General features: G+C 27.4%; 1 protein-coding gene across 1 annotated transcript; it reads left to right on the top strand.

Annotated features, from left to right (window-relative positions):
• Window positions 1–17,534: 17,534 nt before the first annotated feature.
• On the top strand, window positions 17,535–69,059 carry LOC129961053 (FMRF-amide neuropeptides-like). The gene is made up of 3 exons (XM_056074856.1): window positions 17,535–17,620; window positions 61,380–63,300; window positions 68,898–69,059. The coding sequence occupies exons 1-2, from the start codon at window positions 17,549–17,551 to the stop codon at window positions 63,270–63,272; spliced, it is 1,965 nt and encodes a 654-aa protein (XP_055930831.1). The 5' UTR covers window positions 17,535–17,548; the 3' UTR covers window positions 63,273–63,300; window positions 68,898–69,059.
• Window positions 69,060–72,089: the final 3,030 nt, after the last annotated feature.

The following is a 72,089-nucleotide window of genomic DNA, read 5'->3' as shown; positions in this document are numbered from 1 at the left end:
TAAGAAATGCTCAATTTATTGATTTCATTTCTAGTTTGACTATCCACCTTCGATTACCAGCTTTTTGCCTACCATGTTAATGGTAATAATTAATAATGCCAAACACCTTTGATTAACTACATCTTATCAACCAAATGAATGTACTGCTTTAAATTACATTTGCACAATAAACATAGAGCAATCTGATTGGTTAGCTGTACAATTAGAATGTTCTAGGTCTATCGAGTTGTTCAATCTGAGAAATATATCAAAGATTTATTATGTGATATCTCTAGAAAAAAGGATCGGGAAGTGACGAGCATTAATAACATATCCAGAAATTATGATCTTTCATTTAAAATCAAAATTGTCGAAATAGGTACATTGGATGGTGTTGGGAATTCTGTCATGAATTTTTCCATAGAGAAGGCACAGTGAAATTGTGTGTGTGTTTTTATAAGATTGCTCTCAAAAAATAGGGGTGCTGCGAGTAAGCGACCATTCATGACGTATCTAGGAATCATGATCTTTAATATGAAATAAAAACTGGCGAAATCAGTACAGTCATTGAATTCTGGGGAACTCTGTCGCGAACTCCCATAGAGAATGTAAAGTAGGTTTTTTTTATTTCGGCTTTCTCTCAAAAATAGATGTTCTGGGATTCTGGAAACCATTTAGGACACATCTAAAGGTCATAAACTTTCATAGAAAATACAAATTGGCGATTGGCGAAAGTTTAAGGCTCGGGGTTAATTCTTAGGTTTTACCAATTATTTTAAATATACAGATACCCATAACTGAAGGTCTCTAAATACTTTTTGGGGCCGAAATAGGGTCATGGCTTGTAAAATATACTTTGTTCTTTTTAAATGTTTAGTATTGTTGAAAAAAAATATGGAATATTTAAAAATTTAAATATTTTTTATTCATATTTCATGCGCACGTTATTTGGATGTTAAGTATTATATTCTTATTAGTAAGTTCACGCTTTCAAGAAAGTTTCTTCTTCATTCTTTCATAAGATCATTCTTTCCGACTACGGTTTATTCGTGCTCTGGGAAATCTAATTTCCTTAGATTCTCGAATGAATGACTCAATTTCTTTCGCATTCCTGTTGTAAGAAAATGATTGTTTTATATTTTACTGCCCAATTATTTTAAGAAATCTAAATTTCTTACTATATTTTTAAATTTTGCCTTAAAGATTTCACGATTCTGGTATTATAATTTGTGACTGCAGTTAGAATCGCAAACCAAAGTTTAAAAAAATTCCGAGGTACATGCTCATAAATAAAGGCGTGTTTAATTCTTTTCCAATCAGGATACCTTATATGGAATATTTAAAAATAATTTTCAATATTATTTCAAAAATATTTTCGATTCCCACAATGAGAAAAAAAAAAAACATTGTTTTATTTCAAGTTTACTTATAGTTAGGAAATCAAAGAGCCAAAATAAAGCGTTCAAGTAGAATAAACAGTAGAATAAAAGTTAATTAAATATACAGGATGTCCACTCAAATCGTGGATCAATAATTAATTTCCAAACCGTTACAGATAGGTATTTATTTGCAATGGAATAAATGCTTACAAATGCTTCAATTAACACAAATAATTATATTTTATGTTGTTTTAGTCAATAAATACATTGCTGAAAAAATTAGGAAATCTAACTTTTTATATAGTCATTCAGTTATTGTAGTCATATTTAGTAAAATATTTTTTGGCAAGCTAGTATTTTAAACAAAAAAAAAACACTCTTTTGAGATCAAAACTGGAATGATTAAGTTTTGAATTTCATTATTTTAGGCTGATCAACGATAGTCTCGAGGAAACAGTCTGTTTATTTGATTATCTTCTTTGAGGCAGCCGTTAGTCTAAAATAGACCAAAAATAGTGATATTCATTCATAAATAGGCTTGCCTATCTCTGACAGATCAGAAATTACCAATTGGGCATGATTAAAATGAACACTCTGTATATTTTAATTATTTAGGAAATATTTGAAATCCAAATAAGTTTTACAGTGATTTCGCCTCCAGCTGTTGCAGAATATGATAGAACCAATGTGTTTATAAATTATCAATGTTTCTGCGATTCCACGTAGGTTGGGATACTTTAAAAAAAAAACTAAAACGTAGACAATCAGGCGAGTACACGTATTCTCCATTTGACGCGGGTGTTCTTTCCTCTTGCTCATGCGCATTTCAGCCTTAAATATCAGCAGCATAATTTTGGAGTGTTTCAATAAAAAGTACTGATAGCTCCATCTCTCATCAATGAATGAAAATAAAAATGAAGCGTCGAAAAAATGATACGCCTCGAGCTCTTAAGCTCTAAACATTAAACATATGAATATTTACAGCTGGTTATGTGTTGTTTTCTCTCGGCATTCACACTTTTTTCCCTTTGCTCTTTGCCCACATAAATTATTTTGTTATTTATAAAACAAGCTTAATTTAATTTCAATTTTGAATATTTTAAAGCAAATCAGATTTTTTTAATATCTGCTCTGAACGTATAAAGTACTAAAAAGCTCCTAAAATTTCAGTAAGCTAGTTTATTAATATCCCTCTCAGTAGAATTACAAACAACCCTATTCGTTTACTCCTTCTAATTCTTAAAAAATAATTTAGATATTGCGGTCGAATAGAAAAAACATGTTTTCCCAGACTAATCTAATTGATAAAGAAGATGTATACCATTTCATGGTAAATTTGATTTCAGTTTAATGCATTTCGTAAGCAAATTTTATTATTCTACAGTTTAAATTAGATTCGTTTCCCTTATCCTAAGTCAAAAAAAAAAAAAAATAGCGTCACAGAACTACAACGTACTTTATTATTCATTCAAAAATAAATCTCACATGAAACAGTAAAATTTAATTTGTTTGAAGGCAGAGATAAATAATTTTTTTTCTGTCATAGAGTATTTTATTTTTGAAAATGTTCCTTATTTACTATTTAACAGTATATTTTGACAACGAAATAATATCCTCCATATTTGTTGAATTGGTTTTAACTTCACATTTAATAATTTTACCATAACAGTTTTAAAGTGTTTGAGAGTTAAAAAAAAGCTAAAATTATATTTTAAAATAAATGATAATTTCAACTGAAATATTCAATAAAAACTTTGCATGTTATTACAAAGCCTTTCCTTTTTCTTTCTGCGGCGACTTCTGTACTAGCGCTTGCTAGTTGTACATCATAATTCTTCGGAGGCTAATTTCTTCCTTTAAAATCAGAAGTTTATTTATTAACATCCTAAGTAAAATCCTATAAAATGAAAAGTAATATTTTCTAGAAGCAATAGCCAGCATAGAAGTTTATTGGAAATAATAACAATTTTGTAAGTTCCAAGAACATCAAAATATGAAATAAAAGTTTTAAAATAACTTCAGAGTCAGAACCTGCTGATTTTGATTTCTCTATTTGCCAAGACTGCATTAATAATGTAATTATGTATACAATTATCTTTCGTATTTTCGAAAAAGCAATTAACACCATTAAATTTCCTTGTCAAATTAAATGATAACCGTGTAATTATATAAATTACATTATTAGCAAATTGTAATTATTTAATTTATAGCTATACTGCTTCGTCGCTTATTATTCGCAAATATTAGGATTTAATATTTGCTAACAAATTAATAAGTGATGAGAGTTGTAAAAGATTTTCCACCGGTTACAATTATTTTGAAATTTTTCATGTTATATAATCAGATATTGTTGCTTATAATATGCTATGTTATAAAAGCATAATGGTTTCAAGAGCTGAGAATTTTAGAAGTCGTTTCAATTAATTGGATACCTATTAATTTATGTAATAATTTTAAAGCTAAACAACTGCTTGTGTTTATGATGCCCTTAATTAATAGACCGTAGAAAGTTTGTCCTTTATCACTAAACACTGATTTATCTTTTATAAACCTGGATTCATTTTGTACCAAATTGATGAAACTTACCTATAATGTTATGAATGTTTATTTACAAGCTTTATTTTACCATCTTTTCTCTGAATAATCGACTATGCATGCTTAAGAGAAAATGAACACTTTTACAACGCCTTCTTTATCTTACTTAAGATTTCGTTAAAATATATTGGGTTGTTTGGAAAGTTTTCGCCATTTCCCAATAGCTTTGACTGATAACAGTAGAGACCCTGAATTTCTATTATCAGCTTCTGAAATTAGATATTTTCTGCAAGAGGATGCTTTCGACAATATTTAAGTTTATTCACCGTCAAATTGTTTCAGTTGGGATTGTTTTGTATCAGTGTACGCATGGAAACTGAGAAAATATATTTTCGGTCCTTAATGATTTTGTTTACTATTACAAAGGCATGAATGCTTTTCAAACCTCAAAAAAATGTATGTATTCTTTAGGAATACAATGCTATAAGTAAACAACCAATGCACAAATATATTGCGAATTAAGATGAAGCTACTTTTGTTTTTAATGCTTCGGTAAGGCATACACGGTTAATGACGGCTTATTAAGGTACTAACTCCAAATTATCAACATATTCCCAATCGTGAAATAGAAGATTCGAATTACACCTTTTAGAGCGCTTGATGTGACTTGCCTTGATACAAACAAACTCTAAAACTCAGGAGAAATAGTCAGTAGTTCTAAGTTCGATTTCTTAAAATTTTATTTTTATTTTTGAAAGAGATAATAATGGACAATGAGAAATGGATTGTCTACTATAACGTTGAGTGAAGACGGTCATGGAATTATTCGAGTGAACTCCATCAACCACCCCGAATGCCAATACCCATTACCAGAAAGTTATACCCTGTTAGAAGGAAGATTGGATGAGTATTGTCCCGCCCAGACAAAACAATTTATTTGATCACAAAAAATAGTTCAATTGGATAATTTGAAGCGCGCGATTGAACAGAAATGCTGAGAATTGATCAGTCCTAAAAAGCTGGTCTTTCACCAGAATAACGTTAGGCTACGTGTCTCGTTGGCCAGAGAAAGTTGTTGAAACCATTCTGGGAGGCTTTTCCATACCTCCATAAAGTTCTGACTCAGCACCTTCAGACTATCTTCTGTTCTGCTGCTTAACCACTTTGCAAAAAAAGAAATTTTGAATTCTCGGGATGACTACAAACAGAATTATTGGCAAGTGTTTAACGGAATACCAAGATCATTATATGAGAATGAGTCAATGAAACTTCACCAAAAAATTATTATCAAATAAATATGGAACAAACTTTATTGTTAGTGCAAAAAAATATTTTCAATTTACCTGAAAAAACGGTGGTGATTTTTCAAAGAATTCAATATAAAGCTAGATATCTTTTAGTAGAGGAAATAATTTATCAGTCATTTATTTAACGAAAAGAATTCTAAAATTGTACGAAGACTACAAACTGAATAATCTTCCTTTTTTGAAAAGATGTATTATTTCTGCCTATAATAGAATATAGTTTTCAAAATAATTATTTGAATTGCATAAAGTACTCATCGTATAAAAAACACAATTCAATAATAATGCTTCAAAATTACATTGAAATATGAGTTTCTAATCTTATTAAATATTTCTTTCCATTTTAATTAAAACTGTGATGTAAAAAAACTTTTTAAAAATAGTATCAGATTTATGTAGTTAACAAAAGATCATTCTTGCTTAAAATATCATTTTATAAAATAAATTTCCGATACAGATCAACAGCTTTTCCCCCTTTTTTTTTTTTTTTTTTGAAATTTCAAATATTTTAAATGTATAGAACCTTCAAACTACCAAAAATAAAAATTTTACACGAAAATTGGCAAATCGTTTAAGATTTGATCATTTGGTCTCATTGTACTTTTACAATAACAAGATATTTAGTTACTTTCGAATGGAAGTACTTTCAACTGAAATAAACCTTGCAGACACAGAATTTAGAAACCGATGAATTGAAGAATGTAACAATAGCATCAATAAATACAAAAAAATACTATACTTTTGTAATGCATAGCATTTTATAATGCTCTACTTTTATAATGTATCAAGCAATTCTGAGCAATACAAGCAATGCTGACATTCTAACGCGCTCCTTGGGAAAAAGTTTAAATTTATTATTTCGCCTGCTGTGCTCTCTTAAAAAGCAAAATATATATTTTTAATTTAAAGGCTATTTACACTAATCAGTGGCTAATAATTAATTCTTGAACCATTAGAGATAAGATTATTTTCCAATTTAAAAAATATCTTAAATAAGGTTAAAAAATTATTTATTTGAGATGATAAATATATTATTGAAAGATTTGCAAAATTTAAATTTTTTCCCATCCAGGCCCTATTAATTAAATTTTCCAAAGTAACCTTGGTGCCTTAATATATACAATAAAGCAACTTCCAATTTTTTACGAAATTTAAACTAGTTGAAAAATAGCTGCTAAAAGTAAATGAGAATCATGCCCAAATCTACTTTAAGGAGCAATTATAAGCTTTGGGAATATGTAATCTTTAAACCAAATCAAAAATTTAATTGTAAATTTTTCATTTATTTAAAATTCCACTGAAAATCAAAAAATATATATACTGATTGTGCTTGAAAATAATTAAAAAATAAATCAGTTTGCGCGGTAATCAATGTGATGTATAGCATCCTCATTTCATTACATAATGAATTTTATTTAAAATAAGTTATAGAAAAGTGATTTCCTTTGTCCGAAATACAAATACCTAAGGAATAAATTCTTCTTACATTTTATGGAAATCTGTTGTTATAACAGATTTACAGGTCATGAGATTTCCATTTAAAAAAATCTGCTATAATCGCGGATTCTCCTTCTTAAACTTTAATTTTTAAGAAATCCCAAAGAAAATATCTAAAGCATAGATATCTAGAGATCACAAAAACCTCCGTATCCAATAATATTATTTCCAAATGTATTGGTCCGAAAAATACATGGCCGAAAGTATTTGTTTACGGGTAATATAAAAAGATTATAACTGCATTAGTGGCAAACTCCAAAGAGAAATAGTTAATCAGACAATGGTCTAGATAAAATAGCTGTATATTTAGTAGAAGTTAAATCAACATCGAGGATTAAAGGCCCAATTAAAAAATTTTTTTCTCTATTCTGAGCATAACATGCACTAAGAAGCGCATGTGTCTGCAATCCATATTCTTTAAATAAGTAAAATCAGTTACTTAATTTAGAAAAGCTAGCAATATTTTTTTTTCATAAATCTGTATTATTTATTCATATACCACTGAATTGTTCACATAAATATACATTCTGCGTCAAAACACTGAATTTTTTTGTCTATCTTTTATATACTTACGAAAGGTTTAAACTAATTTCTAATGACGCTTATTATTCTAATAGTAAAAAATTCAGTTTTTTTTTTAAAAAGGAGAAAAAATGTTTACGTTTGACATGTTAATGCTTATTTGTTTGTTTTTACTTCAAAAATAAACTTTCAGGTATTAGGCAAATACGAAATCGAGCTCTGCACATTAAGAATTTAAAAAACTCAATTTCCATGAAGAGTGAAACTACAAATTGAAATACATTTAAAATTATGCAAAAAGTGAATGGCTGTTCTACATTTTATATGATTATTTTATGCATCTCATTATAAAAATGTTTTTACGAATTAATAGCGTCACAAATTCTTAATTTTTTAAAATTTTGCATAAGATATTAAATCTCAAACTTCTAAGAAACCAAAAATTTGCGTAGCAAAATATAAGTTGTAACATTTAATGTCGATTTCGAAATATATCTTTAATCAAAAACAGAAAAAAAATCTTATCATTGCTGATGTGTGCCATTTTCAAAACAAATCAACACTAAATTTAAATCCGAAGTTATACAAATATTGACATTTAAACCCCTTTTGAAGAATTTGTACTTAAAGGAAAATTATTTTTTGACTTCCATACGAGCCGGAGTAATAAACTGAATGCAGTGGATCATGCATAATTAAAACGGTTTTACTGAGAGTTTGTAGCTTTCAAAGGTCACAAGTTTCTGTAATCATTTTAAATTATATGAACTCAATTATTAAAAGCACTTTAACGTTTGCTTTTTTTCCAGCAAGTTAGGGTATTCATTTACATGATTAGATCATTCACATTTTGTTTAAATATGTTGAAATTTTCTCTAAAAAATCTTTATAGGTTGTTGTTTTTTTTCAAATCTGTCATCAATATTTAAAAACAACTGCAACCATTAGAAGTTATTTTGTGATGTAGCACGATTTTTAAAGGGATTTTTAAATACTTTAATTTAAATTTTTGATAATTGTTTACCCCTGGAAATTAAGATATCTTCGAACCTGCATTAATACTATTATTGTGCTGCTATTCATTATTATTTCTTAGTAATGATTAAATTTAATGACTTTACAGAAGTTAGAAAGAACTGAATATACCGTCACATTTTAGATGAAATCAATTTACACAATTTATGCAATTGCCTAAGGAAAGCAAATTGTGCTTGAGTCGTTAAACATTGTGTTTGGACAGAGGCAAATCTACTAATGACAAATCTACTCCTTCAGGCGAGAAAGACAAATTTGGTCACTGATACGAGAAAGGCAAAGCCACTCACTCATACGAGAAATCCTTTTAGTTTAAAAAATAAGAAGACAAGAGATTCTTTTATTTTTTCTTGGTAACTTGCATTAACCACTTACTCACTGGGTCGTACATTTTCATGGGAGGGGGAGAGAACATTTAGAAGGACTGAAATTAGCCTATACTAAGAAAGCTTTTTTACACTGTAAATGCTCAACAGCAAGTTCGTTTATAAGTTTTTAATTCGAATACTTTATATTAAATAACTATGAAATGAGAATTTTTTTAAACAAATTTGATCGTTAATATGTTTAAAAAATTATAAAAATGTTGAGATATTATTAAAATATAATAATTCATTCATTCCTGTATCAGAAACGCCATAAAATAATCTAAATGGTAGAACAAATGTGAACATCATTTATTCGGTATTTATTTAAATAAACCGAAAAGTAAGTTTTGGATTGATTGTGGGAAAAAATTAAGGATAATTGATCATCATGCTCTTCTCGTTCCTTAAATTAAATATTCTAATTTAAATATTTTAATTCAGTTTCTAAATAAGCATTCAAGCATGATTCATAGAAAACTGACCAAGTGATTTTTAATTATTGCATTTAAAATATAATACTAGCAGATTTCGGTATCCTACTAAATTATCTTTCGTAACTGCCAATTTCATCACAGCTTGTGGAATCAATCCTGTGCAGATAAAATTGTAGAATTTTTGAAACTATATGACTGCATATATGATTATATAATAATTAAAAAAAAGACAAATATATGAATTAAAAAGGAGCAAAATTTAATGAAACGTACATTTAATGAGAAATATAAAAACTAATAAGATATATAAAATTATTTTAAGTATATTTTCTCCGGGAAATTGGTTTTCTCATTGTGAACAGAAAAAATGCATCTCCAATACTTTTCTATTAGCACAGAAAACTCCTCCTTTTTCAACAGTTATTTACTTTTAAATATTTATCGATCTCCCTAATAACACAATTCGCTATAATTCCATAGTAATTGTGCACGAAAAATTTAAATAAAGCTTAATAAATAATAAGCTTTAAATAATGCTCTTCTTTTCACCCTCTTCAATAATCTTTGTGTATAATTTTAAAAAATTAAAGCTCGAACTAATTTTTTTTCAAAAAGCAATATTAACCATGAATTCGGATGGGGACTCTCACTCATCATTCAAGAAGGTGTATCCTTTTGACGTTTTATTTATTTATTTAATTTTGATTGTTTAAAATACCTGCAGAGTAGTAAGAAGATGCACATTAATTAAACGGGAAAATTCAACTTAAAACAATTATATCTATTTATTTATCAAAGCAATAAATAAGTCTTTGTATTAGGTAAATAATTATGCATTACTTTTAATTACTTTTCCGAGTGCAAAGGTTTAAGTCCAGTTAATAACAGTAAAATTCAGAAGTATATTTTATGTAAAAGAATTTTTCGTCTTTTATTAACTACTAGCCGCCTTTCGCCAATCTTAATGTTCTTTAAAATTTTAATAAAAAAATATTTTATGCAAACCTACTTTAATAACTTCTTCATCAGAATATTTTAAAACTTCAAATTTTGATACTCATATAATTCACTCATAATATTATAAAGGCCTTCAGTCATAACGTAATATATATCTCTCTAATTTTCTGTTAGCTCCAGTAGAATTTATGCTTTAAATTAAAGTGGAAAGGATTAATCTGCAATTAATATAATAATATTTTTTAACTGAAACAAAGCATTTTTTTTATAATATGATTACAAAAAACAGAGTCACTGAGCGTTTAAACTTTATGGGCACTAAAGAATATCTTTCTTAATTTATGTAATATCTCAAAAATTTTTCAACAAAATGTTCTCAGATTCATCATGAGCAGATTGATTAATTAACAATGTTTAATTTTAAATGCATCAAACACTAAGAAAAGAAACAGAATCGTTTAAAATAATCGGTCGAACACAGGTTAAAAAAAAACTACTTAAAAAACGATGTACTTAAAACTATAAGCATATACAAAAAATATATAACTAAAATAAATACAATTTAATTATAAAAGCATACAACTAAAAATAATTTAAATCAAGTCCGCATCCGTTGTCAACAATCAGAATACAATACACATGCGTGAATTTTCAACGCCAGTTAGGTAACGCAAATGCGTGAATTTTTCTACGCCAGTTGGGGTAACGCTATACAGATTACAAATTTTTAATTTCCTTTATTCGGTTTTATTTTAATTCAAAAGTACTTCAGAATGAATCTGAAAGGTTGATTAATTAACAATATTTAATTTTAAATGCACCAAACATTAAGAAAATAAACAGAATCGTTTAAAATAATCGGCCGAAAAATCTTAAGCCTAGCCTCATTGGCGTAAGAAAAAAAAAACTAAAGCCTTACTAATTTGGCGGTGTGGAAAATGAAGATTTTTTGGCAGGAAAGTTAGTTTTTAATTAATAATTAAAACTCTAATTAAAAATTCAAAAAAGGGACCCCAGGTGCACATTCCCGACCTCCAAGGTATACATGTACCAAATTTGGTAGCTGTAGGTTGAACGGCCTGGTCTGTAGAGCGCCAACACACACACACTGAGCTTTATATAAGTATAGATGATTGATTTCTTTGGTCTTTTGCCTTTTTTAAATTTAATTTTACTGTGGTTCGGAGAAGGTGCTTTTGAAGCGAGATAAAGTAAAATTAATTTTGGAGTGCAAATGAAGTAAAACGTTACTTATGTTTTTCTGAAAGAAAAAAAAGAAAGAAACCAAATTTATATTTTAAACCCAAAAGATATGAGATATCGGAAAATCGAGTTTATAATGCTTCAGTTTGTCCAAAGCAATTTTTATGCAAATAAAATTAGAATCCAGTTTATATCTTTAAGATCTAAAATACTTTAATAATCTAAAGAAACACTTTAATCGACTATGTACTAGGAAACACGTTTTATCTTGTGTATATTTAAATGGCATACTTGCCTACATCAAAATTGTTTTATTTTTTTAATTAAAAATGTTTATAATTATTACTGTTTGTGTTTTGTTAAATTTTTTCGTAGTTTTTGCTAGAAATAAATATTTAAATGTAAAAATAAACTTCTCATACCGCTGATTAGAAAATGTGCGTCGTATATATTTAGCGTTGCTTTTCATGTTTGTGTCTCAGCTTCTATAAAATTTTTAAAGTTATAAATAATCAATGATTGACTTGAAAAAGAAATCTAGTGGAATTTCGATAAAATTAAATATACAAAATAATGATTACCTGTGAAATAAACTTAAAATATCTTCAAATAACTTATTTTAAAATTAGAGCTTTCATATTTTGTTATAATGGAATTTTATATTGTTTATATATTTTATTTTGATGTAGTTATCAATGGAAACTCAGAATTTGAAACCATATTTGGTAATTTATTCATGTTACTACTGAAGCAACTTAATAACCAGTTATAGGAGCAAAGATTTTTTAAAGTTTATATTTATAAACGAGTAACTATGTCAAAAAGAGCATTACTTGCATCTTGAAATAGCAAAAATGAAGACAATTTATTCTTATTTGATTCACATCAACTACACCTCGCAAATAAAATGATGCAATCCACCGTGCATCTTATAAGCAATATAAGAAAGGCCTGACACCACAGCATAGCGTATCACAATATAGTGTAAAATCTAAGTTAATAGATACACTCGATTTCTCATATGATAATGGGGTCATATAAATACACTCCATTTGAAAGGTCATCTGATCACATGACTTTTTGAAATATTTCGGTAAATTATGGTGAAATCAATTAGTAATGGATAGGGCTGAAGTAAATATAAAAATTAGGTTTAGGAAAGGTAAATTTGAGAATATTTTATTGAAAAAAGAAAAATGAACTATATTTTATCAATATGATTGGTTGACACTAACAGACGATTTGTAGACAATTAGTAGAAGAAAAAAAATTGATAATTTTTTTAGCAAATGTAAAGTATTTTTTAATTCAATTGGATTATTTAATAACAAATTAAGTGCATGCTATTTTTCGTGCTATTTTTAATGTATTGTCATACAAACTCTATTTGATCACAATAATCTAAAAGCTGCAACAAGGAAAAACAAATTTTAAATATATCATCAAATGATTATATAACTTTTTCCCTGAATAATGTTTTCTTTTTCTTTCTTTCTTTCTTTCTTTTTTTTTTTTTGTATATTTCAAAAGTAGCTATTTTTTATAGTTTATTCCTGTATTCAGTTAGTATTTGAAGTTATTTATTTCATTCCTTATCAATTTGCACAAAATGATCAGCCTTTTGTTTGCCAATCCTTAAATTCTTTTCCTTATAAATACAGTTGAAGAAAATGCTGAAATGACAAAATCACCACTTATGATTGCATACCACGATCATCTATTTTTTTTATAAAATTAAAATCATGCTCCAGAGATTTATAATGCTACCATTTAATGCGATGTAACAGTTATACGGTTAACGTAGTTGTAGAAGGTCATTTAATCTCTGCACAATACCTTATTCTTCAGAGTACTTAATGTTGTGCTGATAAGTCTGTCTTTTTTTTTTTTTTCCTACAGGAAGCGAAAGGGATTCAAAAATGAAACATGGGTGGCTTTTTTCACATACATATAATCAAATTGAGTTCGATACTACAACAAATTGAATTCGATAAAAAATCAGATTTATTTTCATTAGTCTAGAAATTTATTTTATGAAATAAAGTTTTTATAGCGAGGAATTTTTTTACATTATATTTACCTTTATATATATATATATATATATATATATATATATATATATATATATATATATATATATATATACGGACATATGTAAATTTCCATAAATTAAATCAAAATTTCTAACTTATTATCTTATGCAAGATATAATTACTGTTTGCAAAATGGAATATGTATACAATAAATAGTTTGATATAATGCCTGTCTTTTGTTATACATATACTTTTATTTCATTTGTCTTTTATGTAAATGATATTATCTTTGTTTATTTTTTTTTTATATTTTCAGTAATTTTTATAATTCTTCTATTGTATGGTTGCATCGTAGTTTTAAAGCTGATTAATTTTTTTTATTATTTAAAATTAGCTTTTTGCAAAATGCCTTAAAAAATAAAGGCGTTTTTATGTAAATTTCTGAACCAATTTTATATTCATGAATTAATTTTTCTAAAGAAGACAACGATCAATATAAAAACCTTGGAAGCTTATTTCTTTTTCTTTCTAGAGTATTAATTCTAATCAATTTTTTTGCCGTGTTGTACATTTTTACGATTAATTTTTTATTTATAGCAACAAAAATTGTTAAGATTATGCTTTCTAGACTGTAAGAATTTTATTTCCAGTGTAACGTCTATTACCTTTCTTTCTTATTTTCTTGTACATATAGTATAAATGAAGTATATTATCATCAAAACAATCAAATTCAAGATTTTGCCGCATCTTCAGGTTTCAGATCTACCTAAGACTGAAAAACACATTTACGGTATTATATTTGTCTATCTGTCAGTCAGTCAGTCTGCCTGTTTCCGTGAACTTCCGATAACTGAAAAATGCTAGAAGCTAGAAGGCTGTAATTTATTATATGGAATTACGACCAATTTTGGAGATTTCTCTAAAATTTTATAAGAAATCCATCTAGAGGAAGTCTGTCAGTTTGGTTGTTGGATTACAAAAGAACTCAATAACTCTAAAATAAAAAGAGTTGTATATTTTCATTTACTCATCTATTTATGTGCCCTGAGTCATCAACATTATGTATTAAAGGAGAATTGATTCTGTTTTTCTTCATATGATAATTCACATAGTCTACATATTTCTCTTAACCGCATCGCAGACATAATAAGAAGGGAAACTCTTGAAAGTGTGTTGCCGCGCCGGGATTCAGCATACTAGGGAAAATGCGATAATCTGTTAAACAAAATGGATGTCCTGAAGAAACTCGGAGGTTAGTATATTTTAACAGTCTTCTATATCTTGAGATATTTATTTCAGAGTCATGCTAAAAATTTAAGATGCAAATTGTTATATGTTAGTATTGTAAATAGAAGAACTCACATAAAAGCATATTGATTGATTCTCGTTAAAATAATTTTGTATCACTCCTAGGTTGCGTGTTTTAGTAAATAAAACTATAGTTGGATTATGAGTATTCCTTCTTGCAAAAAGTAATTAAGATATTGAATATAAACTTCAGAGTTATGAAAATATTTTGTATTTTTGAATTCCATTGTAAACTCTGTTGTATTAAAAAATTGTTTTTTATATTTTTTCAACGCGGAAAAGAATATCAAAAACGCCATTAAGATATATTCATGTAACATAACGTTTTTCTATATCAGTTTTGCTATCTGGTTTTCTAGTAATTTTTTTAAATACACAAACGGAAACCACTAGTTTCAACGTTAATTTATTATACCTATATAAATTTGAATCAATTGTAAATTTTCTTAAATAATCGAAATAGCGACTCAAAATTATCGAAAGAAAAATAAATGCACCATTTTTTTTCAACATGGAAAAGAATATCAAAAACGCCATTAAGATGTATTCATGTAACATAACGTTTTTCTATATCAGTTTTGATATCTGGTTTTCTAGTAATTTTTTTAAATACACAAACTGAATATCAATAATTTCAACATTAATTTATTATACCTATAAAAATTCGAATCAAATGTAAATTTTCTTAAATAACCGAAATGGTGACTCAAAATTATCGAAAGAAAAATAAATGCATCATTTTTTTTTCTGGTTTAATTTTTGCCCTGAAATTCTCGAGGAGCACTAAGGGAAGAAATTTATTTTCATATCTCTGTACCATTATTAATCAGATAAATCACGCCCAAAATATTTAAATGCATTTTCTTGTTTTCTTCCACAAATATTTTGATAATTAATATACCTTCTCAATATATCTATTTTCTATCAAAGTTGGCAGGACGATTCAAAATATGCTTAAGATCCCTTAAAATTCATTTCTCAATAGCTGCTGTTTTAGAGACTTCCAAAAAAATAAGGGATTAAACCTTTTAGGTGGACAAACTTTCTTTTCAAGAATGTCAAGAAAAATTAATCGTCAATTTCAGTTTCACGACTTTGAGATGAAATAAATTTGATGCCTTAGAAATATCGATACTTAAGCTGCGGGGGGAGTGGGTGAATGTTTTAGAGATAATATTTATTCATTTAAAATTTCAAATTATTGAAAATTTTTCGCTCACAAAATAAAACCTGTTTTAAAATAATTTTAGTCTAAATACTGTTTTAAATGCCAAGATCAATAATATTTGTTGATAGAATGCATTTTGAAAAGATAAAAGCCTAGATCATGAAAAATTCAGGGTGAAAAATCATTCGTTTTAGGAAAAATAAAATAGTTTTCTTCTGACTTTATTTTAACCATGTAAATTTCAATAGCTGATTTTAAAAGTTTTTATTTCAAAACTCCACTAATTCAACGATGCTTAATTTTTTTGATTAGGCGTTACAAAAATGTTTAATTATTATTGGTTTAATTTTATAAATATTATTCCCTCTATGATATTCTTCATTATTAACTAAAGACTTTCTGATTTCAAATTAATTTAATTTTTTCTTAAAATTCAGTTTGAAATAGGTTTCTTTATAAGTTTAGATTAAAACTACAAGAGTATGATATTCAATTTTTAAATCAACTTTTAAAAATAAATTTCATTAAAGATTTCGCCTCACAAAATTGCTACTACACTATCTCAAACAAATATATGGTTTTAAAAAAAGAACTTTTGAATCAACTAATACGGAAATCTTACTGAATGATGAAAAAGGTTCATTGATTCTAATTTAAGGAATTATTCACCATAAAAAGTTTTTGAATAAATTATTCTGACAGGGAACAATATTTAATGCAAAATTTATAAAGGCGTTTTAAAAACCAATTTTTTAAAAAATATAATCATATTTATCTTTTACTATATTGTATGCATTTCCTGTTAGGAAAAATATGCAACGTATGAATAAAATGTTGCCATTTAATAAATCCTACAACTTCTTTCAATAATGAATAAAATGTTTTTACTTTCTTCACGCTATAAAGATTTCTAAAAATAAAAGACGCTTTCAGGATCAACATAGCCATTATTTAGTTTATTTTCTTATTTAGAGATGACTCAGTAAATATATTCACTAATACCCGAGAGCTGAGTATAAAGTTTAAAATCAGAATTTCAAAAAGAAATAAGAGAACAGCTGCTTTTAAACAACGGCCATGAAATTTTTACAAAATGCTGATGTTAATTTCGGATAATAGCTCATTCTAGCATAAAACTCTTTAACTTTCAAGTCACATTGGTCTTTCATATGAAAAACAAATTTTTAAAAAAGATGCTAGCTAAAGATGAATATATCTTTACGTGCGTGAAGAGATACGCTCTTCATAATAAATCTGATCATAAGAGTTTTTTAAAGATGTATCGGCATTTTCGTAAAAAAATGTTTTAGGACAGCATCGTATGTTATGAAAGTTAAGTAAATTGCAACCTTGTTGAAACTATATATAGCAAAGTATCTTTCACATTTACAGAATTCAATGTTAGTAGAATGGATACAAATCCTGTTTGGGGAAGAGTATTTTTGTAAAGATGCATGTCGCAACCTATTATTCATTCACATTCTATTTAAGGAGAATATCATATTTTCTCTACTTTTCCAAAACTTCCCCAAAATATTTGGCATGACATATTCTTTTGTGTGGGTGGAGGAACACTGATATCGCTGTACAGAAGAGGGATTTTTCGTACTATCTTTCGTTTAGGAAATAAGGATCAAAATTTCAAGATTTTCTTTTCTTTTCCTTCTTCATTTTCTTTGTGTTGCATGCGCCGGATTTCGGAAAACTGCGAGGCGCACAAACAGGCTCCTCTATTGGTCAGTATCGATTATAGAGGCGGAGTTACTTCAGTTTAAAGGAGAGCGCCTCGCAGCCGAAAGTTTCAGAAGCAAATTTTCACTTTAGCCATGGCTGAAAGACACTGCTCGACTCTTGTCGCCCTCGCCATCCTACTAGCTATTTTTGCAGAAGTATTGACGGTAAGTCCTAAAAATAACTGCCGAAGTTTCTTATGTAATGAAAATTTTTGCAATTATCACTATAATTCTTTTATAGTATTTATATCGGAGAATATAAAAAAATGTTAAAAAGCAAAAAAGAAAGATATTTTTTAACTCAATATCTCTTTATTCAGTTTCGGCTCGTTTTGAACCCAAGGTTTTACACATTTTTAACAAGACCTTTCCAATCTCATTTCATCATTTAAAAAATGCTTTATTTTTCCTAATTCGTAATTTATTTAAAAATCAAAAAAAAATTTTAATGTTTGTCAAATGAAAATGACTCAATAAACATATGTTTTTAAAATGTTTTTCAGGTAATTAATATTTATATGAAATAGAGAGTGAATTTCTAAAAGCTGAAATAATTTGGACTCATTTCATATGTATATACTGAATAATATTTTAATTAATGTGAGCAAAATTCATTTTCAACCAACGAACTTAAACTTGAATTATTAAAAAAAACTTTATAATGAGAATAGTAAAATTTCTGATCAAAACTGTTATTAAGTTTAAGCACACTTACAATGACTTATAAACATTCATTATAAGCTTCATTGTGGTTTCACGAACTCACGTTACTTAGGATAAATATCTTGAAGCAATAGCTGTTAATTAATGTTGTGTCTATAAAATGTAAAAATATTTTTAATTAGTAATGTAATCAAATGCGGATGCGACAGTGAAGCATTTGATCTTATTTTCTGTTAATTTTTAAAGAAAAATTCTTTCAGTCAACAGTGTCAAATTTTTTTCCTAACACATTGTACATTCTGTTTTCAAGTTAATATAATCTTTACCTAAAAGTAAGCAATGTAAATTGTTAAATAAAAGTTATGTTGGATAAATTAGTGGTGATTTTTTAAAAGCAAGAAATGGCTTGTTTTGAAAGCTTCACCAATGTAACTCAAGAACTCTAAAATATTTTATCAATCATTTAAATCAGTATAAACATTGTTTTAACAATTAAAAATCATAAATAAATAAAGCTAAATTTTTAAAAAATCAACTAATAGTCTGTATTATTTTGCAAAACTAAATGAGAAAAATTTGACTTTTTTTTAAAAAAAATTGAATTGTAAGTAATAATTTTTTAAGTAATTTCCTTGAAAGCTTCGGAAATAGAAAAGCATAGGATAGTGACTACATCAGTAATTTCCATCTGATAATGTTACAAAAAAATAATGCGCAATTACAGGAGAGAGGAAATTCTCATATATATATATATATATATATATATATATATATATATATATATATATATATATATATATATATATATATTATTTTTCTCATTAAGCTTGCAGAAATATGACTGATCTCACCATTTTAGAGATTTTTTTTCACGTAAAAAATAGAAATGTTTTTAAAATACTTCCAAAGATTACTTTTCAAAATTTTTAACTTCATGAATTCTGAAAATTAATGCATATTTTTCATCCTGAAGATGTGTATTAAACTAGAAAGATTTTTTATTTACTTATTTTTAAAGATAAGAATCATTTTATAGTATTGTAATTTTTATCGTACAGATATAGACAATGAGAACGAGAAAATCTTTTCTTAAATGACTTTTAGTTGTGTCGTGTTCATAAATATCTAATTTCATGTTATAAATACGAGATCTCTTTTTCGATTTATTTTTTCTATTAATTTCATTGAAAAAGATCTATCATAATAAATTAATTTATAACTAAAGATTAAATCTTTAATTATTATAATATCCCCTTTAACAGAACGAAAATGCTAATTAAATATACTTTTTTATAGACAATTCAGCTATTTTACTGTGAGACAAAATTAGAAAAATCAAAATTAACTGTCCAAAATTCTAAAACTGTAATTACTATTTGAATCATTGCATAGTTAATTAGAAGAAAAAAAACTTTTATTTAAATTGATTTTTTTTATATTTGAAGCTATTTTTAAATTCATTTTAACGGTATATACCAATGCAAATAGTTCTTATTTGTTTCAAAAGTGTGGAATTGCTAAGAAACAGATATTTGAGATTTCATTTATTTTTTAGACGAGTAAAATATTTTATAAACTTTTATATAGATGAACGCCTCATAGAAAGGTCAATTTTTTCAAATGAATCAAATATATAAAATCAATACTCTAAAATTATTACGATCATTATCTTATTCTGTGAAAAAAAATTCTATATTAATGCTAAATGTTGCAATCCTTCACTTATAGTTAATAAGAATTGAATACGAAATGTACAATATTTTTTTTCTTTTTACATCATTAGAAACAAACATCTACTATGTATATTGTTTATAAGTTTAATATATTACGGAAACTGTTATCAAAAACCATAATTTCTTGTCATTCTTGATATTTTTATGTTATTAATTTTAATAATGCATAATTCCAGATAAATAATTAATTAAGATTTTTTTTATTTCTTGAGAAAATTGTCAGAATACTTTATATATAAAAATAGGTAACAGGAATCTTTTCTATACTCTAAAAATGAATGTAGTAAAACCTCTTTATAATGGTCATGTTCCATTCAAACAAAATCAGCCGCTAATCAGTAACGGTATTCTATAATTAAATTAGAAAATATTAAAACTATTTTAATCGGAAATTATTAAATATTGTTACTATTTAATTATTTCTGGCATGGTGACATTTAGACTTATAAAATAACTTTATCAGAAGACTTTATTTAAAAAAAGATGAAATTAGTAATTCTTAGTAGGAAAGAAGGTATTTCATTTATTTTTTTAGCATGGTAAGTGTTTATAGGCTAGCATATCACTTAAAAATTACGTCTTACCACAAGCGTGATGTTACACGCATGATGGAAAAATCATTCAAAGCGCTCTACAAGGTAAACCATTGATCCTACTAAATTTGGAACTCAGTAAGTTCTTAGGTAGTAGGTGCTCATTAGGATAGGATTTTTCAAAATTCTAATTACATTTTAAATGAAAAATGAATTAAAATTTCCAAGTTTTCCCCAATAACTTCAAAGTATATTATTTCACAAAAACCATTTTCGTATCACCTTAAAATTCAAAAAACAAGATTTTGAATTATATCAATTTCAAAACAGTTTCCATAAAAAAAAATTTTAAGTCTACTAATTCTACTAAATTATGAAAAATATTTTGAAATACATTTTATAACAATACTTATTACTGTTAGTTACTACAAATGTGCATATACGCGTTGCGAATAAGCACAATTTAGTATGCATATTATACTACTGTATTATTAAGAGCACATTTTAAAATTAAAATAAATTTAGACAAATCAAGCCTAAGATTTTGTCATGGTACAATACTTCGTACTTGCGATTCGAACCTCCTTTGAAAAACTTTTACGAATTACTTTCGTTTTAATTTTGATTTTGTTTGGAAAAGTAAATGTCTGATCGAATCATGGATTTTTATTGAAGGATAGGTTATAATATCTATTTTTCCAAAGTCTGTAGACTTGAAAGCTACATTTGCTGATAGTTACAACGCACACTGGCAGCTTCTTCGTTAGAGCCTAAATAAACGATGGCAAGACACAAAAATTTATCTGCGTTTCTCTTTCTTACATAAAACAATCCTTTGGTATAGATTTCAAAAAATTAACTTGAACTTTTGGTAGGAATAAAAGCATATGTTGATGGTGATGGAAAAAGAGTATTTCTGAACTTGGCTAAGGGCTAAACTCACTTTTCTCTCTTCTTTGGAAAATCACACAAAATAACTGTACGATCAGGTACTGTCAGGTAGCAGAAAACACTGAACGATACTGTACAACATTGTTGGAAATTCTGCATAATACGATATTGCATAGTTGTACAATGTTACATGATATTTAGATTATTGTAAAACATCATACGATATAGTGTACTTCTAGAATGATTTTGATTTGCTTTTTCGTGTTATTTTTGAGTGTGTGCAATTTCTGCACCCTTTTCTTCCTTTCCGTTTTCTTATTAGAAGTTTTACGATCAAGGAGAAGAAATTAATAGATTTCGTCGAAGTTGAATGAGCGACTATCTCTGCTACTTTAAGGGATTCAAGTAAAGGTTTAAAATTATGTAACTTATATAACCAATTTAATAATTATAATAATTATTATAACTAATTAGTGGTTACATAATTTTTAATTTTATAACCAAAAGATCCATGCGAAACAAAAAGACGCAGATTTTATTGAATTGCAATCCTTTTTTATTGTATGAAGAAAGAATGTCATTAAGCTGATTGATTATGCAAACAGAAATTTAAATGGATAAACACTTTTTACTTTTCATTTTTCAACATAAGCAGAAAATTCATAATTCGAAATACTGATGAGATTTATACCTTTCAAAAATTTATGTCGTAAGGCAACAGTTTTTAAATACGATCTCACGCTCAAATTGTTTAAGATTGAAACTTTCGAAAGAGAGTAAAAGTATAATAAAGTATAATAATATTTATAAAAATGTTCCCTTGAAGCATACTTAGGGTTACAATATTATGCATTTTAGATAAGATGTATTATGCATTTAGATTAATCCAGTCTCCTATTAATACAACTACAAAATTCAATAGATTTAACAATTCAATATTTATAAGATGCATATTTTCTGGCAAGTAGCTCCCACTTTCCTAAACTACTGCGTTCGTCATGAAATTTGGAAAGATAAAACTGCAGATTTCAAAATTTTTCCATTTGTTCGGTTGTCAATAGCAACGTAACGATGAAAGAGCAGTCTTATGCAAAAATTCTTTTCCTTACCAAGTTTTTGACAAAAAAAAATCCATTTACAATTCTTTCAAGTATGAAGAATGTATCTTTTTTTAGATCATTCAAATCATATGTTTTAAAAATGGATTTTGAAATGAACCATTTCAGACACTTTTTGTAAATTTTGTCCTTTACTAAAAATACTAACTTATCCTAAATGGAATTCGGATATTTTAATTGTTGAAACGATCAGAAGATAACAAATGTGTACAGCGTTTCAGATAAATCTTAAAAGTTTTCGGCAAAATTACTAACTTTTTTAACTATGACGGTGAATTGTTAAACCACGGAAAATATTGTTTTTAAACATCAGAATTTAAGAAAGCCTCATATAAAAGAGTATGGAAATAATTTTTATTGTGGGCTCATAAATACTTTATTCCTCAAAGTTAGTAAAAAATAACTGTAAAAATAAAGCTAATATTAGATTTTTAAAAATAATAACGCTATAAATCAGGAGTAACAGCAAAACAGAAGTGCTGCACCATTTAGAAATACCAATCTTAATATTTGTACTAAATGGTGTAAAAATGGTTTCTTCTAATTTGTCTACTTTTAAATAACAGTTTAATTCTTAAGTAACCGTTCAATCTAATTAAGCTAAGAATTAAAAATTACATACCACTAAACTAAGAAGGAACGAAATAAGACCAAAAACGCAAAATCATCAAAAAGAAATTCAAACATGAAATTAAAGCTGGAAATTCTAAATTTAATTAATTGTTATTCAATATTAAAATTATCTAATTTAATACTGAAATGATATTGATTTAATATTTATGGCAATCTCCTAAATAATCTAAATGCTGCTTTTAGGGAGTTCGAAGAGTGAATATTTAAATTAAAAGAAATAAAATAAAAATACACCTTTACAAATTACGTTTTTTCCTAAAGAAATTATTTCAAAACTGTGTCATTTAGTAAATAATCGGGCAATGATATTTGATGAAAAAATTTTTTATTTTTGATAGTTTTTTCATAATCCTGTTCAGAATTCACATCAAAATGTCTGTTTTGATTATTTCCTTTCTTATTTTTCATTCATTCTCACTCACGAATTTTTTACTTTGTGATTTTTTAAGTTTATTTATATTATTAATTATTATCAACTATATTAACGTCATAAAACGAAAGTTATCGATTTATTGATAAATTGTATTTATCACATGGCCTTCAAAGTAATATTCTCCTCTGCAGTGCACTCCTATCAACATTTATCCAGACATCCAAATATTCATTAAAGTTGTTTTCGAAAAACCCTTCAGGGGTCGTGGCGAATTTTCTTTTATTGCCTCAGTAGACTCAAAATAGTGATTACAAAATAGCAGTTTCAACTTTAGAAATGTGTAAATGTTACATGGAGGTATATATGGTGAATACGGAGTTTGTGAACCATATTTGTCGAATTTTTTGTCAAAACTTCACCTTTAATAATGCATTGTGAGAAGATGCATTATCGTGGTTCAAAACTCATGAATTATCACGACGCATTTTAGACAGTTTTTCGACAAAAGAACTTGCACAATAATGTATTTAATTGTAAAAGAACAATTATTAAATGCAAATTCTCTTATCCGATAGACATTTTATTGTTAGAGGAAGTGCAAGATCTATAAGAGAATGATTCATCTATGACAGATTCTCTATCTTCTTTAAACATTATATAACTTCATAAATATTTTTGTTTTTGATAAATATAGTCTTCGAAGGCTTTTTGCAACATCTCATATATAATTGTGTCAAATGCATTACGAAAACAATTTTTAATGTATTCTCTTTGCTCAATTACGTTCGTCATTTTGGAAAATAAACAAATTTATAATTCATATCTCATAAAAGGCAAATTTATTTTCAGACAATGGTATGGGATGGTATTGTTGCCAGTTTAAGTTGTTAAAATATTTCATAGAAGTTTACGAATAATTTCTAATACATATATTTTAAATGAAGCATTTCCCGTACTTTTAATCATAATAGCCGTATTGCCGATACTGGGTAAATTGCAACATAATAATAACTTTCTTTACATTAAACGTTGCATCTCATCTATACTTTCTAGCGCAGAAACTTTGAAAGTATTCTTCATTTTTATATTTTAATTCACATTATAGGAAAAATTTGCATATCTATACATATGTATATATTTTTCATTAAAGTCCTTTTCTAATTGAGCAAAATATTTCAATGCTCCGAAATTTCAAATTATTCATCTATTTATATAATTCTTTCAAGTAAATCTTCTAAATTTATTCAATCTTGCTTATAAGACTCCGTTGTTGACGCGTAAAGAAGTAAATATTGAAACTTCAGCTTAGTCTCCGTTTATGACTTTTACTAGCCTTTGGCTTGATGCGTAAACATTAAAACTTCAAATCAATTTCCGTTTGCAATTTTATAACTCTTTGGTTAAATTAAGAAAAGTAGGAAATCAATATTTTAAAAGGCAGTTAATTTTAAATTGCTCTTATTTGTGTGAAATATAAATAACACTTTGGAATTTTGGAGTTTATTTAAATAAGATCAAAATACCCGCCCAATAAATATTTGTTTTAAAAAATTCTAAAGAGTACGTCATGGTCTTAAATATCGAATTACATTTAAATGAGAGAAAAAAAGTTTACTGCTTTCTGTTCTGTGGATTTTTTTTTTTTCGTCTCAGATCTATAAAAAAATATGTATGACTTTGATTTAATATTGTTGTATTTGATTTTTGAAAGATCATGGCAAATATATTTAATAATCAAAAATTACAAATCGTTCAACTAACCACTGTTTAGTGTTTTATTCTAAAATTACAGATGCATGTACACATGAGAATGTGTTATTATATATATATATATATATATATATATATATATATATATATATATACTGTTATGAATGACTTTTTTCTACCGAACTTAATACCTATTGGGAGTTTTTTTAAATATTCCTTTTTCACAATATAAATTATTATATCATGATTTTTTTTCATTTCTTTAGTTAATAAAGTTTCTCTTCGAATTTATTTATGTTAATAGGAATTCCAGTAAAATTATTAACACCAAAATGTATATTAGGATTTAAAATAATTCAACAGATTACCTGAAATTACTAATTTCATTGTTCGAAATTAGATTGAAATAAAAAGTCATGCATTATATTAGAAAAGGACTTTAATGATAAATATATGCATATGTGCTGATATATAAAATTATTCTATAATCTAAAATGCAATATAAAGAATACTATCAAATCTCTCTTCGAAAAACTGTTCAATGTTTTTTTAAAACTGAATAAATAATTCTCACCACAAATGAAAGTTTGTACATTACAAGATGTGTTTTATACCTGAAGGTTCGTGTAAATTATGTTATTAATATTGATGAATAACTTATTAACACATTGTCTAAAGAAAAAATTTAGATCTTTAGAGTTGGAATGATTAATCAAATTCATTTACAATTTCAATTGTATTTTTCTCTAAAACTGTGCATTGTTTTCTAAGAACAAAATAAAGAATTTTCAAGGAAAATAAAATTTATTAATTTCAAAATGTATTGTTTGGTGCTCTAAGATAGATGAAATGGGCTAATATTGAAAGATCAGAAAGGAAGATTATCAGAATTGATTCATTTAATGAATCAGTTCTGATAACAAGTAATTGATTCATTAAATGAAATTTGTCATTACTATTTCGTCCTTCAAAAATATGACAAAAATTAAAACTCTGCAGTTCTTTAATTATGTGAAATGTATTTATCTTCTATTTTTCTAATATTTTAAATATAAATACACTTTCATATTCAATAAATTAATATATAATATTAATAATAATAAGCTATATATATTGTTAATAATAAATTATATATTATATAATAATAATAAACTATAATAATCCAATAAATATTTTAATTTAGAAAACAATAATTATAATTTCGTCAAATGTATAATTATTTAGGACATTTCTCTTTTAAACCTTTGAAAAATGGTGAAATCTTTTTCCATCAGACGATTAGCTATTACTTATTAAAGAAAGATTTGTTCTTGATTCTTCATTATCAACTCATTTTGAAAAAATATCAAAAAAACAAAATTTTGCTCAGAAAACTTTTTCTCAAAAGGAAATTTCTCAAATTTATCTCGCAAAATTCAATTAAATTGGAGAATTCAGATCCTGTGGATAATATAGTCTGAATAGTATAACTTGATTAGTAGTTCAACAAGAAAACAAGAATTTCTCTGTCTAGAATCTTAGGAATATACTTCTTTAAACTTTTGCTTTAAGAATCTTATAAAATGATGTCATTAGTAACGTTAGCTCCTGTAAGGAGACCTATTAGTCTTGTAAGACATAATTCATTTTTTTTCCTTGACTGGAATATTTTTTAACGACCAAAAACTTTTTTTTCAAAATTAAAATATTCTCCTTGTTATATGAATTAATAAGAAATCTTCGCCAATTCATTTAGTTTTCATTGTTTCACAATCCATGTCAGAATATTTTTTATTGAATAAGTTAAAACATTAGCTTTACTTATTGCTAGAAATGTTTTAAGGCATTTTTTTTCAATATTGCTTTATTGTTTTTTTTTCATATTGCTATTAAAGCAAAACAGCTTCATTCAATTATAATCCCAATAAATTCTGTAGCAACTGTTCTTGAAAATAAAATAATATTAAAGTGTAATCACAACAATTCAGCTGAATTTTTATGAAGTGAAATTATGCAAAACAATTGAAATAAAGGCTTCATGAAAAATGGCATTCATTTCCATCGCGTACGATCTACAATAAATAAAAAATTTTGTCATACGTCTTTCTTCCGTCAAGAAATTCAGTTTATCTTTTCCGGGGTCAACAGATTAATTGAAATACAATTTATAAGTCTTTTATGAGCTGATGTTGCTATAAGTGATATTGCTAATAATAATAGATTAAGTTATGCCATAGTTAGGTATCTTTTGCTTTCTAAAAAAAAATCATAAAATAAATAGTATTAATATTAAAAGTACCAAAATAAAAAGGGCAACCTATTCATCATGTTTTACTAAATTAATTGAGAAGAATTTATTACAAAATTGCACTCTAAACTTCCTTATAAGTTTAATTTCTATTTTCGATTAAAGTTATTAACTTTTCTATGATCTTACAATTATGCAGTTTGCTAAGCTCTCAGAGTTTATTTAATTAATTCTTATGTTTCAAGAATTAAATATCTCTGAAATAGAAAAGTGTACGCTTTACACCCACGTTCTGGAATCAAATTATATCAACAAACCTGAACAGGAAAATAAATATTTGGTTGGCAAACTATTTTAACTTAATTTGATTTTTCCATGATGAATGAAAAGCAATAATAAGAACTTTATTTTCACGCATATAAATAACAAAAAAAAATCAAATGATTATATACAGGCTGAAAACATTTTTTTTCTTTTAATATAAATAAGTGAACTTCGGAATAATTTTGGTCAAAATGTTATTTAAACTTACTTCTTTTCAGTTTTCTATGGATGAAGTTAAATTCTTTTTGGAGAGGGATGACTCAGAATGTGCCTTGTTACATTGATACGCTGTAAATGTTTTCCTAAAACTATTATTTAATTACCTACTTGTTTATTCTATTAACAAAAAAACACCATAGTTTGTAAGGAAAAGAATACTCTCCCAATGAATTTCTCGTTTGCTCATACAATATTATCCTTTTTGTGTTGGACTTCGTCCCATAGCTGAGTGAATCAAGTAATCATTTGGATCAAATCTTGTTGATTGATTCCACCCAAAATTTGATACCCATCTACTATGTCAGTATCAAGAGCATATAATAATTTTCACTTATTCTTAATATTCACATAAACATAAAGAAGCAAACAGACAAACAATCTACCCTTCTACAGACTTGATCCAAAATTATTTTTGTTATGTTAACGTCCCGTTTTAAAGCAACACTAGGACTATTTTGGGACGGACCTCGTAATTTTGAACCGTGGGCAGATGAGGACGCTACCTGAGCAACCCCCCCCCCCTTCTACTACACTATACCAGCGAGTGGACGCTTGGCCCCGCGTGAAACCAGACCCGCTTACACGACGGTTCGGTGCACGCGGAATCGGATATCGAACCTGAAACCAGTTCCGAAGCCGAGACCTTATCACCAAGACACCGCGGTCCGATTCGAAATTAGATACTGGTCTATAATTAGTGCACAAAAATCAGATATTTTGAAAATTTTCACTCTGGCTTGTTTTAAACACAATAATTTAAAGATTGTATCGCTTTTAAATTATTGTATTCACATAACGCAAAATAGCTGCTTACACATTTGGTATCTTTGGCGCAGATCTACAACTCTAATGATAAAAGTAATATAGCGAATTTCATCCATCTAGCTTATTTAAGTTGCCGCGTTCATATACCAATGGGCGGATTGTTACGTCTCCCATACACGTATTTCATCCAAAATTTGACTGAAATCTGGAATTTAGAGGTGCAAATCGCATACAAAAATTCATCCTTCTGTCTTGTTGCCTTGTTGCCTTTTGCTGACAGATAAACAAATTCCAAAAATTGCTTTTTTTTTCCTAGACTTAAGGAGATCTAAAAGGTTAAAATTTATCTCTAATGATAAATATAATGATAAATTTTTTGATGATTTCTGTACTTTCTCTTCTTTTACACGAAAGTAAAAACAACATATCTTTTTTTAAAAATTCGCTGTAAATGTTATTGTGATTTTTCTTATTTTATACACTTTAAATAACTTAGTAAAATTTTTGTTTTGAAGTATTATGAAAAAATAAGGGAAAGAAGATTTTTTTCTGCAATATTACAATATTCAATTTTTTCTGCAATATTACAATATTCAATTTTTTCTGCAATTTTCTGCAATATTCAATAATTACCAAGTTGCAAGAGCTTGTAACACTACAAATGGCAGCAAGTTTACAGTAAATGATGAAATACATGTTTTTATAGATCCAGGATTTATAACACAAGCTCTTGAAATTCAAATATTTTAGTTTTAAATTTAGAACTTTATTGCACAGAATACTGCCTATAAGTATTTGAAGCTAAATTATGTTCCAGTTTATCTCTGACTTTAAATAGATTAGACTCTTATTCAAGAATATATAATATGGTACAATGAAACATCATCAAGCTTTCACCATACTGTCAGCTTCAGAAACTTTTGGTTAAATCGTGATTCAATGAATAGCACACATAATAACAGGTATGACTTAAACTTATACTCTTATACAAACCTATTTGATATGTTTGAATAGAAAGTTTTACTACCTAGCAATCAATCGCAAATTTGTCTGACTCAATTGTTTATCGATCTTCTATCAATAAAATGTGTTAAGTTCAGATAAATGGTGTCATCTTTTCTTTATTTTATTTCCAAATATCAATGTTAAAAGTATTAAGTTAATTAAATAAAAAAACAAATCACAATCATCGACTTTTGTAAATGTCATTTAAGGACGAGTATTCCATGCAAGAAACAATTCCAAGAATCTCAATCACTGGAATCTAATATTCTTAAAGAAAATCTTCAAGAAAAGTTGAAATCAATTTCAAGAAAGTTAACGGATGGGCAAGACAGGAAATCAAACCACGCTCACTCAGTTTCACTCTTTCCACTGATAAGCAAGAAAGAAGATTTAATTAAGAAGAAACCGGAACTATACGAGAAACATTTTCAGAAAACTTACCGATATTGTTATGTGCTATCAGCTATTTATAGTTCTTTTTCTCACGAATCTGCATGTCAACGTAACTGGAAAGAAATGAATGAACGCACATTTCCTCATCTCAATGAAATTTTTGGTAAATGCGTATTAACCTTATATTGATATTTCCTTTCGCCTATTTTTTAGCAAATGAATTTGATCAGGATTTGATTGAAGAAATTAATTTTTGTATGAAGTATCAGAGGATAACAAAAGTAGGCTTACTGTTTTTGTTATGAAAAGATAAAAGCTTTATGAAATCACAAGAAAGTTGATATATAAACTGCAATTTACTGACTGCAGTTGCATTGCCTACAATTTGTACATATTGGAACTTAACCTTTTTTTATGCTATATCCAATGAATTCCGCTAGCTGGTGTATTTACAACAGTCTATTATAGCAATGTTAGATATAAATAACGTATCTTCTAATTTGAGAAGCATTTGAGCCTATTGCGTTGCATCTACATAGCGATATAAAAATACCAATATTTCGAGGGTTAAATACATTATCTTAAGTATTCTAATTTTCGGTTTTCGGAATTTACACATCTTTATAGTCTAATATCTACACTCAAGCAAGCTTTGACACAGAAATCTTGTTATATGTTTATGAATTAGTTGGCATCACCATCAGCCCATAGCTTTAAATTCTAATCATTAAAATCTAATTTCTTTAGATGAATTTTGTTATAATTACATCTCGTTTTGAAGTAACATGAGGATTATTTTGCGACAAATATCACAATTTTTAACAGGCATGGGCAACAATTTAACAAATACCCACTTATCTTCCCTCCAGTTCTTCGCACCGCACCAACTGGAAGTTATTTAGCACTCGAAAATATGTTTAATATGTATCAGGAAAACATACAAGGAGGATCTTTGCTAGAATCGGTTTTCGAAACTGAAAGGCTTCCACCTAAAAATCAAGACCTTACAAAAAACCTCCTCAATATCTTTAATAAAGAATTTTTTACGAAATGTTTAAAACCATATTTACTTTTGAATTCTTCCTCCTGTTTATATGGAAGTAATGTCAAACGTAAGAATTTACAACTTATGCAGGATATTTCATTAATAAAGCAGGCATCAACAAAAAAATGAAACATCTCTGTTATTTATTATCGCATTTTTCCAATTATAATTATATGATTGCCATTAGCAATTTAGAAATTAGCTAATGGACCATTTCAGAGTGACCATTGTACATTTTGTTAGACATAAATACAGCTAAAAAAAATTAAGCTCGGCTGTCTTTCCTATAGTTTACTTAAATTTGACTCTTTCGTTTCAAGAAACAGTTGTTGAAAAAATAAATGAGATTCAGAAACAATCGATAGTTACTAAGCCCACAATTATAAAATATGTGAGAAGATGCTCTTCCTACACAAGTGAATGTTATTAAATTAATGCAAAACTCCAAATGTTTACACCTAAGCTGGAAACTTTGGACTGAAGTCTTTTAATTTCATAGTACTTGGCCATTTATCTATTATGTTCAGTTTAATTATGTTAAATTGCTTGCAGAAGCAATTCAGATGGTTTTCTAATAAATAAGAAATACGATGTAAAAATTTCAAATGTCTCTCGAAACATTTTAATTTTTAATCTTTATTTTGATCAAATATCTGTTTATCAAACTGGCTTGAGAAATACGCCTTCAAATTTGAAAGAAGAGTTATGGAAGAATTTAAAATAACCAAATAACATGACGAATTGTAGCTATATTCTATACGTTTGAAAGGAATTGTACATTGTTCAAAATTATATCCTTTGCAAATGTTCTTAATACTCATAATACTCAACAAAAGCCGTTTAAACATTTACATTTTTAATCATTAAGGATACAAAAACCGCCAAACACAGTTGTCTGTTATTTAAAAAAAGAATTGTTTAAACCAATCGATTGGGTAAATTCTAATGGAATAATTGCCTTAAAACATATTCAGATAAATATCAAAAGATCTTATAAATTATTAAAAGCCGTAGACTATTTTGTCTGAAAGGGCATTTTGAATGGTTAATTTGAATCTTCTATAAAACATTTACTGACAATAATCATGATGCTTTTGACTTTTTGTAGACAGAATTCTTGCTATGCAAAAACTGCTTTCATGCTTCTCTAATAATAATATACATTAAACATTTATTTTAACTCTAACTCCAAGATCTCCCAAGAGCTTAGATGTTTTCGCGTGCATACTGAATCAGAAAAAGCAATGAAACAGTGCATATATATATATATATATATATATATATATATATATATATATATATATATATATATATATATATATATATATATATTATAAAACTATTCCTTTCGGAATATTTATCTTTAAAATTAAAGATAAAAATGCTATAATTCTGAAGTAGAATATAAAAGGAAACTATGCCGAGTATACGAAAGGTAGATATTGGTTGAATACAAAAGCAAACGCTTCATTGCAAACTAGTTGTAAAAAATATGCATCATCGAACAGAGCTATAATAATGTCTCTTGAGACTTTTATCGGTTGACTGAACTATCACCGATTCCAAGAAATACTCAGAAAGAAAATAGTAGAAATTCATATATAACAAAGCATCACACGGAAAGCTATAGAGAATACTATTTTGAAATAAAATGCAATAGAATCTGTAAAAGCATTTTAGAAACCCGCTGAAATTGAAAGAATTAGAATACGTCGTTTAGGGACAATTTTAAAATATTTAAATTTTCATTTTAAAACATTTCTACATTTTCCTATCGCAATATATATTTACTTTAATTTTTTTTCTATTTCGAACAGATATGTTTTCGTTTGATGTGAGAAACAGAAATCACAAAAAATTTAAAAACCATGCTAGAATTTTAAAAATTGTAGATTCGGTTTGGCGTGTTTGGAGTTTATGGCACTAAGGTCATTATTTAACTAAGCTGCATTAAATGTAAATCAATAAAATTCAAAAAAAGATGCTATAAGATTATATCATAAAGAGAGGTGAAGGTTTGAGAATAAAATTGAACATTTTGGAACGACTTGTCATGAAACATAAAAATTGATCAAAGTATCCATCACAAGTAAAAATAAATAATTTCTCAAAAGTAATATGATTTTCCATACTTTTTAGTCAGATCGTTTCTCAACTAGAGTGACCTATTAAGATTATACATTGTTCAATGTTCTATCCATAATAAATCGAACTGGAGAAAAATGCTAGAATATTCTTCACATTTGACATTTTGCGTTAGAGGGTTGGCATTAATCCAGTTCGTTGAAGAATATTTGTCCCATTCTTTTCAAATCAGTAAAAATACATTTGACATTTATAGTTACTCATTTCAAGAGTAAGACAAATACTAAAATTTGTCGTAACATAAACGACAAATTTTACTCTAAGAACATCAACCGCGATTTTGAAGTGAAGTACTCAGATTAGCGTTTATATAACACAGACTTTCAAATTTCATTGACTAAACTTTTCAAATTCTAAGTGTCTATTAAACTTTAATATGCTGTAAAATAATTTATCAATGAAATATTTGAATGATTAAATAAATTTATAAAAGACGAACAAGGTTTTTAAGAACGAATATATTGCCTTGCTTTTCGAGAAATGTCGAAGCAGAGATTTTTTTTTTTTTTAATCCATGGCAAACATTATAAAGGATAAATTCCTTTACTGAATAGTAGTTTTTTTTTTCTAAAAGTAAATTTGGCTTATTAGAGATTAATTAAAAAATAAACTCTCTATATATAATCATTTATATAATCTTGATACCTTTAAATTAAATTATATGAAGTGTGTACATAAAAAAATGCGGTTGTCTAATAAAGGATCATTGGTTTCAAACTTCATCAGAGACTATTTAATTTGTCTGAAAATAAATTTTCGATTAAAGACACTTCAGATTAAAACTAAACAACTGGAATTTCAGTTCCAGTAAGTTCATTACACGCCAAAACGATTAGCACTTACTTTGATCCAGGACATGTGCAATATTTCGTTACATATTCAGTCCAATTATCCAATATATGATGTCCTTTCACAGGAATCCGAATTCCTTTGGGATCAAAAATCTGTTAACCTTTCCTTGGTAAGAACCATCTTGAATGCTGTGTTTGTACATCGATATCTGTTGCAAGCCGAGTGAGGGCTTTCTAATCCAATCTGCAGTTTTGAAATATCCAATAAAATTATGCTTTAATAGAGAACTCTCAGTTATAATATGCAATTATGATATTTGCAAATAAAATTCCAATAGAATAAGGTACTATTCTACTTTAGAGTTGCGAAATTTCCTATAAAATTATTCTACAACAAGGCTTGTTTTTGCACTCTTGATTTTGACCCAAAATTATTTTAATGACAGCAAATTAGCATTCAAGAAGGAAAATAAAATTGCAAATAAAGTATTCAGTAGTGACAAAATTGAATTATATTTTTATGCATTTTTAATTTTGCAATCCATTGTTAAATAGTAAAATTTTAAAAAATTAACTGTAATATAAAGTTTTTTTTTTTTTTTTTTTGCTAATAGAATAATTTCTGAGCTGAATACTGTATTTATTTTCACGCAAAGTACCTTTTACTCTTTTCAAAGCTCAATGCTATTGAAATTTGAAAATCATAAGAAAAAAAACTGGAAGCAATGCATCTCAATAAGAAATATATTATTGATGTCATTTTTCTTCAGGAAAAAAAATTTAATTAAATAATTTGAAAGAAAAATACTACTATATTTTGATTAATTTATTGAATTATTTTAGGATTCCGAATTTTTGCAACCAAAACTTGTTTTTTTTCCGACAAACTTTTCAACTTGTTTTAGTCAACAAATTAGAGTTCAACAATCATGCTAATCATTACAGAACCTACGCTCTTTTCTTGCTCTTACTTACGCTCATGAGTAATATAATATTTATTTAAAAAATGGGATTCATAGAAATGCTTTCAATCAGCTGAATGTAGAAATGGGTGATTTAAAAGTTTTTGAAAAGCTTAAATTAGGCTTTTGTTAAATGTAATAAATAATAGAAAAAGTGATAAAAATATGAGTTTGAATAAATTGATCTAACTAGTTATTTTCCCTGTTATTAAAATTCTCATTGTATAATTAATCATTCTTGTCTTAGAATGAAACGAATTAAGTAATATTATAAGCAAGGGAGTAGCAGCAAGTAAACATATTAATTCTATTAGACAGTGTTTGCGTGATCGTATCCTTTCGTCGGCCTGTTACCACAATTTCGATGAGCAATGCAAAGTCCACTTGTAAAACCACTCTTTTCAACATTAATCTTAGATAAGAAAGGAAAAGTTTCTTTTCCCAAATTCCGTTCTTCATGAATAAAGAATGTACTTCCAAATCATGAACCAATTGCGAATCTGTTTACTATTCCTGAATCCACAAATCTTCTATCGAATCCTGAAAATCTCCTCTATTTTAAAGAACAAAGATAAAACAAAAAATATCTTTGCAAAAGAACATTTGAGCTCTTATAAAAAGGCATATATTTATAAAACTATGTATTAACAAGAGCAGGTATCTGAAATTTGTCCATAAAATATTTTAATTTGCTCAATGCATTTTTATATAAATTGATTCGATGTGAAAAAATGTTTTAATTCTCCGGAATCATTGTATACTTTTAAACAATTTTAAATAATTTCCGGGCAAAATTGTTTTCCGTTTATAAATCAGTCAAAATGAATTTAGAGACATTAGAACTGTTTAAAAAACCCGAGCAAAAATGTTCTGTTCCTTGATTTGTACTTTTAATTAATTACAGACTTCGAATTATTTGCTATTAGAGTTTTCGTGAGTGAATCGGTTAAATCTTGAAACCCTTCATCCTCACTCTGAAGAATTCGGTTAGCAACGTTGAAGCATGCTAACTATTTAACTAGGGAAGACTCTAATTTTATTTCGCCATGTTTAGTAATTAGTCTTTTCAGTCTTGTATAGAAACCTAGGAAAAGACTATCTTTCCTGAGTAATCTTACTTGTAATCTTCTTCCACTATATAGCGAGTGCAACGTGAAAAAAGGCAACAATAAACTTTGAATAATGTATTGAAAAATATTTAACTCAAAATTAGAATTTGCAACATCGCGAATTTTAGGCTAATCTAAATTTAAGTCAAATTTGGAAAGAATCAGCTGCCAAAAATTTATTAAAATGTTCAATACACATCTTAAGTTTTTTTTATTTTGTTCGTTTATTTGTTTGTTCATCTATGGAAAAAAAATTCGTTATTCTACTTTCGTTCAAAACGTTTTCACGCTCCCACAAAATTGAAAAAGCAATAAGAATGCGAAGTACTAGTTGATGACAAACAAAATTGAATGTGACTTAAAATTGTCTTTAATCGTCAGAACGAATTTTTTCTGATGATTGCGGTTTTACAAATGAAACGCCTTAAATGTCTATGTAGATTTCACTAAACGAATTTCACTATTCAGTCAAAAACAGTAAATTTTTGAAATACTGAAAATCACCAACACATATTTCGTACTATCATAGAGTGTATCAAAGATTTGTTGAAATCCTATTTTGTATTTAGCTCTCGGCAAAATTAAATTCTCGGCGCAGCATAACATTGTGGAGCCGCACGTTATTGTTGGGACTAATTGTATATCAAAATCAAATGAAAACGCTAACAGCAATTGGAAATGTCATTTAGTGATTGACTTTCATGTTCCGGGGAGTATGTCACGTCTTTTAAATGAATGAACATCAAGAACTGAGCCCTATAGAAAGAGAAATGTAATGTTTCATTTATCATTTAGTATGCACTAGGGTAAATTTTACACCCGAAGAGAGAAACATTTTTGTAATTTCAAAATTTCGCTTTATTCCATCCCGGGAGGCCTAATCTATGTTACAAGCCAGTGGCGACAAGGTACGTCTATGTCATAACACAAGAGCGAAAAGAGAAAAAAGAGCGAACGAAATATTTATCTCCATGATTATATACAGTGACATTCTAGCATGGATTTCTTTACACGTGTCGATTTAGGTAAGGGAATTATAGGGATCTTTTAAAAGAATGTGTTTGGATCAACAAATTTTTATCCCTTCATTTGGAGTGAGGTAACTTGTGATTTCAGCAATTTTACAGAGTTTCTGTTGCATTAATTAAGTAAAAAAGATGTAATTGGATCAGGAAATAAGAGAACGTTTAAGAATGAAGTTAATATAGGCTAAATTATATATATATATATATATATATATAAAATTTAGCCCATATTAACTTCATTCTCTCTCTCTCTCTCTCTCTCTATATATATATATATATATATATATATATGCAATGATATCTCTAAATCTAAATTAAATCCTAATTTATTTACTAATATATATATATATATATATATATATATATATATATATATATATATATATATATATATATATATATATATAATGCCTTGGCATTTACAATTCTTTGGAAATGACAAAGGATAATCATGATATTTCAAAAAAAGAATTAAAGGATATTTTCGAGATCAGAAGGTGGCTTTATTTCAATAAATGTAAACACGTTTCAATGGATAAGTTAAGATTATTTTGGGAGTCTTTCAGAATTTTAATTTGAAAGGGAAATTTTCGAGGTGGATCTTTACCCAGAAATCACAATGGCTCGATTATATTTATTCGTTCCTGTCATTCAGATTTGAGTTAGGTAAAACTCTAAATTCTGAGGAAAGAAAAGTATTTGCACTTGAAGAGTTTGCAATTTACTTGAGGAGAAAGAAAGCAGTCCGTTTGGGCCCGCAGGGCTTTCTTCGTAAATAAAAGTAGGCACCTTAGTGGAATACTGGAAAGATAGACGTGGAAAGTTTTCTTCCAATTTCTAATTTCACTGTATGAAGCCTTACAGTTCAAAGGATGAACGAGTAAAAAATAAAAGTGCCACTTTGCATTGCTCTTAAAGAATTATTTCCTGCTGATGCAGTGGAAAATCCAAAGGCGTTTTTCTTTTATTTCAGTAGGTTAGTCGAATGACAAAAGGTGTTTGTAAATTGCTTGATCGATATAAATAGTCTGAGACAGGATGTTTTAAGTGATTATTAAGAATAAGAATAAAGGGAATTTATCTGAAATATTTCAAATTTATTTGCTTATTTTTTTTTTTCTCCATGAATCCTTCAAGAATGAACTGATGCTTTTTAAGAATAACTTATTTATTCTTGAATTTAATTTTAGGAAGAATTGTTGGGTTAAAGGGTGTCAGCGAAGAGATGATTGTGCATATTCAATTTAATATCACCGTGGAACAGCTGATTGAGAAAACTTAAAACTTTCTAGTTCAAACTCTAGAATAATCTGGTAGTTTAATACAAAATTCTGTTAATCACATTTATTGAAGACACATTTATTTTTATCTTTATATTTTTATATTATTTTTTGTTCCTTTCATAAGCTAAGAACTTAATTTCATAAATATAATTCCTTCTTGTTATATCAAATTTCCTATAAAAATAATCACTTAATTCCATCGAAACCGAAATGGAAGTTTACGGCTCTAAACTCAAGGAATATTGTTGGTGTTAGTAAAAGTATATTTGTATATCAATTGGTAAAGAATTTTGCATTTATTCAATACGAATGTTTTTTTTTTTTTTTTTTTTTGCCTTTTGAAGAAGATTTTTGCATTTATTCAGTACAAGTGTCTTTGTCTTTGCCTTTATCAAAAGGTGAAGATTCTTGAATTTATTCTGATAATTTTTGATATTTCTTTAAATTATCTGTGCTCAACAACTGTTATAAGATGTACTCTCTGTTAATAGTAAAAATCCACAATCCCAGTCGATTTTCTTTAATTATTTTATTTCCTTTCTTAGTCTGTTTGTTAAAATTTTAGTGGCTTAAAAAGCACTCGCATAATATTGATTCTAATAACCAACCATCATATTAACTTTGTTGGATAAAATTACATTAAAAAGATACATTTTAAGGAATATTTAGTAGCATCCAAATTTTAGTATTAGTTGCTAGATTTTGTTAATTACTGAAATGGGAAATTTTAAAGAAATACTTTTTATTTAAAAAATTAAAAATCTATAATCAATGTTTTAGAGAGAAAAAAGCATATTTTAAATTTTCAGTCTTAAAGCTTTTTAAAAGCTTAATATTGCAATCAATGTTATGAAGTATAATGTTAATGTCATTACGAGATGTGGTGCAAACTATACACGGACCGAACAAATGAAAGGAGTTATGATGTTAAATTCAAAAAATCTTGTAATAAAGCGAGACGAACAATAAGTAATAATATAAATAAAATGCTCCATACCTTGCAATTTCAGTTGACTTCAGCTCATTGTGGACGAATTCCGAATAAATCTGTATTTGATTTTTCTTTTTTCTATTCTCTCTCTCTCTCTCTCTCTCTCTTTATTTCTAGTGCGCAGAAACGTACTCTTTCAAGAATCATAAGAGTAGTGCAGCAACATGATATAAAATTTTCTCAAGCCTTTCCATTAATTATTAAAGAGAGAGTGATTCTTCGACTTCAACATTATCTAAATTAATAATATTACACAGATTTCATTTGCATTATTATTTTTTAATCAAACTTTAACATTCTGATTAAATAGTTAGAATAAAACTTAATATTTAGTCATAGAGATACTCAGAAAGTAATATTAAAGAAAGTTTGTCTTTCTTCCTTAGTAAACTTTCTCAATATTAATTGTCTAGTGTAATTGCTACTTCTGAAGAAATGTTTATAGAATGGGTGACGATTTACGATAAGCACTGTTGCTAATAATCATGCATATATTAATACCAGCAGAACCGCACGCCGTTGCCCGAGACATAACAAACGTAAACGGATAAAATCAAAGCATAATAACATAAATAAAGGTATGTAAACCGATTTAAAATAATAATATTGAGTGTTTGTATGTTTATTCATGATAATGATATCGCCTGCTGAATTATAGACGATAAAATGAAGAACAATAAATGTAAATTTAGATACGTAACCACGAAATTAGAAAATTTGCTGTAAACGATGCCATTAGAATTCAATTATATATAAATAACTATTTTTAAATTGATTCCTAGTTAAATTTGGCTCCCAATTAAAGCAGCGTAGAAGTAAATTTTCCGCCAATGGATCCACGTTTTTGTCATAAATAATCGAAGAAAATCAATGAATTCAACAACAATGAATTCAATCAATGAATTCAGAAAACAATAATTAAAAAATCATTGAAAATGCGTTTTAATCGTTTTTGATTTAAATCTGAGATAAATATTTGAAGTAAGAAATCCAAAAATTTTAAAAAGTCAACGGAATTAAAATGTCGAATGCAGGAATTTCGGCTTTCATTCTTAAAACTCTTCTTTAAAAGTTACTGTTTTTAAAACATTTCTCGTATTTCGGTAAATTAATTACGAAATACAACCACTGTTTGTTCTCCTCTATAATGCACTTTTTTTTTTTTTTTTTTTTTTACAATTTTCAGAAACGATAAGAAGGAAACATACGTGGGAAAAATCATTCCAGACAACATAAAACATTAAATAAGGTTTTTCTATATTAAAATTTGAAAATAAGGACTTAGATGTGTATTAAGTCACCATTACGATTCTCTGTATGCTGAATTTCATTTCTATAGGAGCAATACTGATTTGTCTTGATACCGCTTATAGGCACATACACACTTAAATACTTCCCTCTATGCCGTTGATATGTCACTTTTTAATATTATTCTCTATCTCTAAAAATTTTAATTTAGTATCATTTATTATAATTATGTAAGAAAATCATTGGTATTGGGTGCACAGCAAATGAATTTTCTTCGTCTTGCCGGAAATCTTTCTAATAAAAAATTACGATCTGTAGCTACACGACGGAAGAAAAGAACGACAAATTGTCATTTCCCTTTTCCTTGTTTCAAACTAGACATTTTTACTTTATTTCCATTTTTAAAAAAATCATTGATATTTTGCGCAAAAATATTGCTAATTGTCAGAAAAAAATTGGCAAAAACAAAGATAAACAAAACGGGATGAATGGTATAATTTTAAAGATTAAACTACTGTCCATATAGTAAAAAACATTCGCGACGCCATATATTGACACAAACCAAAACAAAATGTCCCAAGAAAACTCTAAATAATTAAAAATACAATTTCAAGAGACTGAATGCAAATTAACGCCTCAAACAGTTCTGAAAAATATGATAGACCCATGAGAATATTTCATATGTAATTTTTTTTTTTTTATTTCAGTCTCTAATACTTTGTTCATTTATCAGATAAATCATAAATTTCACCATTCCAAAAAAATAAATACTGAAGAATATTGTGAACTAAATTCTTTCACTATTTGTAAACATAACACGAACTAAAACACAAAGATTTAATGAAATTAATTTTGTGTCCGATGCATCACAAAAAATAGAGACTCAAAACTATATATTAATCTTTATTCATTCGTGCGTGTACTGATTTGGGTCGGGAAATAAATCTGAAAATTGTTTTGAAGGCTTTAATGTCGTGATTTCAAGGTCTTCATATATGGTCGAAATTATTTTAATTAGCAAGAGAATTGAAAATAAGCAGTAATATCTGGTAAGAGAAGACATTCTTATATGCATCTAATTTTGTTCAGTTAGATTAATTTTTTGTTTCGAAACAGACTGCTAAGTTTTGAACCTTAGAGAAGATGGCGTGAAAGGTAACGGCGCCTATTCCGTAAACTTCCTCGTTCCCACTGAAGTTACGACGTTTGACTTACAATGACACATTAAACATTCTCCAGGCCCATAATCACGACGAATCTACGGTGTAATAGAGTCCCGAATCAGATATCTTCCGATCCCAGACTCCACTAGGCCATTATTATTCTAAAAATTTACATTAAGTTCACAGATTACTTAAATAAGTTTTTTTTTTTTACTTGCTTTGTTAATCTTCCTTTTAAAATTGTACTGAGTGGATTTAGAGCTTTGAAGAAATAATTAACTCCATATTTCAGTTGCTTTTTTAAAAATTTGCGATAATTTTCACTACTCTTCATTTATAATATATTTCAATGCATTTCATAACATACTTCTTTTGAGCACTCAAATAATTTTTATCTAACTTTACGATCTGGTAAATTATTTTTTAAATTGAATAAAACGATTTGTATTTTAATCAAATCTCTATAATCGTAAGAATATTTTATAACGGAAATTTTAAAAAGACATATGTATAAACCTGAAGGATCAACTTTATATATTAATATGAGAATTGGAAAATATTAGCCATCTAGAATGTTAACTGTTCTGGACTTGTCTATCATACTTTGAAAACAAAATGCAGTTTCCCATCCATTAATAATAAATTGGCCAAAATGTAGATAAAAATATATATTTTGCTCTTTTATCATGTAAGAAACAGAGATATTTCTTAAGGTAAGTATCCTTTGAATCTCGAAGACGGAAGACCTTTATCCACAAACAACACATTTCCTTTCAAGTCCAGATATATGATCGTCTTCCTGACATGGACAAAGAAAGATAAGTTAGAATATGCAATTTTACCGGTTTTCTCTAAAAGTTTATCAGCATGTTCCGTTACTTTACTTAATTTTACCTTTCCTGATGTAGTCTTTTTCCTCCCATTCATGCTTGTTATGCCTATTGAGATTGCTCCACTTCCTGAAAGACAAAGTTGTGGTTGTCCACTTCATTCCGAGAAATGCCGAGTTTCACTTGCCGCTCCTTATTTACTAAGGCATAATATACTAAGACGCATTTTAGGGAAATATAACGAAAATGAAATTTCACCCAGTTTTGACTCAGTGATCTTATTTATTTTCATAGAAATACACAAAAAATGAATGCAATTTCTCAATGACGGGTGGATTCACATATTGGTGCACACAGTTGAAACATGTAGATTATTTTAGATTACCTTTCTTAAGCTGACTACATGATTGTCATGAGTACTCAATTTTTTATATTTGTCAAAGTAATTACACATAAGTATCTAAAATGGAAGACTTTGATAGTGTATTTAAAATCATTGTAAATTTCAAATTTTAATAACGTTTATGATTTTTTTTTCTTTTGATATTCATTATGACTAAATTTCCATGTCTTTTATTTACAGGACCTCACGATTTTACTATTTTTGCTATGAATTTACATAGAATTCTTTATAAAGAAACTATTTTATACAATTTTGTATAATAGAAAAACGTAATGATTAGTGCACTAAAATACCAACTTTTAAAAATATTTTCTACTGTTTTATTTTTAATATACTTATTCCTTATAATAAATATTGTGAAATCTTGCATTGAAATTTTCCCCAAATTCACTCTCAAAAAGAGCCTTTTTCAAAAAATCAAACTAAAAATTAAGCGATTAACTGATAATAAAGTCCTAAAAATTTTAAAATATTGTTTTGCCATCGAAGAACGCATTTGAGCTGAAATGCGTTTCACTCTAAAACATCGAAAAACAAATGGAAAATCAATTATAAAATTCTATCTTTAAAAACATAAAGAAAGCTGAGTTAAATAAAAGCATTAAAGTAACAACTTCGTTTTAATTAGCATATTTTTATATTGATGCTCGCTAAAGTCACTGAAATATATTTTGAATGAATTTAGTTGAAACTTAACAAAAAGCTGATTTAAAGTGTTAAGAACTTAACATGTAATCGCAATCCGATCTATGAAGCTTTCCTCCTTGAAATGAGTATTTAATAAGTTTCAAATTCATTTCTTTCTTGATTGTCATACCTATAATAGTTCTTAATTCCTGGTCTTTATGTTGTACCACTTCAATTTTTTGATGATCATGTATTTTAATCTCTCTAATATAAGAATTGTCTGGAAATAAGTCATCATTAATTTAATCGCGAAAAGCTCTTTTATTCAGCTCTCTCGAATAACAGCTCTTTTGTTTAGCTCTCTTGGATAAGAGGTCTTTTCTTTTGCTCTTCCAGATAAGAACTTTTTTATTTAGCTCTTTTGTCTAAGAACTGCTTAAACGGATATTGCCTTTCCGCTCAAAAGCTATCATTTCCAACAATATTATACGAAATATACTGCATTAACAGCAGTTTAATGAAGTTTATGCTTCTTTATATTAACACTCATAACTTACATCAAATTAGAAATTAAAAAAAAACATTTATCTGCATTTAGCGCTAAATCTCATCAAAAAATTCTCCCTATTTCTTATTTATAACCAAGAAAGCATTTTTCATGAAAAATATTATTCATCTGCAAAGTATTCAGCAGTAAGAAAATTTGTTGACAAGAGTGATTGTCATAAACTTCCTCGTGATTTATGAATATTTAAAATCTGCTGTTAAGATTGCATTATCAAATTGAAAAACATTCGACGACGGAATAGGATCGATATTGTTATTTGTTTAAAAATCCCTAGATTCTTCCATAAAAATATTTATCTAGGCAGGTAGACGGCATGAGCTGTAATTTGCTGCGATGCAAATGTCAATCTCTTCCTCGCAACGATGGCCATTTATATTTTTTTCCTGCAAATTTAAAATAGTTCTCTTTCCAATAACATTCTATCTGCTTTGGATTTTTCGCACAGCTAGGTTTACCTTTTATTTCATAAGAAAGTGGCAGAATTGTTAATATATTTGCATCACCGAAATTCTGTTTCATATTTGAAACACAATTTATCAGTTTTATTCATACGATATTAATGGAATCCAAGTATAGCCTAATGTAGATTTATTTCCACACGTTTAAAATAGTTATTTTTAGATTTGAATTTCTAACATCTGAATTAGAAAACAATCTTGTTTTTAACATTCTTACAAGTCTTGAAAGGAATTGGGCGATGAAGCATATTTATTACTTCTTTATTTTATTCTGTCTGTAACATAATACAAAATTTTTGTGATAAATTTGAAACGATTGCCCATCTATACGAAATCATTGGAAATGGGATTAATTAATTAATATTTTTGTTATTAATTTTAATTTTGTTAAAAATAAGTAACAAAAAATTTTTTTTTTGAAAAAAATACATTTTCCAACTATAATGAAACAAAATTTATATGGCAATACGTGGTACTGTCAATATATTCTATAGAAAGTGTAGGTATTTATAGGCGAGTCTGGAATACGAAAATTATTTTAGAATGTTATTAACCTTCTCTAGTCATTGTACGTAATACCTAGGCTTTGTACGTAATACCTTAAATGTTATTTAGGTAAAATATGAAAATAAAGCCATAATAAAGTCCGGAAATATTTACATTATTTAGAAAAAAGAATTCTATTAAAAATATTTTATTCAAAAGGCTCAAGGGAAAATGAAAGTTATACAAAGCAAAGTTTACGTCCTTTTTATGTTATGCTTTATACTTTACCAGTTTGTTATTTGGCATTACATAGAAGGCGTAGATATTGTTTGAAATATTAATTATTTCATACTTTGTCTAAAAATTACCAAACATTTTCTAAAATGCTAGATTTTAAGCTTTGTCGAAACCATAAACATAAAATTTTGGTTATAAGAATTCTAAATTCAATTCGCTTTGTCAATGAAATACAATACGGCCCCCTTTAAATAATCATTATGCTTTAAATATCAGTGTCTAGAAGTCTAAGATGAACATATTAAAAATTATATCAGGTAGAGTTCAATAAATTGGTATTTATGATAAAAAGATCAGAATTACGACGTTTTTATTTTTCTCGCTGTAATTGCAGACTCCTTCTAGTAAGATAAGGATAGTCCTTAATGAAGAATTGATAAAAGGTAATTAGTAGGCGGCATTTATTGTTTCAAGAACCAAACATGGGTCATGATACGGCGAATATAAGACAAAATTTAAAGCTCTTAATAGACACTAAAAAAATAGAAACATTGAAAAAAGGGAATCAAATACTAATAGAACAGTTAATGTAATTTGTTTTCTACGCACAACTAATTGGCACAATACCAAAAATAAAGCTAGATATTCAGCAAGAGTTAAAGCAATGAGAGAGTGCAGTCCTAATGGAATTATTTCTATTGTTCTAACCTTAATGAAATTACTTCATGCTTACGTGATGCGTGTCAAATGTAAACTGATTTAAATTTGGAATTCATTGTGCATCTTTTCACGTTAAAGAAATCCGTACATTTTGACGTGATACGCATCAAATACGCCTCAAAAATTTTATTTTGGAATTCCTTGAGTATTTTGCAGGAGGAAAAAAACTCGATATCCAAAACAGGGCGATATAATTTGCAGTTGAACGATATTTGATCACAATTATTTTAATCATGAGAATAGTGATATCCTGTAAATTGAAATTCTATTGAAATAATTTTTGAAAAGGAACGAGGTGACATAATTATTTTCATTAAGTTATCTTAACATAGAGATTGTCAAATTTTTAAACTGTCCTCACAGTGTAGCGCTTTAAACTTTCGGTAAAGATATCGAAGCATATTCAATATTTTTAAGAGATCAACTAGTCAAAAGCAACTGTGGCAATTTGAAAACAAGTTAAACAATTTTTTTTTTAAGTGTATGGCTTATTTTTTGTTACATTTCATATCTCAACACTGCTCTTGTTTTAGAACTTGGTGACAAAGCTGAAATAACAAATCTCTTTCCAGTATAAGCCTTTAAGCTTGTTATATTGTTTCAGTACTTAAGCTCCTAGATATAAAAAATTATCGGAATTCAATCGCATTTGAATATATCCTACCATCAAAAATTAAATTAATTTTTTGGAATTTTCTAAAATTATTTTGTCTAATAATAATATTCACAAACTGTTAGTTTATTTTTGAATGTATTTTACTAACGTATTATTTAATTCCACAAATGACATATATTTGTATTACAGCATTTATATTTTTAATTAAATGCTGTAAATTTTATGTATATGTTATTTATGTATATGTAAATTTTATATATGTACATAATCTTTCATTCAAGTGTAGAATCATTAATAAAATACGAATTTTTTTCACCTTACCAAGATAAAATGCACTTTAGTATATTTCTAGTACATAAGTTTCTCTAAATTTTTTCTCCCCTCTTCCCCTTTCTCTTTCTACTTCTACTTTCTGAAACGTCTGTACAGGTTGTAAAAATCAGTTGCTAGGAAATTTAAAATGTAATCATCTTTAGATTGCATTAATAAACAAAATTTTAGCATTTTTTTGTAAGTTCATTTCCTTAGTTATAATAATATTTCAAACCCCTTTAATTAATGATACTTTGTTTATTTAAGGATTCTATTAACTTTATTTATTAGATATCTAACAATAAATTAATGACAATTCAAAAATTCTCAAAGTTTTTTTCATTTACTGTCTTAATTACCAAATTAATTATTAAATAAATATTATTCTGTTTTCAATATGGTCAAAATATTTTATTTAGAAAACTCTGATTATTACTTGAATTACTTATAATTTGAGGAATAAAAGTAGAGAGTGTTTTTCACTTAGAAGAACAAAATTTGTCATGCATTGTTTGTCTAAATATTAAAAGAAAAAGCGTCTCCGTTATCCAAGCAATTATCTCATGCGTTTCTTTAATATCTGTCTAACATGTAATGTGCAGATTATTTAGATAATCTAAGATTAAGTAAGAAATATGAGAAACGAAACAATTTTCCGCTCTTAATGATTCGGCTTAACCTGCAAATTATCAAGATAATCTGCACATTACCTGATTTACGCATATTACCTGATAATTTTAGTTCATGCCAAATTTTGAGTTTTCTGAGGTAACCGATCATTTTCATAAATTTCCTTTCCTCATATGAAGAGCTATAAAGAGTAATAACGCAACTTTCTGAAATCTTTCACAGTGCATGATTACTTATTACCACATAAACACTTTTTAACTGTTATCTCTTTTTTCAAGTAAATAATTTTTGATAAGTAAACTATAATTAATTTCGCTATCAAATTGCTGAAAAAAAAACAATTCGTCTGCAGTTTTTAAGGATAAAATATGTTTATTGAAAGCACACACACTACTTAAAATACATTTTCATAACCTCTAATCCAACCAATGGCTATTTATTTTGTTTTATTATTAGGGTGTTGGGAGAAGAGATATTATTTGCCAAAAAAAGAATTTTCATTAATTATACTCAGTTTAAAAACTGTATCTAAGCATACATTTTTAAGCATGTTAATTACCTCTGAATTAATTTCAAGTAGATAATTTGGGGAGATAGAAGAGTAAAGTATATTTTCACTGACGATAAATATTTAACTCCTTTTTTGATGAAAAATAATTATCAGAAGCATCTAATGTCTTTCCCCAAGAATTCCAGACTGTTTTAATTACATTAAATTAAATTGAAATTAAGTAAATTACATTTTTCTGTAATCCTTTTCAATAATTTATTTGAATTTCAGAATCTTTTGTCTCAAAGTAAAAAATCATGCATTCTTTGATTCAAAATACATGCGCAAAAACTAGAAGAAAGAAACAATGGATTCTGAAAGTACTGAAGAAGAGAAATAAGCTACAACATCAAGTTACAATTTTTAAACAGAGTGAAAACAGCTTTCAGCAAATAATCTTATAATCGAAGAAAAATTTAATTGCTTATAATAGCCAAATTCATATTTCCATTTTCTTAAAAATATTGAAAAGATATTTGAAAATTGCTTGTTATTTTAAATATCTGACAGTAAAATTATCACTGTTGCTCAGCTTCAACAATTTATACTTCGATGAAATTTAACGGTGTTTAGAAATAAAGGCATTACCAGATGCGGAATAGATTATATGTATATACTGCCGTTTGCTTGTTGGGTTATGCCGAACTATTTTTTTACTGCAAAGAAAACTATTTTTTCGCTGAAAAGTTCAAAAGAGTCAAAAGACTGCTACTCACTTCAGTTCCTATCAAATCTTCACTGCAACAAATATGTTGTTGCAACTGCTTCTTTTCAATTTCGGCTTTCCTCCAACAAAATAGCGAACTATATGCTAGTAATAGTACTACCTTTTTAGTCTAAGTTTTCTATCTCTATGAATTCTATTTTATTTTTTATACTCGGAATTTATATCTTTCTATCTATTTGAATTTTTTAATTCCAAAATCATTTATTAAGAGTCATTGAACAAATTTTGTCATCAGCATTTTTTCTGTTAAACTATTACAGATGTTTTTTTTTATTTAAAATTGAATATAAACTTATATATAAATAAAATACAACTACCCCTTACAAATTTATAAAGGGAAATTATATATTGTTACTTGGATAATTTGATTGTTTATGTATAGGTAATTTGCTATAAAATCTAAAATATTATTAAATAAATAATAAATCATGAAAATGAAATAGATAAAAAGCAAATTAAATTTACTAAGAATATTTCGAAGTTACCATTTCACATGAAAAATAATTTGCATCATTAAAAATAGTTCTCATTCCCGCTAGAATTTATAAATAAAATTTAAAAAATAAGAATGAATAAAAACATTTGCAAAGGAAGGTAAAATTTAGTAAATTATGTATATTAAACTAAATTTTACCTTCATTTGAATTTCTTCCAGAAAAAAAAAACGATATATTGAAAATATTCAAAAAATACCATTCATATTTTTTTTAAAATTGCTGTGTGTTTTGAAAACAAAATTGGACACAGATAGGCAACGCAAAAATGACTGCTATTTTTTAATAAATATAGTTAAATTTATTAGTAGAAGCTGAAATCAGCACATTTTTAATAGGGTGATTATCTTTCAAAAACTATATTTATATAAACAAATATATAAGTGTTCTTTGAATAAGATTCTTCCTCTTTTCATCTAACTATTCAAAAGAACTATAATAATAAAGTATAATTGTTTTCAAAAACTTTTTTTCGAAAAAAAAATATATATAAGTAAACAGAGTTATGAAACCTTTTCACACTTGATTACAGATTTATTCTAAGCACACCGAAATCTGATTAAAATTTTACTGAAAGTAATATTTTCAGCTACGCTCTATAATTTTTTTCATTGAATTTCATTTAAAATAAGCTTTAATAAATTTTCTTCTGACACGTGTGTGATTATAAATAACGTATTTTTGCTTTCTTCTTCTAGGTGCTTTTATCATGCTAATGAAGAAAACATTTCGTAAAAAGTTAATTACACAACCAGATTTTCCTTTACCTGACGACAGCCTTTCTATCTGATTAAGTAGTTAAAAACTGATTAAAATAGCCATATGATAAAGGATCTTACCTACATAATATGTTTATGAAATACAAAGCTACCAGAAAATTTCAAACAAAAGAATTTCTGTGTTGATTTTTTATACAGCAGAATTAATTATAACTACCTGGATATTGATAAATAGTAATTGAAATCATTTAGTTATTTATATTCTTATAAAATGTACACAAAAGTGAAAGCTTGCTATTTTGTGTAGTTTTAGCATAATGTCGTTTCAAAATAAACCCTAAGCACCTTTGTGTTTATTTTTTAAAATTTATTCCAAACAAAAATGTTAATAATGCATAAATGCAAACAAATTCTAAATATTTGCCATGTTGCATATGGATAGTTCGAAAACAATGCAAATTGAATTCATTTGTAATGAAATGTTGACGATGATTGTTTTTGAGCTTTAAAAAGATTTATTCGGAGTAAAACTGGTCGATTTAAAAAGAATAACTTCCACAAAGCTGTTTTACATTCGAAATGAAATTACTGTTTTATTTATTCAGATAGTATGGCCCATTTCTTAGTTATTCGTTTCCTGTAAAAAAAACAGAAAACGCTCTAAGTCATGTCGTCGATTTTCTTAAAGTTATTTCAAAGCTGTGTTTTATGATTAATAATGTAACTGGCATGAAAGCATTAGCATGGCATTTCTAGAGGAGAGTTTTTATTTCATGCATTTACTTCAATCGAGAAAAAAATTTCATTAAGGTGCAATTCTAAAGTCTATTTGCATTCCATTTATCCTTTTACGAATAATAAGGAGCAAATGCTTATTTTTAATGAAAGGTATCCTAGAGCATCAGTTCTATCACACTAAAATTACATCAATAGAATGTAAATGAGGAGAAAAAAGAAGATATTCTTATAAATTATTTTGATATTTGTATAAATCTAGGAATACAGAACTAAAGCTCTTTCTTAAGTATCCTAAACCATATTTCATAGAATATCGAATTGAGATCGTGAATATAATTTATGATGTCAAAAACACTTCCCTTTTTCAAATATAAATGCAAATTAAGCATTTATAAAAGATTAGTTACTGAAAATGCATCCGGAAAATTGAACGAAAATTTTGTAGTGAATGGTCTGAAAGATTTTCATTTAAAAAAGTATTTCTAATTCTACTTTACTCATTTTATTTCCGAAGTATTTCACAGTTTTTTCCTATAAAGCGAACTCTCTAATAAGGCTAGATTTTTAATAAATTAAGTATATTCTTCAGTTCAAAATTTAACAATACTCCTTTATTTTTCAACTTGTAAACATAATGTGAAGAAACCGTAAATAAAAAGAGAAATATAATCCTATTGCTAGACCTTTTAGTTTACTAATTTCAGTACTTAAAAATATCCTAACTATTAGTAAAATTTTCGTTTATTTAATACATAAATAGAATCAATAATGCTTCAAACAAAATTTTTCCATTTAGAGAATGTCTTCATATATTAGCATTTATTTCTTATATATAGGCTTATTTCTTCACAAAGCCAACAATAATAAAAACCTAATGTTATTTTCGCCTTCTTAAGTACATATATTTATGATAATTGACAAAAGAGATAATGCAGCTCTGCTCGGAACAATTTGGCTACAGCGAAATTGTTGCGGAAGTCGAAGAATATACAAAAGAAATTAAGTGGACCGGAAAGCAGTAGTATTCTTTCGTTATCTCATTTCTCAACAATAAAGACATCGGAGGGTTATTTGGAAATGAATTCACGATTTGATGTCCTAGCTATTGGAAACGAAAAACATAATAATAAAATTTCTCAATGCTTTTTCATTTAAACAAATAACAAAATGAAAGCAAAGAGGGGTGAGATATATAATTTTCATAGTTTGAGGCTATTAAAAAGGGATTTTTTTATATAGGCAAAGAAATGAGGTTCAAAACATAACTTTCTGCAATTTAAAATTCAATTGCAGTACTTAAAAATCAATGTGGTCTTCAAGTTTGAAATAAAATTCATTTAAAAAATGATAATAAATAATTTCAGTTCATTTAAATAATATAAATATATGATTTCATTCATTTATAACTTTTTAAACATTTCCTATGACTTTTATCTCAATAGAAAAAACTCCTTATTCAAAAAGGAATGATTTTTATTTTTTAATTCGATCCGAAACGCTGCTCAACGAAACATTTTAACTTTTTCATTAATATGATTAGAGCCCTTTTTTTAGTTAGAATTAATAAAAACTATACTTAAAAAGCAAGAAAGTTTGCAGAGAATAACAAATATTTTTTTTGTTTTATTCACTCACTAGTTTAGAGCGTGGGATGTCGCGATATATCATTCTCGATATTAAAAAAGGCTCCATAAAAGTCTTTTGAAATGAAATTTTTCATTTACATTTTTTAATTCTTTACAAATATTTCATTTCTATTCTTATTTTTTAAAATTTTGTTGTAAAATTCAGTTTTTTAAGAGATGAATAAACTGAAATCTTTATTTTCCTATAACTCAATAAAAAAATAATAAACTAGAATTACACATTTTTTGTTCTATGCTTTCTAAACGAGTTTGAAAGTTACTAGTTTGGAAACAAAGACGGAATGAAAAATTGTTCTTTGTTTTTGTTTCAGACATGTGAATTCTATATTAAATAAAAAAATAAACATAGGTAGTAAGGAAGGAATAAATTTAGTCCTAAAAAATTAATGGTAAAAAAAAAAAGATTTTCTTGTCAAAATACTGTTATGTATTCTTTTGCTCCAATTAACAAACAAATTTTGCTCTTATATTTATTTTATATGAATATCTGAAATCGGTGAATTTTTTTTGGGAAAATATTATTTTTACATCATTAAAATGCTTTACTAATCAAAGTATAACTTCAAATTTTTTATCTATGTATTCTGAAAACAAAAAGAACTTTAAACTTCATATTGATTTTTTAAATTGCTTTTCTGAACTATGATTTGAAAAAATATAAAATAATATAATTCAAAGAACATTTTAAAGTTCTTTAAAATAAGCGTCTTCATATTTCCTTCTTTACACTAAAAAATTTGAATATTGTTTACTTCATCAAAAGCCTATTTATATGTATAGATGTTTTATATTTGTTGATCAAAATGAATAAGTTCAACAGAATAATTTCTCATTCCATTATATAAATAACCATTCAAGAATTTCATAATAAAGATAATCAATACAAAATGGGTGGACATCATCAAAAATGTAGGTAAAACTGTTCAAGTCTCAAATATAACATGCAATTTATTGAAGTGTTTATTTTAAAATTCAATGAAAACGAAATGTTGCAAAAGGTAAATTTATCTAGAATTAAAAGATAAATGTATTTAAATGTAAACTTTTAAAATACTTTAAAACATAAATGAAAATTTCGGAAATTGGAAAACCTAGTTCTTGACTCATTTCACATAAAAACATCAAAATAATTTCTACTTTAAAGGCTGAAATAAGCACGTTCCAGGAATGAATTACACGGGAAAGTCGATAACATAACCACCACCATTTCTATAGAATCCAAGAATATAGTTTCCGTGCTTTGAATGCCTTCTGTGAAGCTGTATTATTTACAGAGAGTCAGCTAAACAGTCCTCGTTTGAATGCCAAGGCATTAACTCGCTTGTTTGAGTTTTATCTACGACTGCGAATACCGGGCGCTGTATCATCAGATTTCCTGCGATCTAAGCAAAAGCAAACATATCCTTTCAGTCATACCCATAGCAAATATATATAAGATTCTTTGTTTTAATACAAACTCTAATATAAATTTAATACTAAAAATTTGCATTCATAAGCAAATATGTCAAATAAAAATGTTTCATATAAAATCATACAAAAATTAAATAAATAATTTATGAAGCTTCATATTGAATCATAAAAATGCTTTTCATGATTTTGGAAAATTATGAATTAAAAACAGTGATTTTAATGTCATTCTAGAAAATAATTTTTAAGTTAAAATAATTCAGCCACGATTTTATTTCTTACAGCGCTTCTTCTGAATAGAAACATGTATCTATTCGCATATGATAATGTTGAATAATTTTTGAATAAATTTTTTATAATCAAATCTAATCATTTTGTTTAAAGTACATCTTCAAATTAGTTTTACTGTAATAATTAATTTTAATATAGATGAAAGATACAGCGAGACGTAAATTCGTAAAATAGAAAACAAAATTACGAATTGTAAGCATTACGTTTCGGACCGTATATTATTAACATTTTTACGGCTGTTTTTAATCCTAAGCAATAGTAGCTAAACAAAATATCGACTCATACATATGGTTTAAATGTCTTCAACAGAATATATCACTTCTAAGTAAATTTTCATAAAAATATTTTATTATTTTTATCGGAAACAATCTGATCAGATATTTATGATTCTAAAATTTTTCTTTATTAGATATGAATGACTTTAGAATGTTTGTATGGTTGCTAAATCGTAATCAACTTTAATCACAGAAGTCTGTAATATAATTCTAACCTATTTTAACGTACAACATATTTGTTGAAAAAACAACTAGGCTCTATTGCTCGAGTAGTAAACAAAAAAATATCTGAGCTATTAACTTAAAATAAAAAGCATGAAGAAAACTTTAATTATTTAGTCGTTAATAAATGCATTATATTTCAACTGTATAGAACTTAAACATAGTTATTCATAAAAACAACAAAACACTTATGATTCTCATAAGTTTAATTGATAAAAAAAGACATTTATTTAAAGGACTTAAAATTTTGTCATTACATATATTTTATATCACCATCTAAATTTATAAGCTGACTAGATTCATAATTTTAAAAAATCATGATGTAATGCTATTTTTATTTAACTCTTCATATTATAATTTTATCTTTACTGTGTGTTTGTGATAGCATTCAACTACTAAATTCTATATTTTATTCTTAAAATTGCGTTTTGGTTATTTTAATTTCGACCCAATTCATTTCTAAATTATACTTCCATCATCAAACTGGTTGTCCAGAAACATTAGTCCGTTTGAACCTCCTGAAAATAGACATATAAGATACAGCCTAATTAACCAATATTATCAGAAAACTGAAATATTCCATTTACGTTTAGATTAAACTGGTTGATATATCCGGCTTTACTCAGAATAAAAAATTATTTCACATAAAATATTTTTTAAATAAAACTTCTTTTGTGCAAAATATTATAGTTCATTTTGTACTTTTCTTGTCTGCTTTTAATTAAAATACGAATATCAATTGAACTAGACGATTTTTAAAAACCATCAATAACTAATTTTCTCCTTAATTTATTATAAATTTATTGTATTAGGGACTTCAAATTTTGTTTACAAATTCTTTCGTGCTTCTTCATTTTAAACATGGTCATATCATTAATTTGAAGCAAATAAAATCATTGTCGAATTAAAAGAAAAGAGACATTTTTAAAAATTGTAGTATAGTAGTTCAAAGTGTAAAGAGGTCAAAATTTCTGTTAATTTCTGGTTAATTCTATATTTAATTAATTTTTGCGCTTTGAAAAACTGACAGAAATCTTTCTCGTTTCTTATTATATAAGACATTAAATTCGGTTCAATTCTGCTTTATTGCTTAAGAGGTGACGTGGAACATACAGATATGCATTCACAACCATAATGACTTTTATTTACATGTTATGATTAGCATCCCACTTTGAAATTACACAAGGGTGTGTTTATTGATGGACCTCGTAATTTTAAATCGTGGTCAGATGACCAGGATGGTACCTAAACTGATAACATCCTCTCCACAATACATTAGTAGGGGACATTTTACTCTGATAGATATCTATTCCACGCCTAATCCACAACTTCTCACATGGTGTGTTTGTTGTTGATGGAATGGTCTCGAACTCGTGATTGTTCGGTTCTGAATCCATCCTAATCTCTGCCACCAAATTACCTTAACCTTCGTATTTCATTCAAATTTAATGCTCATCTACGCAGTCTTTGAATAACAGTTTCTTTTTCTATCTGAGAAGTTTCCAAAATACCAAGACTTAATAATGTAGGCGTTTAAAGGAAACACTTTTGTAAATTTCTAAATCTGTTTAAAACTGAATTACAAGACGAATGATTAAAAGAAATACATACCTACCATTATAGCATTACTATTAATTTTAGTAAGTAGGTATCAAGGTGAATTGCGGTTGTTAGAATTAACTGAGGATCGATGCCATGATTCTTACAGCTTATTTCACGCAAAAGAATTAATTTTTTTTTCATATTTTCAAAAGCTTTTCTTTTAATATGTCATATTTAATCTATTTAAAGAAGTATTTCTTGATATTCTCTGTAATAGGTTTTCGTATTATGTCGTAATATAATTTCTTCAAACTCGGGATCAAAAGGTAAATCTGTTAAGAGGAGTGTCTGAAGGATTCACACCTTAATTGAATTTTATAGCAAGTTTCGCCCTCCTCGCGGTTTTTATAAAAGAACATTTGAATAATTTCATCAATTTCAAAATGTCTTGAAGTATTATCTGAATTTTCTCAAAATTATTTTCTGTCTTCTTAAAAAAAACCTTTCCATTCTCTCCGCCGTTGGGGCGGGTATACAAACAGTATTGTTTTTGAGATTTCTCTCAGAAATATAGGGAGGAGGTAACCATTGATGATGTATCTAAAGGTCACGAGTTTTGATATGAAATAAAAATTTTCGAAATCGATACAATAATTGGGGTTGGGAACTCTGTCAATAATTTGTCTAGAGGCCATTATTTGCTGTCTTTTTTTAAAAAGTTCTAGCCGTTCTCACCTCTCTCACCTAGGGAAATGGGAATTTCGGTAACACGAAAAGCGTTGTGAAGCTCTTATATTAGAAGTCGTTTTTAAAACCATAGGAAATAAGTAATAAGCATTGTTAGTGTGATTTGACCATACTTCACCATTTAGCTCCATTCTTGACAGAAAGAGTGGAAACGCAGAACACATGAATTCAAAATAAGAGCAGGCAAGCAGAGATTTGATACCAGAAATGCTGGCGCAGAAGAAGGGTATATAACGTTTTGCCAAAAACAAATCAAACATATTTTATATAAATTTTTATATTTGGATGCATTTTAAAGCTTAAAAACTGAAAATTTATTGCTTTTTACTTTTCCGTAATATCACTGATAACAATCGCTGATTCTCATTTTGTAAAACCTAGGAAAATCTTAACTTGAATATCATTTTAATGAACTACCTTTACGAAATTTCTTTCATTTTTGTCACCACTCAAGACTTGGAACCTTTTCAACTAAAGAGCCTCTAATCAAAAGAGAATATTTCCTCTTTTTTGAAATGATTTTTTTCAAAATTTTCTAATCTTAGCACCAAGCTTCAGAAGTATACAATCTCATTTTGTCTCAAAGCTCATTTTCTTCGTAAAGCTACTTTCAATTCTTAATTTTTTATAAAACTTAAATAAATTCAGTTCTATTTAAGAAATTAGTAGAAGGGATATTTTCTCTTTTGATAAGAAACTTCTCGATTATGCTTTAAAACTTTACTTCATAAAAATTCAATGTAATTAAGCCGTCCTTTCTGATACTGTATTATTTGTGTATATGATTCATTCTTTGATTATTTAAATAGTTAAAACAGAAAAAATATTTTATATGTCTAATTAGATTACCCTTTATTTACGCTATAACGCTTGTACATTTTAAATACTTCATAAGATCAATTAATTTTAAATTTCAAATTATGACTGAAAGCATAGAATAGCTCTTAATTCAAGAAAAGGTTAGCTGTTTTATTTGCAAGCAAACTCAAACGTAGCTATATTTCTTTTTAAAAGAATTAGAATTTCTCAAGAAGGAACGATATATCTTTCATCATTTTTGTCAACAATTCATCCTTCAATGCATTTATTAACTTTAAAAGAAGCGTTAAACTTTAACTTTTTACAGCGATATCCTAAAGAATATAACAAAGGGCTGCGAAAATGATCCCTGTCTCACTACAAAAATCAATTTAAAAAAATGTGGCAATTAGCCTTAACCCTTTGTCAATTTTCTGTCTCTTTAAAGAAAATGCTAATAGGTCATATAATATTGAAACTGCAAGTCATTCTTGATTTTGTATCTAAAAGTTAAGTTTAGTGACTGCATTGAGCTTCTTATGATAAACAAATTTCTTGTATCAAAGCTCAAGTCAAAACATTTCCTTATTAAAATACTAGCCGCCTTTAGTGACCTGCTTTTTGGACGAAAATATTAGTTGTGTTTAGTTTCAATTAAATTTGTTATGCATAGCTCAATACTAAGGATTTCCACAACAAAATATTACTTCCTCTTATCCGAAGTATAGAGGTGGTAGTGAAATCATCAAAGAATTCAAAATGAAAATTTTGGCGAATCTCCATATTTCAGACCTCCCTAAAACCGAAAAACGCATTTTTGGCATTATTTCTATCAACACGATAACTCAGAAAGCTTTGAGCTAGACGGCTGAAATTTTGGTATATTTCCTTATAGCCAAATTTTGCAGGTTTCTAGCAAATTTTGAATGTCCATTCACAGGAAGTCTGTCTGTTTGTCTAACTAGCTGTTCGGTAAATACAAAATGTAAAGAGCAATTTGGATAAAATTCGGTACAAAAGTTTATCATCTAAAACATAGATTCTTATCAAATTTTGAACCTAATCCAACCGTCTTACAGTTGACCGTCAGTTGGTCTGCACTTTTGCATGCATGTAACACAACGACTTAAATCGATGAAAATCGGTATTTTATCTTGTGACTAAAATTATAGTTCGTCATCAATCGAATGGCTAAAGGCATCCAAAATACACATCCTAGTGATAAATTCAATAAAAATGATAAATTTATGCCAAATATCTATATTTAGTAACTACAGTTCACAGTGCTATGTAAATTATTCGGGGTCACAATTTTATGCGGAAAAGGGGGGGGGGCAAGACCTCTAAAGTAGAGTATACAAAAAAGTTTCGGGGAGTATACTCTCTCTAGTTTTAAGCATCAAATTATGGTTTATATTAAAAATTTGTTATTTAATACTTTTGTCTGCTCTGTTTATTGTATGCATGAAACTTCTCATTGAAGTAGAGTGCTATGACGTCGTAGTACCACCAAAAACTTAAATGTCTGGATAATATATTTCAAACTGTGCAATGCAATTCCACTTTCTGGTTTTTCGTATAAACTGCGCAAATAGTTATATCAATCTTTATTACTTAGCATTAATTACTAGAAAAAGATCATGCGATTAAATATTTGACGGAACAATCAAAACTATTTAAATTGCACCTCAAGAATTAAATCTATGTTTGAAAATTATTCAAAAATTGCTTTTAAAAATTGTAAAATCCAGGAAAAATTGCATAGCAATTAAATTAATATCAGTGAAAAGGCAATTTATTGGATTTTAAAACGGATTGTAAATCAGATTTAAGAAATAATATTTTCGAGCGTTAATTATTATGAGGAGGAAAATTTATACTTTATCTATGAATATTCTAATACAAGTTTCAAAAAAATCTTTTTGAGTTGCACATTTATACTCTCCAAAGTAAGCCTGTTCCAAATTCAGTAGCTCTAGGTCAAACGATTTGTCCTGTTGAGCATCAACATGCGCACATGCATATATATCCTTTATTATTAAAGAGAAACAGGTAACAAGAAGGAGAGACAGGTGAAGTTGACGATTAAGCTCCCTGTAAGTCAGATATACAAAAACAATTGTAATCATCTATTTATGTAAAACAGAATGCAGAAACATCATACATCTGAGACACCAATGTAAAGGGCGGCCGTCAAAGTGATCTCTTTGTCACTAAATTTAGTAACCATGGGTTTAAAATAGAACACAATAGCAAGTAAAAAGCCTTATCAACAAAAGAATGTTGGAGTACTTAAAAGTAAGTATTCAAAGGACTTGCCGTCCAAAGCGATACAAGCTTCGCATGTTGTTATTCATGCAATTGTATTGTTGTTCTATTGTAAATTTATATTCTCCTTTGAACACCTTGTGTTGTAAAATTTACCTGACTTATCATTTTCCTTTACTTAATAAATTCTACAGTTTCGAATAATCTTATTGAAAAACTCTTTTATCTTACTGTCCGCCCTTTTTTAATTTATAAATGGACTTTTTCACCAAATTTCAGAGATTACAGTATTCAGTTTTTAAAAAAATCAGTTATTTAATATATTTTCAATAAATTGTTTAGCATGAATATATCTTCATGATAGTTATTTGAGTAAAATTCTTCGGTAAATTACCTTCAGTGCTCTTTTGTCCCGTATATAATAAAGTGGGATAAATTTAATAAAAACAGTTTTTTAAAACACACCTTTATTAAAAGTAGGTATATTTTTATTTTTACTATTTCGAGTTTAGCTTTTAATTTTAATTTAATTTATAACTCCTAACATATATAATTATATATGTTAGGAGTTTTTAAATTAACTTTTTCTCATATTTACTATCAGGTAGTACCACTGGTGCGTAGTTTAAAATGTAAAAAATTTCATTGATTAACTGAACATAAAATATTTTTAAAAGTGCGTTTCCATCTAGAACACACAAGTACGTATAATTTCAAAATTGTAGCATTTAACGAAATAAATGAAACATTGTTACGAATGCCCGTTCTTATAAACGAAACAAGTTAAACTAAAATGTATAAAAACAATAATAATGCAACAATAAATTAACAGCAACTAACAAAAGCTGACACTAATTGATATTTTGGTCAAAATTCTCATCGAAAGCAGTTTAAGACATCAAAATGCATTCGCTTCATCTTTATTCAAAATGCACTAAAAGAAAGTAAAAAGAAGACATTATAATATTACAACCATTAACTTGCTATAATCCATCTTCCGTGATTTTTCATTCTTTTAAATGGATAAACTAACATAACTTGTTTTGAAACGCAAATAACCTATTTTGAGAAATATAATAATTATTTGCTATCTTATTTTACAATTCTGATTTATCCTGCAAAAGTAAATTCTAAATGCATGTTATATTTTCAAATCATTTTTGCTACTCTAATATTTTCTGTAATATCCATATTTTAGTTAAAATGAAAGAATTTCATTCAATCTTAATAAATGTCTCTGACAAAATGATTTATTTTGCTTCAGGTCCCGACTGAAGGAAAGTATGATATTCCTTCTGGAAGACTTGATGAAAAGCAGAAAGCTATTTGGAAAAGATCATACAGGGTTCTAAGAGGAATGTCGTATTTACCACTTGATAAAATAGGAGGTGGAGTTGTACTCAGAGAATTGCAAGATGAACAACCATTTGGAGATTCCCATCAGGAAGAAAAGAATGCTATCTACAAAAGATCAGACAGAATTCCAAGAGCAATGCCTCTTGACAAAATCGGAGGAGGAGTTGTACTCAGAGAATTACAAGAAGAATCCTCTGAGCAACCTAAAAGGGAACAAAATAAGAATGCTGGAAGAGAACGCCTCAGTGATGATTCTCAAAAATTAAAAAGGAAGCGTAGAGATGCTAATGCCATTGATGATAGCATTTTACAGAAAACCTTTGAAGAAATTGATCCTTATAAATTTAATTTCTTTAAAAAGAGAAATTTTGATGAGATAGACCGAGCTGGTTTTCGAAACATGGGCAAAAGAAATTTCGATGAGATTGACAGAGCTGGTTTTCGGAACATGGGTAAACGAAATTTTGATGAGATAGATCGAGCTGGTTTCCACAACTTAGGAAAAAGGAATTTTGATGAAATAGACAGAGCAGGTTTCCATAACTTAGGAAAAAGGAATTTTGATGAGATCGATCGAGCTGGTTTCCATAACTTAGGAAAAAGGAATTTTGATGAAATCGATAGGGCAGGTTTCCATAATTTAGGGAAAAGAAATTTTGATGAAATAGATAGAGCAGGTTTCCATAATTTAGGGAAAAGGAATTTTGATGAAATCGACAGGGCTGGCTTTCGTAATATGGGCAAAAGAAATTTTGATGAGATAGATCGAGCTGGTTTCCACAACTTAGGAAAAAGGAATTTTGATGAAATAGACAGAGCAGGTTTCCATAACTTAGGGAAAAGGAATTTTGATGAGATAGATCGAGCTGGTTTCCATAACTTAGGAAAAAGGAATTTTGATGAAATAGACAGAGCAGGTTTCCATAACATAGGGAAAAGGAATTTTGATGAAATAGACAGAGCAGGTTTCCATAACATAGGGAAAAGGAATTTCGATGAAATAGACAGAGCCGGTTTCCGAAATATGGGCAAAAGAAATTTTGATGAAATAGATCGAGCTGGTTTTCATAACTTGGGAAAAAGAAATTTTGATGAAATCGACAGAGCGGGATTCCGCAGTATGGATAAAAGAAATTTTGATGAAATCGATAGAGCTGGATTTCGAAGCATGGGAAAACGAAATTTTGATGAAATAGATAGGGCTGGATTTCGTAGTATGGGAAAGAGAAATTTTGATGAGATAGATAGAGCAGGATTTCATATGTTAGGAAAAAAGAATTTTGACGAAATTGATCGTTCAGGGTTTTCTAACATTGGTAAACGAGTTTTTGATGAAATTGATCGATCAGGATTCACAAGTATTGGTAAACGAACTTCAGAAAATCCAGAAATATCATTGCCCATAATTGATAAATTTCTGCTTAACAATGCTGAGAGTTATCCTCCAGGATTTCTGCTGAAAAACATTGGAATAGAAAATGATAGCAGTATGGGTAAAGTGTATGATATGAACATGCATGAGGAAGATAAGAGAAATTTTGATGAAATTGATAGATCTGGTTTTAACAATATAGGTAAAAGGAACTTCGACGAAATAGATAGAGTTGGATTCAACCATATTGGAAAAAGGCAGGTCGACAAAGCAGCTAAAGCTCCTTTCAGCAAAGAGGATTCAAGTCATGGCAGTGAAAATCAAGTATATGGGTCAGTATACAGTGCAGCAAATAGAGCAATGGGCTCTATATTAAATCCTACTACGCCGAAGGATGCAAAGATCTCTTCAATCATCAAAGAGAAATAAGAATAGTTAAAAACATTATTTACTTGTCGTAAGTATTATTTTTCTTGTGGTTAGCTTCTTTTTCGGTGAATAACATTCATTCCTTTGTTTTTACTAAATTTTCAAAAAAATATATATAGCAACAGCTTTTTGGAGTTGTGTATGTGAAATCAAATTTACTTCAAGCATTAAAAATAACTCGTAGAATAGAAATTATGCAAAAAAAAAAATAATAAGATCTCCTTTAAAATTACAACTTCAGAAATTCTGGTATTCGATATACTATGTTTTCTACTTAATATTATTCTTCAATGTGTGAAAAAAAGAACTAAAATACTTTTCGTAGAAAAGTTATACCTGGAAATCCTTACTAATACGTTTTCTGTAGTTTATGGCCTTCTTCACATAGGCAGCTGGAAAAAGTTAAAGAAAATACTTCTATAATTCTTCAACTTCTATCTTGAATTCTTCAGAAACTTTCTGGTACCAAAATTGGTTGGAGCTTTAAAGTACATTCATTAGCATACATCTTCATTCTATTAGAAAGTAAATTGATCTAACTGGTCTTAATAATGCAGTCACAATCTAAACGAAGATAAATTTCTCGTTGTTATTTATCAATAATGTAGACAAAGATAAAATTTGATTGATTCTGGATGGTCAAATCTGAAGACAGCAATGGTTAATTCTTTCATTTATTTGTTTCTTAAGTTTTACTCCCGCCTTTTGACAAGTACTTTGAATCTATAAAATATCAAATACAGTGAAACATTTTTTTTTTCATTCACTATACAATTTATTGTTACATCTCACTCAGGCTTGCATGCCCAAGAATAACGTTTTAGAGGGTGATTGGTGCACTGCTTTGAAGAAACGCTTTGCCTAGAATATAAGATTAACTTTTTCTGGTCATGGTCATTTGATAGATCAAATTTCTCATATTTAGCATTTAATGAGTCATTAGAGGATTTATTTCTCTCCGACTGATGCGAAAATGTTTAAATATCAAAGAATATGAAAACAATACATATATAACAAATTTACTGATCATCTTTTTAAAAATTGTTTCATGTAAAAACCTTTTAATTTTTTTTGTTATTTATAATTACATTAGACTTCATCATATAAACTTTATAATACTGACTAAATAAATCTATGAATTAGCAGAAAAGTGGACATCCAATTAAAAGGATTGTCTCATACGTTTCCACTAGATTTGCATGTACCAAATATATATATGAGTTTATATTCGATATTTCAGTATCATGAAGGCCGGCGTCATGACATAGTAGTAGGGCGTCCCGGTTCGGGCATGGTTGTTCTTCTGTGTTCTATCTGTGACGTGCGTGAATGTGCCCCCTATAAAAAGGGGTTATGTAAACGAATGTGACGCATGAAGTAGCTAAATTGCACTTTTGGCCCTAGTTGGCGCTATTGAAAAAATAAGAGACTCTCATTCGGCTTAAATCGCTGACAGATCTGTCAGCGGGCTTGTAAAGTGCCATAAGTAACAACAATATCATGAAGAGCTCCCTCGTCGAAAATAAATATTTTCTTCAGTTATCTGCAATTTTGTTTTATCCAAAGATAAATTAGATATGATTACTTCTGGATCAGTACCAAATCAAAAATAAAATTTAGTGTGTTATGTAAAAAATTATTTGAAAAAAAATTAATTCTCCTTATTTTTATTAAATATGGAAACTTGCATTCTTCATTTCGTTTTTGATGTTTAATAAGTTTTAACTTCTTTCCCTATTGTTATAAAACATTTCCATTTTAGTGCGAGAATATGGATTATTTGCAATTTAGTGCGAAATTTTGAATCGTCATTGCAAGTATATCCCAACTTAAATTCAATGATAGAATAGATGTAGCCTTTCTAAATATTACAGTCTTTATTTCTAAAAAAGCAATTTCTCATCATTTTTAAATCTCAAAAAAAAAAAAAAATATTTTAAAATTTTAATTGCATTACATTGAGATTTACAATATATAAGAGAGGGATAAAATTGAAGCAAAAGCATTTTATTTCCATTAATTAGTTGCACCATCCTGATAGCAATATGTAAATGCTTATGTGGCAACTTCGCTTCTTTTTATGAAATTAATTTGGGCCTCCTCATCAATGCTCCAAAGAACAGTTCAATTCCACTTAAATACGAGTAAATCACCAATTATCCGCATTTCATTTTTTTCAATTTGTTTATAAGGGTTAAACAAGTATATCGTTTTTCTCTTGGATCTTTTCAGAGCATTTAATCATGTAATCTCCAAACATGTTTATTCTTGCCAGAAATTATTTTTGTTTAGTGCAATAAAGATTTATGTCAAATTTCCAGCTTTTTTTTGTTTATAAAGAATATGCGATCTCTTAATTCATGCTTGAACTATCCAAAGGAGATGACAATTGGAAAAAATGAGAAATGAATTGTAGGCATGTTTCGTTATATTCTTCCAAAACGTTCTACAATGATATGAAATAACATTTTTTTTTTCAAACTTTTATGGCACCCGAGCTCAACTTGAATGGTTTCATAGATACAAACCACAGCTGTGGGCAGAAAATATACACCACTTTCATTGATAATCCTTTGATCCTGTACCATTTCTCAAGTTTGGTGAATTTTTTCTTCCTTGGTGAAGATTGACGAAGTCTCGTACCCTCTTCTGTCCCTTTTCCCCGACAGCTTTTAAATTTCTTGACCCACTCATGCATATTGCATAGTAGAGCAATGTTATTACAATTTGGCGGAAATTTGCAATCTTTGGTACCTGAAAAATTCAGATAACTGCTCTTCGTTTCTTCTTGATGCAAACGCCTATTGGTTTCGTTTACACTGAAATGAAAAAAGAAAGAAAAAAGTGCTAACAAGACCGCATTTTGCTGATACAGTTACAATAGCTTTAGTATGCGTTCTCATAAAAAAGTACCACAAGTTTTAAGACTTTTCCAACAAAAATGCGAACAATTTTTTTGCTTACTCATGCGGTAACAACAAATCATAGCAATAATTTTTCCTTACTTTTTGTTATCGCTACACATTTATTAAATTTATTAAATTAAATGTTAAGTTTCAGGCTTAATTCTCCTTCCCCCTTCATAAGAAAGAGATTTGGTCGTCAAAAGAATTTTTCGCCGAAATTAACTTTTTAAATTCCTGCCGACGCATTTGCTTAGCTAATGACGTTTTTAGCCTCATCTCCCTTTGAATGTTTATGATAATTCATAAATATATTTTTTAGATTATATGCATGAAGATTTTTAATGAATTCTTGAAGGTTTTCAGTTTCGTTTGGGAATTGCCTGAAATAAAATGACCGATAATTTAAAGTAATAAAATATCTTTAATCTGGAAACTTATTTCAATATCTATTTTCCGTAGGGAAACTGTTTTGAAGTTTCACGACTTTCGAATCATTTGCAAAAAGAAAACTTAATTCAGCAAATCTGGTTAATTCATTTTTGTCTTATGATATCGTAAACTCGAAAGAAGTACCTTCAACTGCACGTTCCTGCATACACATCCTTATTTTTTTTAATTTCATTATATACTAAAGAATACATAATTAATTTTATCGAACTTGCATGTAATCAAATTCAATTTCAGGAATGAGATCATCGATTTTTTACGTGGAACGTTTTGTCGGTTTAAACATTTGGGACCTGCACGTAATCTAGTTTTAGCATGTGGCTACTTCTGAAGAGCAATTATTTGCAATTTTCTTTTAAGATAGTAAAATATAATTATCGTTTCTAGTCGGAATTGTAGTTTTGAGGATAAATTGCAAAAACTCTTTTTCTAGGGTATCGTTTTCTGGGTATCAAATGACTTCATATCCTGCTAGTTATACTTTTATAAAATATCAACACGAACGTTTGATTATGATGTAGAAAAAAGTTTTTTCATTATTATTTGTTAGCTTCTAAAATTATTACTATTAAGAAACTATCAAAGTTATCATAACGTAATTGGCATTTATATCAAATATATCATAGATGCAAATTTCAGACTATGATTCGCCGCTGGTTACACAGAATCAATTAAGATATCTTAATTTATCAATAATACATGTCGCAAAACAATTTGTCAAATGCGTTTCTATAAGCATAAGCAATAAAAATTTATTTATTTTCTAACTATTGGTTAATATAGTAATATTCCATACTAATATAAATATATGGGAAACAATAATCTTATCTAAGCATTATGATATATGGGAGAAAAATGAAGGCCCGGCAACCAATTCATTTTCAGATAAATAAATCAGAACACACATCTGGGTGGAGCATGGAAATTCCACATAAGTCAAGCATTCTTCATGTCTATCTCTTTCCCGTTTTTTCCCCTTATAACAAAGAGAAAAATAATTACTCTCTGGCCAATTTATCTTCATATAGGTGACTTAAGATTTGAATATATGGTCGAAACTCTTTTTAAATACAAATTCGTCATACTTCATACAAATTTCTATCCAACTCTCTATTGTCATTTCAATGTTTCTATCCAATTTTTCTTTGAAATTCTCTGTCTGTTTTCTTTGAAACATTTTCTATTAAATAGACAAATTCTTTCCTTAACAAGATATATAACACTCCCAAACATTTCTTCCCTTTATTTATCGAATTTCAGTTTATCTGGGTTTTTGTTTGTTTGTTTTACTAGATTGCACTTTGAAGTGACTCCTTATGATCAAGTTTCATAATTTTCAACAATTAAAGCTCCTTAATAAGTTGGTTAAGTGAACCCAGTGGCTAGAGACGGAAAATGAATCTTTGAAGCCGTTAACACCAACTACTCATCACTTTTGATCGATCGCATTGATACACAGACAAAATATTAGAGTATTAATTGCACTTTTTATAGCCAAATATGACGGCAAAGTGAAAAAATAATAGTTTGCACCGGATTCTATTTATCCTTTCTACGCCAGCGAAGGAATCATAAAAAAATTTCCGAAAACTCAAATATATTGCAATTATCCAACTATAGATGATCCAAATTTTTAATCAATAGGTAAAATAGAGGGATAATTAGTTCGTTATTTATATAAAAATTTTCATAAAATATAACCAAGTATTAAAGATGAAATATTGCTCACTGTTTTTTTATCCCATTATTAAATTACAGAAATCCGATTAAACAAGTTTTATATAAACAATTAATAATAATTCTATATAGACAATAAATAATACCAAATAATTTATTTTAAACAAACACTACATTTCTTCCTTTTTTATTTGTAATTTTATAGTGCTTTATAAGGGTGAAGATAAAATAACTGCTTTAATATTATTAATTTTTAGGAAATTTCATCAGATCAAGTTCATAATTTTATATTCATTAGAACTAATATTATTACTTTTTGCCTTTAAAAGATTTAAAATAATATTATCAAATGTCGTTGAGCTTTCATCATGAAAGAATTTTTAGAGGAGAGTAGGGGATGTACCTAAAAGCTATTTTTCGAAAAAATAGCTCATTATAGTACCCTCTAGCTCTCATTATAGTACCCTTCAATGTGTCGAAAACATGAAAAAAAATATGGTCATGTTTAAAAAATATTAGACAACTGTTGTATAATAGTAATTTTGACAGAACCATGTTATCATTGAGATTTAAAAAGTTATATTGTTTTTTTTAGGTGAAGTTGTTCCCGCCAAATGTTCAGAAGAATATTTCACAATAAAACAGTTATACTTCTCTGCACTGCTGTCAAGAGTTATGTATTCCTGAAGATATCATTTGAATGTAGATTGTAGATGCCAAAACAACACATGAAATAAAAAGTGTTAAATATTTAAAAGTTGTTTTCCATGTACAAAATTTTCTAAGAAGCATTAATTTCCAAACATTTGAAAAAAGTCCTGTTTCTTGCTACTCAACAAGATGAAATGAACACAAACAGAAATTAAAAACGATTAAAAAAAACTTTTTTTTTCTAAGAATTGCTTTGCAAAATCAATATAAACAAATGTGAAATTCGTTATTAGATTTAAATTAGTGTAAAAACATGCAAGTGCCTTGGGATAAATTTTATTTATTAAGAGGATACAAGACATTCCTAATTTTTTAAAGTATTTTTTTAAATATTTTGATAATATTTTAACATTCAAATAAAATCACCTTGAAAACAAAAAATCATTTTATTCTGTCCTTATATTTGAAATTTAAATTTAAAAAAAGCATTTTCTTAAATTCCCTACTATTTTTTTCAAACACGAATATTTTTTGTTCTAAAATGTATTTGAAAATTTACTAAAATATATTACACAAAATTGTTCTTGGATTTAAAGACACTTCTAATATTAAAGTCAATATAACATTTTTACTGTTATGTATAGTGAAAAATTAGAAAATTTAGCACTACTTCATCTTATATCTTGTATGCAAAAAAAAATTAAGTCATTGAATGCTTATTACACGCCTAATTTTATCATATACATAATGATAAATAAGCACAAATAAACTGAAAGCTCGGTATTAAACCGATAAAATGCCTTAGCATTTTTAAAATATGATAGGTGGGGAAAAAAACCTTGCATAGAGAAAATCCCTTAGAAATTCTAAATTAAGTATATATTTTCCATTTATTATAGTTAATAAAATCTAAATAATATCTTAAATATTAGAAATATAACCTTGAAATTTTGACACCATTAATCGAAGGACAAGAACAATGAAACAAACTAATAAAATAAAAATCCATATTCAGAACAATATTGAGGTAATGTATCACTTTAACGAAAATAAAAAAAATTGCATAAATAATCGTGTTTAACCTTTTAAAACATGTCAGGTTCGATTAGGTTATTAACTTCAACATGCATCAAAATAAATTCGTTTAATGAAAAAAGGGGGGCTTTTTTCAATAACGCTCCTCTGCTAAAGAATGACTTCTTATCAATTCAGTCACTGCTTTTTATTAGTTAATATAGACTCTTATTTTTTTGTACATCTTATTTTCACTAAAAGAATCAATATTAGTATAATCATTGAATATGAAACGCTGTACGCATGGAACTTAAACGATTTACAAATGTTTTTAAGTGCTGTTCCACATCTTTATCCCTCCGATATGAGAGCTGTGTCAAATAACTTTAGATTTGCCATCTCAAACCCATGTTCATCTTTTGAAAAGAATAAAATAAACTGCTTTGTCAAAATACATATGAAGCATTCCGAATTCATTATTTCTCTTCGGTTTCAAACGAAAAAAAAATGGCTTATCGAATGCGCGTTGGTTAGAAACGCTAATTATCACTATTTCTACTCGCCTTTCAGAATCCATTTATAATCTAAATCAGAATTATATTCTAACAATTAACATATAATCGAAATATAAATTATAATCTGAAAATTAACATTGATGAAAACAGAACTTAAAATTAAAAGCTAAGTTTAAAATAAAACTGAAATTTAATTAAAAAATATTGTAAATTTATTTACAAGTAGTTACTTAAAAAATGTCATGCATGGAATGGCATATATAAATGAAGTTCAGAATAAAGAAAAAATGTTTGTGGCAGTCCTGCAGCGAAGGAAACATTAAATGGCCATATTGCCTATCATGATTTCCTTATTAGAATTTTTCATGTCAACCTATGAAAAATCGAAATTTTTTCTGTTTTTACTGCACATGAGCAGAACATTTTTCGAAGGTGTTTCTTTCTTTTCTTTTCTTTTCTTTTTTTTTTTTTGGTAGGTATCGGGCCCATTCACAGTAGTCTGTCTCGGTATTATTTGAGTCTAACATCTGAAAGACTTCTTGCTAATCAATATGCTTTAATGGAAATGTAATAGTTTTAATGTTGATCTTAGACTTACTAAATGGAAAATCACCCACTTTTTCAGAATGGGGTTACTGATAAAACTTATCTTCATAAACAATGTGAAAACTTCACAAAAAAAATATCAGAAAGAAATAAATGGTATAAAATATGTCAAGCCATAACTGTACGCGTTTTAATATACGATAAATTTATCATGAAAAAGAACAATTTTTTATGACAGTGAGATTGATAATTAAATATTTTATGCTTTCTCAAAGAACTCAACTTCATATATAATACGAAAGCGCTACTAATCCAAAATATTATAGTGCTTTTGATTTAAAACTACGAAAGTATTAAGTTCAAATATTAACATAAAGCATAATTATTGAGGAAAATTACATCTTCATTTCATTGCTGTAATTTACTCCGTTTCAACTTATTTATCAATTTATTTACAAGCAGAAAATATGAAGTTTTATGAAGTTTCTCCTTTTATAAGCTGATTTAATAAAATTTGTAATTGTTTAATACTGCTTGTGTAAATATAAATGTAAGCGATTGAATTCATTCCATAAATCTATCATGAAGGCGCATATTTTTACAATAAAAGTATTAAAGTGGACATTCAAAAATATATATGCTATTATATTTCTATAAATCCCATGTCCAAAAGCTAGAGTTATTTTTATAAGAAATTTTACGAATTTTCCTTTCAAAAAGTATGGAATCGTCTTTCATTGAAGATGAAATAAAATTCCTGTAACTGAGATATCTATTGTTGATAAAATACAATCTTCTTTATAGGTTTGTAATTTAATAAGCTAGTAACGTGAATTCTTAATGCTATTCTTATTTTGCCAATATCTTTCATATTTTCATTCAAAAATGGAGGATAATTTTTGATTAAAAAAATATATTTTCGTCTTAGTATTCAACGATTATTATATAAAAGGAAATCTTAAATTTTCAGTTACTGATTCCGAATTTAAATGCCACTTATATTTGTCTTTATCTGAAGGGTTATATTACCAGAATCAGAATAAACATATAGAAAGCCTATT

This window comes from Argiope bruennichi, chromosome X2 (assembly GCF_947563725.1).
Source record: "Argiope bruennichi chromosome X2, qqArgBrue1.1, whole genome shotgun sequence".
NCBI lineage: Eukaryota > Metazoa > Arthropoda > Arachnida > Araneae > Araneidae > Argiope > Argiope bruennichi.
Note: the sequence above shows the minus strand (reverse complement) of the source record. Positions and strands in the feature narration are given on the sequence as shown.

Excerpts from the sequence above, each read along its gene's own strand:
- LOC129961053 (XM_056074856.1), top strand. The coding sequence starts at position 17,549 with ATGGCTGAAAGACACTGCTCGACTCTTGTCGCCCTCGCCATCCTACTA. Across the intron at positions 17,621-61,379 it reads TTTTTGCAGAAGTATTGACG|GTCCCGACTGAAGGAAAGTA; the intron begins GTAAGTCCTAAA and ends ATTTTGCTTCAG.